The 72,089-nt window shown below is 33.6% G+C and overlaps 1 protein-coding gene across 1 annotated transcript; it reads left to right on the plus strand.

The window, feature by feature from the left end:
- The first annotated feature begins 41,759 nt into the window (after positions 1–41,759).
- Positions 41,760–57,367, plus strand: LOC107847640 (serine carboxypeptidase-like 12). Its single transcript, XM_016692025.2, has 14 exons — positions 41,760–42,056; positions 42,298–42,443; positions 43,551–43,627; positions 43,763–43,885; positions 44,262–44,364; positions 51,290–51,327; positions 52,109–52,210; positions 53,297–53,383; positions 53,468–53,620; positions 54,647–54,718; positions 54,889–55,007; positions 55,825–55,938; positions 56,173–56,218; positions 57,158–57,367. The coding sequence occupies exons 1-14, from the start codon at positions 41,902–41,904 to the stop codon at positions 57,239–57,241; spliced, it is 1,419 nt and encodes a 472-aa protein (XP_016547511.2). The 5' UTR covers positions 41,760–41,901; the 3' UTR covers positions 57,242–57,367.
- Positions 57,368–72,089: the final 14,722 nt, after the last annotated feature.

Here is a 72,089-nt window from a genome sequence, read left to right on the forward strand (position 1 = left end):
GACAACTCATATGTAGTGGCTTATTTAAGGGAACTCATCCATGTTTGCTAAGGACCCCTGAAAACTCCTAAATAAACTCATCTAAATCAATTTTAAACTCATTTCTAAGAGTAAAAATACTCCACTACTAATATTGGAGGCTTAAATTATTGGGAAGATTGTAAAATAAATCTGGGACTAGTTAGGGATTTTCCTAGTGGTCAATGTTTGATCATTTCTTCATAATTTTCTAATTTTTTGTATTGAATTCCATTATAATTGTTGTTTTATCATAGACTATGAAGGTTGTTTTGGGGGTATGAATAGAGGGCAACTAGTGCTAAAATTTTGTGCTCAAAGTCCTTGCCACATGAAGGATATTATTGCCGGTCCAATTTTTAGATTACATAAGCGAACCCTAAGGGTGAATTTTGACCAATTTTCAGCCCAAAGTATAAATTCATAGTATGGATATTATTGTTATCATCTTGACACCTAGATTACTATTTTGATAGTTTTTCATCAGCAGACGACTTATCAAAAAGAAAAAGTTTCAATTTAGCGAATAGCAAGCGCACTCTTCAGCATTCAGGTAGGCTATGACTTACCTATTATTAGACTTTGATTATTTAATATAGTAGTGTGTTATTTTTCTAATTATTGGTATGGTGAGACTTGAATAATTTATATAGGTGTTCATGATTCTTACTAGTTAAGGGGATTTTGAGTAGAATTCTGCCTTGGTATCCTTAAGCTAGGTAGTCACTTCTCCTTTAAGAATTGACTAACCGTACCTTGCACCCTTGGGATAGTACTCAAATGCCTTAGTCTAGGTTCTATTAGTTTTTTTGCCTTAGGTTGGATTTCCAGAGCTTGTAGCTAGCATTATTGCCATTGTTAAAATAAATTACTTAGCATGGTGTTCTTTCCTGTTGTACATGACCGACATGCTTTAATGCAAGAAACAAAATTAAATTGAACAACTTTGATTATCATAGGAAAATCAAAAGTCGATGAATTATGTCTAATTTGCATAGATTCAATGCAATAAGAGCATAGTTCATCATACTACTCTTAATTTGGGTGTAAAATTCTGTAAACATAAATAACCTAGGTTAAATGTTACTGTCCTGGTTATCAACATTGGGTTGTCTTACTCACTTTGTTGTATTTGTTTGATTTGGTATCCTTAAAATCTTAGTATTTTGGGCCTAAAAATCATTGTTTTAACTTAATTAATGGGATTTTGAAATACTTTTCTAATTTTCTACAAAAGAAAATGTACTATTTAGTTATGAGTCAAGTTTAGACACCTACTTTTACCACTTATTATATATTCAGCCTCGGTTTAAGTCCAAACATACAATGTTATTAATTTTTGATTTTGAGTCTGGCTATGATTTATAAATACGGTTGGAGGAGTATACAGTACTTTTATTGCATATAATGGATTTTCACTTTACTTACTATTGTAATTTGTTTATGCTAACACTATTTGTTGTTTATATCCATCGTGTTTATAGGGGCACGATTGAGTTTGTTTATTTTTGTGTGTATCTTTGGAATTTACGCGGTCTAATTGGATTATATTTAAACACTTCTTTACACTTTTGAATTATTTACGTATTTCTCGTGGTTGCCTAGGTTTAGACTATCACTATCTTCCTGATCCCTCTTTTCTAACCTTTTGAATATATTCACATTATATTATGTTTTTACCTAACTTGAGCGCAGTTAGTTTATCATTCCTATAGAGTAGCACATATGATGGTACTCAAATTGAACTTTTGCATCTTTTCCCCTGACATAGATCCAAGTATGAGTCATCATTGTGGATGACACCCTTGTATGGAGCTATTTATCAAAGATTGGGGTGAGCTTTCAGTATTCAGGAATGATCTCTCTTTTTTTATACAATTCACTTGCCTAATACTCCGAGCGTTTAGTGGTTCTTGTATTGATTATATCAGGTCATGTGGAATTATTTTTCTTATTTTATTTTTTCCCTTGCTATTTATATACATACCTCTTATATTTTCAAATTGGTATCTGGTGATCCAAATTGGTATCTAACTTCCTTCATTCTTTTTCCACAGATAGAGATTGTGGAGAGATATGGAGTAGAATTTGTGATCTTTTAGTTGGAAGGAGAGGTTAAGCAATGATGGAGATCCTTTGCTGAGTGTAGGGTTGCTTTACCTCTACTGACTTGGTCTCAATTTCAAGCTGTATTTCTTAAAAATTATATTTCTCATATCTTGTTGGATAGGAAGAAACATGAGTTTATGAGAATTGAGTAGGGTGATATGTTAGTGACGGCCTATGAGGCTAAACTTCATGCACTATCTTGGTATTTTTTATAGTTGATACCTACTAAAGAGAAAACAATCAAATTTTTCATGAAGGGTTTAAAAATAGGTCTTCAAGTGTCTATAATTAAAATAACCTCTTTCGAGAAACCTTTTAGAAGGTGGTAGAGTTTGTAGAGAAAGTAGAAGGGGTAAAAAAGCAAGGTAATTTTAGAGCCAAGGAGAAGATACTAAAAATTAGGCCATTTTAGTGTTTTTTACCTGTCGCAATTTGCAGAGCTACTCAACTTGGATGATTTACTCAGTAATGCCTGTGTCTACTGGGGGCCTGTCAAGAGTCAATCATCAACCCTCAGGGACATATAGTTATACACCTTTAGTATCTTCAGCCTATCAGCCTTCTTTAGACTATAGATACTTTCAGTGTGGAGGAGTAGGCCATGTTTTAAGGTATTTTCTAAGTCGTAGTAAGGGATAAAATGGTAGAAGACATCTATAAGGATGGGCATGGTGGTCACGATACTTGTAGAGGTGGATACCAAGCCAACCATGGTGGAGGATAGGTTGGTCAGAATGGCATAGGCTAGTAGAGGTGGTGGTCATGTTAGTGAGAAGCACATTTGTATGCAGTTCAAGGTCATCCTGGAACTGAGGCTTTTGATGCAGTTATCGTATGTACTATTTATGTTTGTGATTGTATGGTTTCTATATTATTTGATTTGGGTCCACTTTTTCATATATGTATGTTAAATTTGCTTTGGATTGGGATTTCAATTTTGAAATTCTTAATACACCCATGTATGTATCTATAATAGATAGGATTTCTTATGTGTGTTGATCAGGTTTATCAAGCTTGTCTTGTAGTATTTGTGGGGTACAAAACTTTGGCAAACTTAGTAATTTTAGAATTTTATATTAATTTGGGGATGAGTTGGTTATCTCATTACCATATTATCCTTGATTGTTATATTAAGACTGTACCATAACTCTATCTAAGATAGAGAGGTTTTAGTTGGAGGGTATTTAAAAGCATGTTCCCTCGAGAATTAATTCTTCTATTCAAGTCAAAAAGTTAATTCAATGATATCAGGCATTTCTAGCCCACTTTAGAGATGATAGTACAATAGCCCCTCCTATTACATTAGTTTTGGGAGTGTGTGACTTTCTAGATATATTCCCTAATAATCTTCATGGGTTGCTACTTAATCATAACGTTAACTTTTGTATAGATTTAGAGCTAATCACTCACCTTATTTGTCTCAGTATTTTGACTTGGGGTTCTCATATCTTTGCAGTTAAAAAGAGAAATGATAGAAAGTGGATGTGCATAAAATACCAGCAGTAGAACAAGGTGACAATTTATAATAAGTATCTTTTACCTAGGATAGATGACTTATAAGACCAATTGTAGAGTGTTGCAGTGTTTTCTAAAATTTATTTAAGGTTTAGTTACCATCATCTTAAGATTCAGGAAAAGAATATACTAAAGACCTCCTTTCAGACTCGTAATGGTAATTTTGAATTCTTGATGATTTCTTTGGCTTGACCAGTACCCTAGCTGCCTTTATGAGTTTGATGAATAGGGCGTTCAGATCTTACTTGGATTAATTTGAAATTGTTTGCATTTATTACATCTTGGTCTACTCTAAGAGTAATGAGGAGCATGAAGCTTACTTACATACTATTTTTGGGTTTTTCAGGAGAAACAACTATATATTAAGTATTTTAAGTGTAAATTTTGGTTGTCTATAGTATCTTTATTAGGGCACATAGTATCCAAAAAACAGCTTATAGTAGTCTAACCAAAGATTAAAGTTGTTAGGAATTGGGCTAGACCGACCACTGTGAAAGAGATTCATAGTTTTGTAAGGGTTGGCTAGCTATTAATGTTGGTTTATGAAAGGGTTTGCATCTATTGCTTTGCATATAACCTGCTTTACTCAGAAGGAGATACCTTTTATATGGATAGATAAATGTGAGGAGAGCTTTCAAAAAGTTCAATACTTTTTTAAGTTCAACTCCCACTCTTACCTTGCTTTTTTGAGGTAAGGATCTTATTGTGTATTACGATGCTCCATATTCTAGTTTGGGTGTTATTTTAATGCAAGATAAGAATGTGATTTCCTATGCTTTAAGGAAGCTAAAAGAGCATGAAAAGAACTACCCCACCATGATTTATAGTTGGTAGCAGTGGTTTTCGGTATCAAAATTTGGAGGCATTATCTTTATAGAGTTAAGAGTAAGGTGATCATAGACTATCAAAGCCTGCAGTATGTATTTGATCAAAGATATTTGAATTTAACGCAATAAAGGAGGATGGAGCTACTCAAAGACTATGATATTTAAATGCTTTATCACTGGGCAATGTGGTAGCAGGTTCTTTAAGTCAGAAGCCTATAAGTATGGGAAGTTTGGCATGTTTAGAGGTGTCGAGACATTTGTTGTCTAGGGAGGTACAAACATTAGCAAACAATTTTATGAGACTACAGGTAACTAACAAAATAGGGATTTTAGTAAATGTTGAGTCTAGAAGAGAGGCAATTTAAGGATGAGAAATTGAATTAAATACGTGTTAAGGTGTCGCAAGGTAAGGTCAACGAGGTCATTCTTTATGATAAAGGTGTAATGAGAATAAGGGGTCATGTTTGTGTACCTAATATGGATAACTTTATTTCTCCTACTTTGTAGAGGCTCACAGTTCTAAGTAGTCTATACATCTAGGCGAAACCAAGAAGTATAGATACTTAAGGCAACATTATTAGTGGCATCAGATAAAGTAAGATATTTTTTTATTTCATGACTAAGTATTATAACTATCAATCGGTTAAGTATGAAAATCAAAAATCTATGGCACACTTTAGAGGATTCCCATTCTAGAATAGAAGTAGGAAAAATATCAATGGATTTTATTGTTGGTCTTCCTTTGACCTTAAGAAAATGTGATTCAATTTGGGTAATTGTTGATCAGTTAACCGAGTCTACATATTTTATTCTTGTGTGAGAAGGTTATTATGCAATCAAGTTGGCTAATATTTATGTTAAAGAAATTATTGTACTACATGGGGTGCCTATATCTATTAGGTCAGATAGAGATGCATAATTTACCTCTAGTTTTGGGAGATGTTTCAAGAAAAGTTGGGTACTAGGTTGGACCTAAGTATATCCTTCCATCCACTGACTGATGGACAATCAGAGTGAAATATTTAAGTGCTAAAGGACATGCTTTAGGAATGTGCAATGGATTTTTGTGGACATTAGGAGCAGTTCTTCCCTTTATGTGAAATTCCATACAATAATAGATACCACTTAATTATTGACATAGATCTTTTTTAATCCTTATATGGGAGCAAGTGTAGATTGCTAATTTGATCCTTTTAACGTGACACCATAGATCACTGATGTGTTAAAAGAGTAAATGGAGAAGGTAAGACTCATCTAAGAAAAGTTGGTGGCAACTCAAAGTAGAAGAAGGAATATATGTATAATAAGGTGGGAGATGTTTATTTTGAGAAAGGTAATAAAGTATTGCTTAGAGTATCACTCATGAAGGATGTAATGAATTTCTTGAAAAAGGGCACGCTGAGTTTAAGGTATATCAGACTATTTGAGATCTTAAAAGAATTAGGATTTATGTCTTTTTGGTTTGATCTACATCCTAGTTTGTTCACTGATATTTCATGTCTCAATTCTCAAAAAGTGTCATGGGAATAAAGACTACATCATCCATTGGGATTTGGAGCTGTTCAATAAGGAACTCTCTTTTGAAGAGAAACCTATTCCAATACTAGATAGAGATATGAGGGAATTGACAACAAAGGTAATTTCATTTGTGAAAGTTCAATGAAGAAATTATTTTATTAAGGATTCTACCTAGGAGACAAAGGCGAACATACATAAGTGAAATCCTTATTTGTTCATCGGTTCAAGCAATCGCTGTTATTTTTCATTGCTTGTTACCAGTTGTCATTCTGGGATAAAAGATTGCTTAATTGGTATCTAATTTAATGAACCAAAATATCATTGTAGTGAGATGGTTAAAAATATCCAGAATTAACATTTTCTATACTAAAACTGTGAAATTCATAGATAGCCTAGTCTTGGAAAAAAAATTGGGTATGGTGTGGTATAGGAGTCTTGGTAATACTTGGTATGTTGGTTGTGGTATTTCAGTTGTTTTTATGTTAGATGACGAGTTTAGAAAATTGTAGAAACTTTTGTTGGATAAAATAGGTTAGTAGAACTCTAGTTATACAAATTTTCATGAAAAGGTTAGTATGTGATGTAAAAATCTAGGAAGTTTGTTGTGAAATAGGCATAGCTAGAAACTAATCCTGAGTTTCTCTTTAAGGAATGTTGTAGCGATAGAAGTTTTCATTGCATTATCATTGTCATAATGATGAAGGGGCAACCATAGTGAAGGTTCACTTGGCCCAAGTCTCGCTGCATTAGAAGGATTTTTGTTGTATTGACATCACAACAACGACAAAACTATTGTTGTAGTGACGATTAGGTAGTTTTATACCCAAAAATTTGAGACTATCATTTTTCATCATAAAAAATATGATTTTTGACCAAAGGCTAAGGAATGTCAATTTTCTCCATTGTATGGGCTTCTCCATCATTGAGATAAGGTTTCTTTACGATTCTAATTTGTTAGTACTCCATTAAACTATAGAATTGTATGAACACTAATAATGGTAGAAAGCATGGGTTTAGACCTAGATAAATAAACTGGTCAAAATTGATTGTGAATGGCTTGATATCATTTGTTATTTACTCAAATTGTTAGAATTTACTTCCTAGCATAGAATTCTTCCTAATAATCATGAAATACAGAGAATCTAAAGAGACTAAAAAGGTGAAAAAAAACCCTAGAATGACAAACTAGGCTAAGTTCATGTATTAAAATTTGTGGGTTTGGATTTGTAATGCCTAGAATAGGGGAATGATGCATTTGATCATTATTATTTATTTTTTATAGATCAAGAATGAGAAGCCTTGCAAACAGAGCAAAGCTTCTACTAAATAGTGTATTTGGAAAAGGATATGAGGTAGGCTGGTTTGAAAATAGTTGTAGACTTGATTTGATATACTTATATTCGAGTAAGATGATTGTGATTAGTCTCCGAGCGTGTTTATGATTGGTTGGCTGAGTTGATATTAAAGGTTAAGTTGAAATGATAAACTTAAAGGTTCAAGTATTTATGAATGAAAAATGAATTTTACCATTAATATTATTATGCTTGAGCATTATTATAGAGGGTTTTCTCTATTTTGATGATTTTGGGATTGGGTACAATACTGGTATAGACATTGGTAGCTTTGTTGTCAGGCATGAGTACCACTCTGGCACAATACATGGACTGAGATCATCCCCCACAAGTCATAACTAAGCGACTCCATTGTTTCAAGTATATATGCATACTATTTTTAGCCATGATTAATTGGTTGCATTGCACATGTCGTTGCTTAATTAATTATTGTTGACAAAATAGTTTAGGTGTATACAAGTTGATATGAATAACTTTAGGAGAATTGATATGAACAATATATTTAGTGGTTTTTTATAAGTTAATTTAATTATGAATATGTATTGAAAGTGGGAATATAATGAGTTATGTTTTGATCACTTCTTGCTTTTGTTTAACTTACTGTACAGTGTTAAGTTAAGTTGACTGATGATGCCAACAATACATAATTTTTGTATTGATACTAAATGTTCTCTTCTTTTTTTTTGAGTGCAAAGCATTTTCCAACGTTTGTCACTAGACCTCTACTTTAACGTGAGATCATTAGCTTTGATTCAAAGGTGAGCATTATGTCTCGAAACCATTGGATATTCATCTTATTCATGTCCTCCATTCAAAACTATGACATTTCCTTCTTTTATTATTAGTTTTGGATATGATTCAAGACATTATTTTTTATTAATTGTTCATGTATGATAACTTTCAGGTCCTAAGGACATGTAATAGCTAGATATTTCTACACTCTATTATTTTATTAAGTTACTGGAATATGCTTAAGACTTAAGTTGGACTTGGATAGTTTTAGGTTATCATATAATGGTTTTTATAGAAGTCTTAGTAAATATTAAGTGTTTGGGGTAAGGGTAAGATTAAATGGTTATCCCATGATAAAGTTAGGGTGGGTGCCACTAACAACCATATGAGTCATGAAATAAAGGTTTTTCTGGTAGTCAACAGTAACATTATTAGTAGCAACAACAATATCAATAGTATGGTCATTCTAGTAGGTCGGTTCAAGCATTGCTTCAGACTTCAAATAGGGGTTAGCCTAGTTATAGTGATTTTAGTAGTTAGGGCATCAATCAACCATTGTGGAGGCCATGGTAGTTATTTTGGGTCAGTAGAACCCTCTCATCTGGGTAAGATACTTAGGGCATGCTATCATTATGTGTTTGTTGGTAACTTGTCTAGATATTTCCCCAGTATGGGATGATTGTGATTTCAACATAAACAACTCATCCCCTTAGATTTATGGCACCACTAGATATATAGTTTTAAAAGCTGCCAAAGTGGTTCTCAAGGTCCTCATAGAGGTGATCTGCTGGGTAGGACAGGTGGTTGGACAGGTTTTTAATTTGATAGTGAGAGTAAATAGTTGTATGTATTTCTTGGTAAGCTAGAGGAAAATGCATCAGACTCAATGATCACAAGTATGATTTTAGTTTGTTATCAGCCAGCTTTTGTCTTATTTGATCTGGGTTCAACATATTCCTATGTGTCTGTATATTGTACTACTTATTTTGGGTTGCCTAGCAAGAGTTTATTTGTGCTAATACATGTAGCTAATCTCGTAAGAGATTCTTTATTAGTGGACCAGATTTATATATTATGTTTGCTAACTATCAAAGAGTGTGACACTTAGACTGGCCTTATTGTGAAAGAAATGGTAGATTTTGATGTTATTCGAGGCATTGATAGGTTATCCCCTACCCTGAGGTCTTGGATTGCTTTGCTAAAACCATTACCTTATTTAAGCTTAGCATATGCCTGGTTGTATGGTAGGGCTCTTTTAGTCACACTCCGACTTGGATTATTTCTTACATTTAAGCTGGGACGTTAGTCTCGAGAGGATGTTTGGCCTATCTTACTTATGTCTATGATACTAATGTTAACATCTCTTCACTTGATCCTATTAATATAGTTCATGAATTTGTTGATATCTTTTCTAATCACCTGCTTGGAATCAAACCTGAATGTGATACTGACTTTGCTATTGATATTCATTTGGGAACCAGGCTTATTTCTATTTCACCTTACCGTACGGGTCCTACTTAGTTGAGAGAGCTTAGTGATTATATATAGGATATTCTAAGTAAGGGTTTCATCCAACCAAGTAGCTCTTTATGAGGTGCATCTGTGTTGTTTGTGAAGAAAAAAGATGGCACTAAGCGTATGTATATTGATTATCAATAGTTAAATACGATAACTACAAATAATAAGTATCCGATGTCATATATCAATGATCTATTTGATCAGCTTTAGGATGTATCTATATTTTTCTAAGATTGACTTAAGATCATGCTACCATTAGTTGAATATTTTTGGCGGTGCATATTCTTAAGATAACCTTCAGGATTTACTTTGGCCATTATGAATTCGTTGTAAATTCCTTTGAGTTGCCCAATGCCCCAGCAATATTCATGGACTTAATGAATTGTGTGTTCATACCCTACTTAGACTCTTTAATTATTATACTTATTAACGATATCTTTATTTAGTCGAGAAGTAGGGAGAAGCAAGAGCAGTATTTAAGGATTGTCTTCACAATTTGAGAGATCAACAACTTTATGTCAAGTTCGCAAAGTGTAAATTTTGGCTTACATTTGTAGTATCCTGGGGGCATGTGGTGTTCGAGGATGGGATTATAGTGAAACCAATGAAGATTAAGGTAGTTCATGATTGGGCTAGGCTTACCTCTCCGATCAAAGTTTGTAGTTTCATTATGCTAATAGGTTATGCCAAATTGTTTTTCAATGAATTCTCATCTGTCGTATCGCCATAAACCAAGATGATTAGGAAGGATATTATGTTCCAGTGGTTTGATGAGTGTTAGGTGAGCTTTTTGAAGCTCAAGATCTTACTCACTTTAGGTTCAATCCTGACTCTACCAATTAATGAATAGAGATTTTAAATTTGTTGCAATATTTTTAGGCATTGGTTTGGGTTGTGTTCTAATGCAGTAGGGCTTAGTGATTGCATATACTTCTAGACATCTGAAGGTGCATAAATGCAACCACCTTATCAATGACTTGGATTTGGCGATGGTAGTTTTCACACTTAAGATTTAGAAGCATTACCTCAATGTTGTTCATTACGAGTTATTCCTCGATCATCATAGGTTGCAGTATATTCTTAGTCAAAAGGAACTTAATTCAATGCAGCGTAGGTGGATAAAGTTTTAAGAGAACGATGACATTTCTATTTGCACCATCTAGGAAAGAAAAATATGGTAGTGGATGCCTTGAGCTGAAAGGTGGTGAGTATAGGGAGTTTGTCTTTCTTCTTACATTCGTAGCGACTATTGGCCTTAGGCACCTAGTCCTTAGACAATAGATTAGTTGGATTGAATATTTCAGACCCTAGAAAAATTATTTCTAATGTTGAGGCTATGTCTACTTTGATTAAGCAAATTTGAGCATAACAGTTTGAGGATAGTTAATTGTATGGCATTCAAAATCAGGTGTTAAGGGGAGAGACTAGGAAGGTCACCCAAGATCCAGAGCATATCTTAAGATTTTGGGATCGTATTTTCTTTTTGAGGGTTGGTGATGTGATTTGTTTTAAATTACATGAGGCTTATACTACAAGATATTTCATTCATCCTTATATAGGTAAGATATAGAGAGACTTGAGGTAGTATTATTAGCGGTGGGGGATGAAGAGGGATATAGTAAACTTTATATCTCAGTGTTTATTTGTCAATAAGTTTTCTTAGTATTTACGACCTGATGTTTTTCTTTAGATTTGATACATTCCTGAGTAGAAGTGGGAGAAGATTATTATAGATTTCATTACTGGTTTGCCATGCACTTCTCAAGGTTTTGATAGTATTTGGGTCATTATTGATCAATTAACTAGATCTTCTCATTTTTTACTGATTTAGATGCCCTATAGTGTAGCGAATCTATCTTATATTTATGTTTGTGAGATTATCTATTTGCATGGGGTACTAGTGTATATTATCTCGGAGAGAGGTCGTCAGTTCACCTCCGACTTTTCAAGTGCTTTTTCAAAAGGATTTGGATACCCAAGTTGATCTTGGCATGTCATTTTACCCTTAGATTGATGGCCAGTCTAAGCAGACTATTCAGGTATTGGAGCATATATTGCATACCTGTTTTTTTATTTTGGAGGTTAGTGGATTAGTCTCTTTGTTTGGCAGAGTTTTCATTTAATTAAAGTTACCATTTGAGCACCCAGATGTCTCATTCAAAACATTATATAGTAGGCAATACAAATCTCTTATAGGGTGGTTTGATGCTTTCGAGACTAGGCCTTAGGGTATAGACTTGATTCAGGATTCATTGGAAAGGGTTTGGATAATTCAGGATAAGCTACAGACAACTGAGAGTATGTAGAAAAGTTACATCGACTACAAGCTTTGAGTGTTATATTATAGAGTTAGTGACCATTTATTTCTTTAAGTGTCTTCGATGAAGGGTGTTATGAGGTTCTGGAGTATATGCAAGCTCATCCCCAAGTAGACTTGATCATGTCAGATTTTTCATAAGGTAGGGGATCTAGTTTTTGAGCTAGCCTTGCCTCCAGCATTTTCTATCATTTACCCTATTTTCCATGTATAGATGTTGACGTTACATTCCAAATAAGTATCACATACTCTAGTGGTATTCATTTATTTGGGTGATCCAATTTCTATTCTAGCTAGGATGTCATAAAATTGCATTCTAGGGATATTCTTGTGGTAAAAGTTCAGTAGAGACATCCTCCAACTGAAGAGGTTACCTAGAAGACTAATTCTAACATGTATTCCTAGTATCCTCACTTGTTCAAGTCTTCAGATACTTCTTGACTCGTGACTTTCCCATATGAAATCCTTTTAGTAGTAGACATTGTAATCACCCTCCAGGTGATTTTTCTTTGTTTAGAGACATTTCTTGATATAGAGTTTTCTTATAGCTACCCAATTCATATACAACTTGCTAGGATAGATAGTTTGATTTTTGTGTAGTTCATGGTTTCTATGTTAGTTTTTCTATTTTAGAGTTGTTGAAATTGTAAAATAGGTCTTTAGCCTAAACCTTAAGTAAACAAACTTATATGAGAATTTCAATAGTTTAATTAGCTCTAGAATATGGATTTTATGCTAGGGAGATATTTAGTTTGGATCCAGAGGCTTTTGGGCTTATTTTGGAATATTGGTTGGGAATTAGTAAAAATAGCACAGATGATATGGGCATCGCATCTTTTCAAAATAAACTCAGTAATAATGATGATTTCGTTGAGTCGGGAATGCAATTTTTGGTTGGATAGCATGATTTTTTTGCACGCACAAGGCTCTGAACGAATCTCAAGAATTTAGTTGGAGCCTCTTCGACTAAGAATTCTTGCTGGTTTTTCACCAACTAGTGTAGGCCCCTTTTTGTACTTGTATTTACGATCCATAGGTCGTATTTGTAAGGGTCAAGGATTATTAACCTTCAGATTCGTGGGTAGGTTGTCATTTTCAGAAAGAAGAAGTCAGTTTGGCCAATCCAGGATTATTCCACATTCGTGGTGGACTGACTGCATTGGCAAAAGGCTGGCCTGGTTGGTCCCCGTGTTCGTCCCAAGGGTCCACATTTATGAATGACCCCTGCCAGCCCCTATATAGACTCCTACAACTCAATTTTAAGCCTCTTACAAAGTGTAAAATTGCTTCATTCATGACCTTGGAACTCTGAAATTGATAGGTAAATTGTAAAGTGAAGCTTGGCTAGTTAAAGGTTTGCATAGTGATCAATTTCTAATCATTTTATTATAAGTTTTCCGTCTTTTTTAGATTGATTTCCATTTTAAATTCTTGTTTTATCATAGACTTTGAAGATTTTTGGGGGAATAAATAAAAGGCTGGAGATGCTTAATTTCAGCATATGCTTCTTGTCCTACGAGGGATGTTATTGCGAATACATGTTTTGGATTTTGTAAGCGGGCGTCATGGGTAAATTTTAACCTAATTTTTAGCTTGGAGTATAAACTCACAATGTAGTTACCATTATTCTCTTCATGACACCTAGATTACTATTTTGATAGCATGGTAGTGGTTGAAGGCTTCTCAAATGAGAAAAGCTATGATTTAGTTGATTGCAAGTACGATCATCGGCATTCAGGTAGGCTATGACTTACCTGCTATTAGACTTTCATCATTTAATGCATTGGAATGTTAATTTGCTAATTATTGGTTGTGTATTGAGTCTTTAATGTTCTATGTAGGTGTTTACGATTCTTAGAGATGATGTTTGGGGGATTTCAGGTAGAATTTTGCATTGGAATCCTTAGGCTTGGTAGCTATTTCTCCTTTAGGACTTAACCTAGAGTACCTAAGACCCTTGAGTTTGGACTCAAATGCCTTAGCCTAGGTTTGAGTAGTTGTCTACCTTAGGTTGGGCTCTCGAAGCTTGTATATAGCATTGTCGCTCCTGTTAAGGTAAATTATCTTAGGATAGTGTTCCTTCCTATTGTAGATGACTATAAATTACCTAAGTTGTGTGTTAGTGGCCTGATTATTGGTATTGGGTTGGCTTTCTCACTCCGTTGTATTTGTTTGACTTTGTATTCTTGGTATATCAGTACTTTTGGCCTAAAAGCATTGTTTTTAACCTAATTAATGGGATTTTGAAATACTTTAAAGAAAATTGGTTTTATGAAAGTAGAAAATGTACTATTTAGACCCAGTTCTAGTCTGGGCACCTAATTTACCGCTTATTACATATTTAGCTTTGGTTTATTTCGAATATGCATTATTATTAATTGTTTATTAGGAGTCTAGTTATGGCTTATAGATATAATTGGAGGAGGAGTTTATGGTATGTTTATTGCATATCATAGCATTCTTTCACTTTACTTATTGTTGTACCTAGTTTATGATAGCACTACTTAATGTTTGTTTCCACCATACTTATGAAAGCTCGGTTGGGTTTGTTTATTTTTGTGTGTACCTTTTGAGCGTATGGATGTATCGTGAGGTTATACGTAGATACTATGTGTGCTTTTCGAGTTATTTACTTATATTTCCCGTGATTTCCTAGCTTTAGTATGCTACTCTCTTTCTGATCCCTATTTTCTTACCTTTGGCATGTATTTCCACTATATTATGCTTTTACCTTATTTGAGCGTAGTCCGCCTATGATGTCTATTGAGTATCACTTGTTTTGGTACTTATACTGTACTTCTGAATTATTTTTCCTGATGCGAATCTAATATGATTCATGGTCATTGACAACACCCTCGTGTGGAGCTGTTGATCAGAGATTAGAGTGAGCTTTCAGTATCCGAGGCTGATCTATCTGCTTCTATTTTATGAGTAGTCTTATTTTGTATCTTTCAAACTATTCTATATATATATTGCCCTTGTCTAGTAATTCTTAAGCTTAGTGTCACTTGTACTAATTATATCAGGTTTTCGAAATTCATTTTACTGGCTTTATTTTTCCTTCACAATCTTTTATGCTTGCTTTTTATATTTTCTCAGTTAGTCACCTTATTTATTGTTTTTCTCATGTTTCTCTCTTTTTCACCAGTTAGTCCATTGCCTATCATTTCGTGCTATGATTTTGACTTACCTACTGTCGAACTATAGTAAGTTCCATGACCTGAGTTTTTGAGTTGTCATGTGTCATCAAGGATAAATCTGATTGAAAAAGCTTGATCTTGATTCTTAAATGCCATTTCTACAATTGTTGATGAAGAAATGACCATTTTTGTTATTTCGCATAGTTTTAAACTCATAATTAGACCATACTTTTTTGCAAGATTGGCAAGTGATACATGAGGTTTTGCACCTAACAAATGAATACTTCCAATAATTGGGCATGGTGATGGCCCCGGTGGAAGTTTTTTTGTGTCTCGGTTGGATAAGTTTGCTAGAATATAAAGAAAACTCAAAGCAAAAATTGATCCAAACACAAGTGTATAGTAATTCATTTTGCCCCTCTCTTTCAGAGAGACTTCTATCAACTTAACTTTGAAAGGTGATTGTATAGTAATTCCTCTTTTGTCAGTATTGATAATATAGGAATCTTTTACAGTTATGTATACATTAAAAAAAACATTCCCTGATCTCAATGTGACATAAATTTAAATAAAATTCAGAAAAATAAAAATGGAAAAGGCAATCACCACCCACGTTGCTCACAATATTTTATACCATAAAGTTGGTCTTAGTTGTCAAATTCTGCCTCTTTAACAACTATAAAAAAAATGGAGGAGAAGACAAAGGGAGTAATATATAACTACTATTATTATACGTTCTTTTTTTTGGTAACGCGATGAAGTTACCAATAACAAACCGAAACAATAACATTCTAAGAAACTTTATTTTATGCCTCATTCAATTAATACAAATTTTGTGAGACTAATGACACACTTTTATAAGAAAGCATCTATGTTTTCATCCTGGCAAATTTTGCAAGGGACTTTAAAATGAATTTGATACATCAAATAAGTTAAACAGTGTTTTAAAAGAAATTAATCCTTGAATTAAATTTGTTAACAATTTAATTTATTGAGTATCTATAATCAAACAACAACAACATACCCAGTGTATTCCCACCAAGTGGGGTCTGGGGAGGGTAAACATATGCAGTCCATACCACTACCTCAGAGGTGAAATACAAAAGGTGTTTCTAATAAACCCCTAACTTAAGATAAAACAATCTAAACAGTCAATAGTAAAAAAAAATATACAACAAAAATCACCATACCCAATAATACCATATACAAAATTCACCAAGTAATATATAAACGATACAACATCCTGAAATAATACTATTCTTCTACCCTAATCTGCCTCCTCCTCAACTTCCCATCTAGGGTCATGTCCTCGGTAAGCTGGAGCTCTTCTATGTAATGTCTAATCATCTCCCTCCAATATTTCTTCGGTCTACCTCTACCTCGCTTGAAACCATCCCTAACCAACCTCTCACACCTCCACATTGGGGCATCCACACCCCTCCTCATCACATGCTTGAGCTATTTCAATCTTGCTTCTTCTTGGCTTTCACCGAATCCACTCCGACCTTATATTGAATAACCTAATTTCTAATCCTATCTTTTCTAGTACACCTACACATCCACCTAAGCATCCTCATCTCTACTACCTTCATCTTTTCGATGTGAGCTTTCTTGACAGGCCAACACTCTACCCAATACCGCAAAGATGATCTAATCACCACTCCATAGAACTTACATTTAAGTTTAAGAGGTATCTTTTTGTCATACAAAATTCTGAAGGCGAGCCTCCATTTCATCCAGTCTACCCCATTTCGATAAGTTACATCTTATTTAATATCTCTATTCCCCTGAATCAACAACCCTAAATACTTGAAACTATCTCTCTTATGTATGGAATGAATAACAAGTTTAACAACTACATTGAACTAATAAGACATCTCACTAAACTAACACTCCAAATATTCCAGTTGGACCTACTCAATCTAAACCCTTTAGACTCAAGTATTTGCCTCCAAACCTCTAAATAGCATTAAATCTGGCATTTTTCTAATCAATCAAGACTATATCATCCACAAAAAGCAAATGGTAAGGCACCTCAACTTGAATTTACTGCATCAAAGCATCCATCAACAAGTCAAAAAGAAATTAACTAAAGTCGAACCTTGGTGTAACCCCATCAAGATGAGAAAGTGCTCTAAGTCCCATCCCTCATTCCTAACCCAAGTCTTGGCTTCGTCTTATATATCCTTAATCACCCTAGAATACACCATAGGTACACTTCTAGCCTTCATTCACCTCCATAGAACCTCCTTAGGAACTATATCATAGGAATTCTCTAAGTCGATAAACACCAATACTTCTTTCTTTCCTTATACTGCTCCACCAGTCTCATAACGATATGGATAGCTTCAATAGTTGAGCCTCTTGTATAAATCCAAACTGACTTTCAAAAATAGTAACAATCCTTCACAACCTCAACTCCACCACCCTCTTCCAAACCTTAATAGTGTGACTCAATAACTTGATACCCCTATAATTATTACAATCCTTAATGTCACCCTTATTCCTATACAACGGAATCATTATACTCCATCTCCAAGCTTCAAGCATCTTTGTTATCTTAAAAATTATGTTAAACAACCGAGTCAATCACTTTATACCTACCCTTCCTATGCATTTCCAAAAATCCATCAGAATCTCATCTTGCCCTGTCACTCTACCCCTATATATCCTACAAATAGCCCCCTTAAACTCCTCAACATTAATGCATCTACAATAACCATTGTCGCTAAACCTCTCAGAATGCTCCAAATCCCCCAAAACAATGCTAGTATCTATAATCTTAACCTAAAAAATTACATAAGCATTCAATGGATGGGGAGTACAATTATGAATTTCACTCTGAATGATCATGAGTTATTACGATAAGAGTAATTCAAATTAGATTTTCAAATTATTTCCACAATAGACAGACTTGGTAATTAATTTAATTCTCCCTATTGTGCTCATATTTAATTTGGACTAGGATTCTTATTTCTTGATAGTGAAAGAAAGAAACTCATTTTTGTCTAGGTTTAAGACAAAGAATAACGTGTCTATACATAGGGCTCTTTCTAACCTAGCAAAGAGAAAAATTTTCCCATAATACTTGCCCATTCAAATATTAATAGAATTTGATGATTTAATTTGAGATCATGTTAAGACTGTAAATTTAGAGTGTGATGTGTCAAAAAATATATTTATTCACACTTTATAAGCTACGTGTATAATGTACATGTTCTACGTGTGATCTCATATGTTGTGTATTATCTCAACAAATGAATATTTTCAACAAATGGCCATGGTGATGGCCATGGTGGAAGTTTTTTTTCGCCTCTGTTGGATAATTTGTTCGAATATAAAGATCTCAAGGAAAAAATTGATTCTAACATTAAAACTTTCTACTTATAATATATAGTATGATAATATGTATTTGAATTGTATAATCGACAGTGATAAAATCTCTAAACTCTAATCTGTAATCTCTAATCTCTAATCTCTATCTCTAATATCTAATAACTATCTCTGATCTTAAATATATTAAAAGTGAGTAGGGTCTTACAAATGTTGTTTGAACTTTCCGACCTTCATTAAAAGAGTTCGCAATAGATAAAATTATCTTTCCACTTATTTTATTCAACTATTAATTATTAAAAAAATTAAAAAGACCTAAAATATATGACAAGAGCAAAATATATGATGAATTGATGTTGTTTGGTTTTTATTTTTTCTTGTGTACATGAAAAAGTTTCATCCAGGACATGACCCTGGATAGGAAGTTGTGGAGGGGGCGAATTAGAGTAGAAGGTTAGTCTGAGTTAGGATGTTGTATGTTTTAGTGTATACTTCAACTATCTTGCTTTGGGTATTATTGAGTATGTTAATTTCTAGTATATCTTCTTGTTTTATTACTATTCTTTATCTTATCTTAGATTTCTTTATTTTTAGCCCGCGGTCTTTCGAAAATAGCCTCTCTATCTCACGTTGAGGTAGTGGTATGAACTGCGTACACTTACCCTCCCAGACCCCACTTGGTGGGAATATACTGGGTATGTTGTTGCTGTTGTTGTGTAGGTTCATCAAACCCCATGACTTTTATATCCATTTTCCTGTTCCTACCGGTGTATGGCTAGAAATTTCTATGAATTTTGTTGTTAGCCTCTCTAGAAATATGAATGGTAAGGATAGTATCTTTGTTTAAGTGGATAGATATTTTAAAATAGCTTACTTTATTGTTTGTCATAAAAGTGATGATACATATCGTGTTGCTACTATATTTGTTAATAATGTGATGTAATTGCATGGTGTTTCCCAAACAATTGTCAATGATAGGGATTTAAAATTTCTTAGTCATTTTTAGAGGTATTTTTGGGAAAAACTAGGAATCAAAATGCTATTGTCTACATCTTGTCATTCTTAAATAGATGGTCAAACTGGGGTGGTTAATAAAACTTTATCTAACATACTTAGAGTTATGGTTAAAGGGAAGTTAACTTCTTCGGAGGATTAATTTCCATTAATTGAGTTTGCATATAATAAAACTATTAGTAATCTATTGGTATAGCCCCTTTTGAATGTGTATGTCTTTAATCTCTTGACCTTTATTTTATTTACCTCCTCTGCCCGAGATGTTATTGTGAGTATAGATGCAAAATCTAAGGCAAAAGATATGAAGAGCATCCATGAGAAAGTAGATTGAAAATTGAGAAGGTCAAAGATGCAACCAAAAGAGCCAACAAGGGATTAAAAAAGTCACCTTTTTACCCGGTAATAGGGTGTGGGTTCACTTTAAGAAAGAGAGATTTCCAAGCAAAAGGAAGAACAAACTTATGACAAGAAGATATGGACCTTTTCAACTGCTTAAGAATATTGGAGATAACTCTTACAAAGTAGACTTACCAAGTGAGTATTTAGTCTGTAATATTTTCAATGATGATATAGGTTTGGCGAGTTTGAGGATGAATTCTTTTGAAGAAGGAGAGAGTGATGTACATCAAAGTGACACTACTTCAAGAAGGCCTTTCAAAAGTAGTCAAGCTAAGTACCTTCAAACATTTCAAGCTTTATGGATGAAGATAGAATATTTGAAAGGTTCCAACATGGATGACTTGATAATATTTAATATATTGAGTGTCTATCATTTAAATTAGCTTGCAGTTTAAATAAAAAAAAATTCGGTCTTTCTTTATCTTTTTTAACACCAATATAAATAGTTAGCTATTAGTATTGAATGATTAGTTTGGTGATTGAAGACTTGTACCTCCTTTAAGAGCATGAAAATCTTCTTATGATTTTATTTTTTGATGATTGAAGACTTGTTCCTCCTTTGATATCTTAAAAATATTTTGTTGATTTTCAATACTTCTCCTAGGATTTTCAAGTAAGGTTACTACCTTCTTGAGAATTCTAATAGATTAGGTGTTTTTAGTTCCTAACTAAATGGTGTTTTGGTTAGTTTTACTGTTACATGTTTTATTTTTTGAATCTAATTGTGTTTATCTTTCTTTAGTTTGTATCTTTAATTTCCATATTGCTTCTATTTTCTTGTTTCACATCATGTATAGATCATATTGTTGCTACCTTCTTTTAGATATAGTTGTATTGCCGGAAGACCTGAAGTTTCTTATGTGGATGGTAGAACTAATCTGCAACTTTGCACTTCTCTTTCCAATGGAAGTTATGTCCTTATTGGTATTGTCTCTTTTAGGAACTATTTTACATGTATAGACCAAGTCTTAGTTATTAAGTTGTTGAAATCTATTGTTGTAAAGTAACAAGGTAGTTATGTATTATGTTATACTAATTAGCCATTAAATGAAAATATTTTTAATTGACTTCCACAAGAATTTTAGGTGGTAGTAAGGGTTCTCCTATCTAGTTAATAATATATTAGATGCCCACATAATCTCATTATTGGGTTCATGACATTAACTTTCATTTTTGGTGCTCATGAGGTTACTTGCTCCCTTTTACTTCAAGTTGGTAGGTAGACTTCTTGCCTTAGCTCTTTGTACCTATCTGATGACCTATTTTCTCTCTCCTTTGGCCTAATCAAAAAGAAAAGAATACCAAAGTAATAATATTACAAATAGATAAACAATGCAGCACATAGATAAGAACTAAACCATAGAGTCACATAAGTAGTAAGTTGGAGGTAGTTATAGAAGAGGTGTTAGACAACCTCCGATACAGAGTCAAAAGTAATTGTCTGATTTGGGGACATATGCCCATTGAATGATAGAGTATAAAAATAAGAATAAGAGACAGAATTTCAGTGATCCCCAAGGAAGTAATAAGGGTATTGTGAATATTTCTATATAAAGTACATAAGAACCTTCAACATTCTGAGCAAAGCTAGAGTATGAGGTTGGAACAAAGATTGCAAGATTATTATAGGAGAGTTAGCTTCAGATTGGATGGATTACTTGTTTGAAGAGCTTTTTCATGGTTTTCACACCTTCCAGTTTGAACCCATTAATAGAGAAATACATTTTGCCAATATCCGTACTAGTGTCCTTGTTGAGTTGAAGAATCTTGCTGAACTTTCCTACAAAAATAGAAAACCTTCTTCTAAAGTGATAAGATGACCCTTCATGTCTTTTATTTCTTTCAAAAAAAAAAAAAAGGCAGAATCAGCAGAGATTTTGTTTATCTTTGGAGGTTCAGACTTAGGCTTAATAGAGTCTTTATTGCACCACTGATTATCGACTAGAATGTAACCCATTCTAGTGAATGTTTTATAGTCATAATTTGAAGAAATTTTCATGTGTTGATACCCTGAAAGATCTGTAGAGCAATAGAGAAAAATATGAGTGATCATCAAACCATAAGGCGGGTTGCCAAAAATATAAGAGTCATGTAATAATTCTCAAGGTGATTTTTGAGATTTTTTTATATTTCGATCATTTTACCACTCACTATTTTTCTCTACAGTATTTATGAGTTACTTGAGTGGGTGTCATTTTGAGGTGTTTGATTTAGTTTTATGCGAAATTTTTGGTTTTGGAAGGTTTTTAAGTTGATAAAGTGAACTTTGGTGTATATTTTGAGATTTGAGCATCGAGTGAAAATTTTGTCAATTCCATCAACTCTGAAATATAAATTTTTTGTTAGTATGGTAGTTGGTTTGGGTCTTGAGGGTCCATCGAGATTCTGAATTATTGGGAAAAACTAGTTTTATTGGCCTAAAGTACTTTTTGAGTGAAACATATTGATAACGATCTCTATTGGAAATTTTGACTGTCCTATTTAGTTTCAGAATAATCAAATTAGCCTAGTAGCATTGTTGAAATGTGTTCACAGTGTTTCAAATACATTTTGAAGATTCCATCAAAAAAATTAATTTATGCTTTAGTTGTCATCAATTTCTATTTGGTGTCTTCTTTGCATTCGTGAAGAGGCACAATATTTTTAATGTAAGTTCAAGTTTGGCCTTTGCAGTATCAGCAAGGGGTTTGTGTTGTCAAAGACATGTGGAGGGTGTAGTCAACTTTTCCTCTTTGCATTTGTGACTAGTGGCAAGCATTTATGATGGTCTACGCCCGAGCCTCGTATTCGCAAAAAGGGGGGCGGATGTAGTGTTTTTATTAAAGTTGTGGTGGCATTTTCTATATAGATTCCATTATGAGATGTTTATCAATCATTGTAGCCATCAATACATTTTTAGTAAGAAGGATTTCAACTTAAGACAATGTCTGTGGTTAGAATTGCTAAAGGATTATGATATTATTATCTTATATCATCCGAGCAAGATAAATATGGTAGAGGATGCCTTGAAGAAAAAGAGTTGAGCATATGTAGTCTTGCTTTGTTAGTTATTGATGAGAGGCCTTAGGCTTTGGATATGGTACATGGCCAACAATTTCATAAGGCTTGATGTTTCTGAGTCAAAAAGGGATCTTGATTGTTTGGAGGCTCGATCATTGTTAGTGGAGTAAATAAGGGATGGATAATTTGAGGATGAGAAGTTGTGTATAATTTTGTACAAAGTGTTGATAGGTGAAGCCAAGGACTTGATTCTTGATTTGGATGGTATTTTACTGATTAAGTGTCAGATTTGTGTTTCAAAAGTGGGTGACTTGACTAGATTGATCATGAAGAAGTCTCATAGTTTGAGGTATTTCATTCATCCAGTCATAGATAAAATATATTATGACTTGAAGAGGCACTATTGATGATTTAGATAAAGAGGAATATCGTGAAGTATATGGTCAGTTGTTTGAATTCTCAGTAGGTGAAGTATGAATACTAGAGACTGGATAGTTTGATCTGTAGGATGTCAATACCAGAGTAGAAATAAAGCGTATTACTTTTCATGGTTGGGTTGTGCCAAACCTTGGAAATTTTGAGTCTACTTGAGTGATTGATGACATATTAACCTGACTAGTTCATTTCATTCCAGTAAAGATGATCTACAGCATGGAGGAGTTGGTCATGATCTACAAGGTATAAATATATTCAAGAGTTGTTGATTGTTCTACTATTTGATAGTCAAACGCTTAACCTCTAAATTTGTGACCTAGTTGAGACTGAGCATGAAGCATTGAGAAAAATTGTAACGCCCCGAGAGTACACCCTGGGCGCCACACAGTGCTTACAGTCCTCAGAAACCACAAGCTAACCCATGAGCTCGTACCTGCTATGAGCACAGAGTAAAACTGATAATAAAAGGTCATATCAGGAATTTAACTTAGGAATGCCATAAGGTTTTAAGTAATAAATCTGATAAAATTTATAAAAAAAATTGATAATACTGATAAAATATTTGACAGCAACAACTAAAATCTGAGAACAGACTAATTGTCTGAAATATCCGAAAGCCTCTAAACTGACTGAATGAGAGTTGATGGGACAGGCCCTAACTAACTCAAACTAGCTACTGAACTGAAATCACTGAAACTGATAAAGTAATCTGAGCTAAAGAAATCATGTCCTCAAAATATGAGGATTCACCACCGCTACGGCTGATGATCTGGGAAGTCTATGCGTGATGTAGGAACTGAGCATCCGAACCTATGATATGATACATCATAGCATAAGAAAAGAGTATGTGATCAGTACTTTGAATGTACTTGTAATACCCCATACTTTTTCCTAGCTAATTACATCTCAAAAATGTCTAGTATTAGCTTCTAAATTGAATGATGGTTATTCCATGAGAAATTTTCAAGATTTTCACTTTTTGTCATGTGGAAAATTCAATAAGCTTTCCATCGATGTAAGATTTGCCCAAATCCGATAACCGGGTCAAAATTTACGACTATTTCAAGCTCCCATCATAAAACAGCGCCATACTAGTCAGTGGCACGCCGCGCCACAAGAGGAAATGGCATTTGAAAAATTCCAGTACGGGTCCGCGCTTATGGCGTGTCGTGCCAAGGTCCAAATTCAGAATTGTCCATTTTCCAGTGAAGTTCCAGGTCACAAAGAAAGTGACAATGGGATGGCCCCGCGTCGCGCCATCCCTCAATTTTCCAATTGTCAAAATCCAGTGACACAGCGTGATAGCGCCACGTCGCGCTATAGGTCCAGTTCGGGAAATTTTTTAAAAGGGTTAAAAGACGCATCCAAGGGTTAAAAGGTTCAATTTCCTACCTCTATTTAAACCCAATAACACGTGATTCAGCCACTTTTCACCCAAAATACACTCTCTTCTCTCAAAAACCTCTCAAGAACAACCTAGGGCTTTTCATAGAAGATTTAGAATCAAGAATTTCCTCCGTCAATCTTTGTGTATTTACAAACTAAGGTATGCATAGTGTTCATTCATGGAGTCCTTCCGTCCATGAAGTCCAAGAATATCTTTTCAAAGTTCAAGTTTATGGATTTTCTTAGGAATTTCATGATTGGGCTACTCTTGTTCATGTGGATAGTGAGAAATTGAATTCTACTCCATGTTGGGTGATAAATTCTAAGTGGGTTAAATTATTGAAGATATAGATTCATGCAAACCTATGACTAAACCCTTGAATGATGAAATTAGAATTGAACCATGATGTTTAATTATTGTACAATGATGTTTACATGTACCATGCCTACAATATGTTTGATTAAATGCATAGATAAAGGAAAAGTGCCTAACTAGCATGATACCATGAAATCCCCATGTAGGTACAAGTTATGCCTATCACATGTTTTGACGGAATGCTTCTAAAAATGTATTATGGATTATGATGTTAGTTATATGTTCAAGTAAGTTATGCTTGGTCAGTTCTTTTCCATCGAGTCCTGGGGGTACTTGTACCTGCAATATTAGTTGTGTGCCTAGAGCCATGTCATGTTTTTATGATACTCTTAGTCAAGCTATGATCCTTAGACTTCAGACAGTCTTATGACTCAGGAAATCTCCATGATCTTATGAACTCAGTAAGTTATTAGATGTTAGTAGTATTCCGTCAGTCAACAGAAGTCAGTAAATCAGTCCATGTTCATTTCAGTAAGTCATGTTCAGTGTCTATTCAGATGGAAGTAGAAATTAGTACCGAGTGAACCAAGAATGGGAACTCACCTATTATATGAGGGTGTGATTCTTAGAAGCAATCCTTGCATTCAAAAACTATGTAGCCAGCATAGGTTGAGATATCATTGCATGCTATATGAGGGTAGATGAGGTGGCTTAGCCTGCTGTATGAGGGTTCCTACCATTCTCATTAGAGTTACTTGTTATATTAGGGTCACGTACATATTGTCCTTACTAGTGGCGTGGTATTGACACCCTTCTAATCAGGACACAGATTGGATCCCAATTCAGCTATAATGCACCATTTGGGGCATGTCGATTAGATGACTACCTCCCACAGTCTCAGTATCATTCTCAGTAAAAGAACTCAAATATTTTTCAGAATTCAGGACTATCAGATACAGTCAACTCAGATACAGTATAGAACTCAGCTAGTTCCATTAAATTCAGGACTGTCAGATACAGTCACTCATGTTATCAATTATCAAAATTCAGTCATTAGACATGTTAGTCATTAGCATTCTCATGCTATCATGATTTTAGATATAGTTACTATGTATGTATGTATGTATTTCTTACGTTCATATTAGCCAGTTAGCCAGTATTGTTCATGTATATGAAGCCCATGCATTCAGCCTACCTCACATGCATACCAGTACATTCAAAGTATTGATGCATTTGCGCTATGGTGTCTTATATCATATGTTCAGAGACACGAGCTCCAAAGTATCAGTAGATTCCAGATATCAGCAGTCAGAGTTAGCAGTGAGTCCTCATCCTTCGAGGACATGATTATTTCTCTATTATCTCATTAATTAGTTTATAAGTTAGAGTTTGTTGGGGACATGTCCCATCAACTCCTTACTCAGATAGTTCAGTCAGTTAGAGGTTTTCTAGACTATCATGTTTCAGACTTCAGTATGTTCAATTTTGTTTTGGGTATTCCATTACCTTACACAGATATTATATCATTCATATCATGTTCAGTATTTAACCTTATGGCCTTTCAGTGCGTGTTTTCTCATTATTATATCATATTATACAGTGTATAAGTACAGATATCACTCATGGGTTAGCTTGTGGTTCTTCGGGGTCATGAGCACCGTGTAGCTTTTTAGGTACCATATTTGGGCATTACAATACTGGTATGCTAAATGAGGTAGGTTGATATGCATGGTTTCATGTGCATGAATAATAACTGACTGAATAAATAAATAACATAAAATACTGAATAGAATGCATAAAATCTATAAATACTGAAGATTCATGAAATCTGTAAATACTGAGAATGCATAACCAAGAATAAACATGTCATGAATATAATCTGTAAATTGTAATACTAAAATCCGATAACTGAATAACTGATATCTATATGCAATGATTATGCAACTGAAACTGAATTACTTGACTGAGACTGTGGGAGCTATCATCTAACCGACATGCCCCAATGAGCCAGTTGGGGTCCAACTTATGACCCCAGTTTGAAGGATGTCAATACCGTGCCACGGGTATTAATACTGGCTATGTGGATCCACTGATGTACAATCTCGAAGGACTAAGAGTGTCAAGCCTAAACTGACGGGTGATCCTTGCGAGATAGTCAAGCCTAAACTGACGGGTGACTGCTCATATCCTACGCTGGCTACGTAGTTCTAGAGTATAGGAACTGATACTAACGACTCTACCTATTTAACGGGGAAGCCTCCATCCCTGCACTCGCTCGGTGCTAAATTCTACTCCTAACTGAACTGACTCGGAGTGTTGGATTATTCTAAGTTTAATTGATTCTGATGACTGACTATTCCGAAACTATTCTAAAGATACTGAGGTTAAGTAAAAAACTAAGTTTTTGGTATTCGTAACCCCCAGGACTCGATAGCAATAATAGTAATATAGTGTTAAACTTGGAGGACCTAATATGAAAGCATTTATCAAAAATTCATTCCTGTAAGCATTTCATCAAACACTTGTAATGTGTAGTTTAAGCTAAGCATGGGAATAGTATAAAACTTGGAGTAATATCATGATTTCAACATCAATAACACTTAATCAGGATTTAAATCAGTGAATAGCAACATTAAAACATGTGGGGGTTTACAAGCAACAACAATTTCATGTAGGCATGGTATAAAGTCAAGATTCAGGGAGATTCATGGTTAAAATTACAATTTAAAATCATGGTAACTTGTAAAGATCACAATTTTAAATTTAAGTTTGGATACTTGGACTCCATGGGTGAAAGGGGCCCATAAATGAACACTTAACATACTTGTGTTAATGAATTCTTGAGAATTGATGGTGAATTCTTGAGATTTGGTCTTGAATTTTGAAGGCTCGGGTTTTTGTTCTTGAAAGCAGATTAGTTTAATTTGAGAGAATTGTGAAATAATGAGAAATTAATGCTCTATTGGGACTTAAATCTCATGTTTGGGCGGATTTGGGGCTTTGAAAAATGACCAAACGGTCACTGAAAAAATTAAATCGCGAGCTGAAAAATCCAAATTTTGACACCTGACGTGGTGCGGTGCGGTACAATCGCATCGGGCCACTAGAAAACTAACGAACCCCATTTTGCCCAGTGGCACGACGTGGTTCTATCACATTGCGCCACTGGAAAAATACAATTCTGAACTGGCATTTCGGCATGACGCGGTGCCAATCACGAAGCCTCACTGGAAAGTGATGATTTCTAAATGGCCCTACGGCGTGAAGCGATGCTTATTTTGGTGACACACTAGAAAAGGTCGAACGTGAAACTGGCCGCCACCGCGACGCGACCATATTGTGTTGGGCTACTGCTTTGCACTAAAAGTGCCATAACTTCTCACCCAAGTATCGAATTTGGGCAAAATTGGTTTCGTTGGAAAGCTAATTTAATTTTTTACAACTTGGTGGTTCTTGATCTGGAAAATTCGGAGTAGAACAAAATATATACTCATTTGAATTTTACTAAAGCAATATTCTTATCAAAATTTCAATCGGTAAGGATTATTGTTATTCAACTAGTAGCTGGGAGTTATTTGGGGCCTAAATATACCTCAAATAACTCATAAAACTATAAAAGAAGGATAATATAATATGCATGAGCTTGAAACACGACGCTAACATTGGTTTGAATTTTTGGGGTATTATAATATCTCCTCCTTGGAAATATTAGTCCTCGAATGAGACTGATCAAGCTGAAAACACTAAGGAACTAAGATTTCATGTTGAATATACGTTATGAAAATATGATTGCATGACTCATAACTGAACTAGTTCCGTGAATGCATAACTAACATGAGAATGATATGTAGCTGAAACTGAGCATGGAGAAAAGAAATTCTAAAAAGATTGTTACCTTAAACTGAGTCTGAGTTTGCGGAGAAAAGATGAGGGTACTTGGTCCACGTACTGCTTCTGCTTCCCAAGTGGCTCTCTCAATAGAATGATTCCACCAAAGAACTTTGACTAGAGGAACTTCTTTGTTTCTTAGTCTACGAACTTGTCGATCAAGGATCTCGACTGGAATTTCTTCGTAAGACAGGCTATTCTGAACATCTACGCTTTCAAAGGGAACGACTACAGCTGGGTCACCAATATACCTCTTCAACAGAGAGATATAGAATACTGGGTGCACTGATGCTAAGTCTGCAGGCAACTTAAGCTCATAAGCCACCTTTCCGAAATGGCTCAAAATCCTATAAGGGCCAACATATCGGGGACTAAGCTTCCTCTTTTACCAAACATCTTCACTCCCTTCATGGGAGAGATCTTCAGATATACGAAATCATCAATCTCAAACTCAAGATCTTTCCTTCTCATATTTGCATATGATTTCTGTCAGCTTTGGCTACCTTAACCCTCTCCCTAATCAACTGTACTTTCTCTAAGGCATCAAACACCAAGTCAGGCCCTAATACTGCAATTTCTACTACTTTAAACCAACCAATCGGAGATCTACATCTCCTTATGTATAGAGCCTCAAATGGAGCCATCTGAATACTAAAATGATAGTTGTTATTATACGCAAATTCAATCAGAGGTAAGTGCTCACCCCAACTACCCTTAAAGTCGACTAAACACGCTCTCAACATATCCTCAAGGGTCTGAATGGTCCTCTCTGCCTGACCATCTATCTGAGGATGAAAGGCTATACTGAGGTAAACTTGGGTACCAAAACCCTTCTGAAAAGCTTTCCAAAAGTGAGAGGTAAATTGAGTACCTCTATTTGAGATAATAGATAGATGAACATTGTACAACCTAACAAACTCTCTAAGATAGAGATTATCATAGTCCTTGGGTGAATAAGAAGTATGAACTAGAAAGAAATAGGCTGATTTGGTCATTCTGTCTATAAAGATTCAAATCGAATCATGCTGCTGACGAGTACTAGGCAAACCTATCACAAAATCTATGTTCATCACCTCTCACTTCCAAATAAGAATACTGAACTCCTTCATAGACCTACTAGGCTTCTGATGCTCAGTCTTAACCTACTGACAAGTGGAGCACTTAGACACAAACTCTGCAATATCTCTCTTTATCCCACTTCACCAATAGATTTCCTGCAGGTCACGGTACATCTTCGTAGCCCCTAGATGAATAGAGTAACACGCACCATGCGCTTCTGCAAGAATTCTCTGTCTTAACTCATCAACACACGGCACACACAATCTACCCTGGACATGCAACACCCCATGTCCCCCTGGGGAGAAAACCTCTACTTTCTGATCTCTGACTGACTCCTTCAGCTTTACTAGACTAGGATCCCTATTTTGCTTTTCTTTCACTTCGGCAACCAAATAAGATTTCAAACTATTTTAAACCCAAACACTACCCTCACCTGAATCAACCAAATGAACACCTAACCTAGCAAGATGATGAAATTCTCTAATTAACTTCTTCTTATCACCTTTAACATGAGCAACACTACCCATAGACAATCTACTTAGGGCATCTGCCACTATATTTACCTTTCTCGGGTGATACAAAACACTCATATCATAATCTTTCAATAATTCTAACCATCTCTTATGACGTAGATTCAAATCCTTCTGTGAAAACACATACTGCAAGATTTTTTTATCTGTGAACACATCAACATGTACCCCATACAAGTAGTGCCTCTAAATCTTTAAGGCAAACACAATAGCTGCTAACTCAAGATCATGGGTAGGCTAATTCTTTTCTTGGAGATTAAGCTGTCTAGAGGCATAGGCTAAAACCTTACCCCTCTATATTAGAAACATCCCAACCCAACTCTGGAAGCATCACAGTACACAACAAACTCATCTAAACCATTTAGCAACGTCAAAATTGGGGCTATGGTGAGTCGAGTCTTCAACTCTTGAAAACTCTTCTCACAGGAATCTAACCACCGAAACTTAACTTTCTTCTGAATTAATTTGTACATGGGGGATGCAATAGACGAAAATCCTTCAACAAACCATTGGTAATAGCTAGCCAAACCCAAGAAACTTCTGATATCTAACGAAGAGATAGGTTTGGGATAATTTCTCACTGCCTCGGTCTTTTAAGGATCCACTCTAATGCCATCACTAGAAATAATATAGCCAAGAAAAGATAATGATCTTAGCCAAAATTCACACTTACTAAATTTTGTGAACAACTGATGGGCTCTAAGAGTCTGTAATACTATTCTGAGGTGATTTACATGATTATTTTCGTTACGAGAGTAGACATGGATGTTATCAATAAAGACTATAGTGGGCATGTCCAAGTGTTGCTTGAACACTCAGTTCATCAATGTCTATGAATGTTGCAGGGGCATTGGCGATACCAAAGGACATGACTAGAAACTCGAAGTGACCATACCAAGTTCTAGATGTTGTTTTTGGAATGTCACATTCTCTGACTCTAAGCTGATGATAGCCAAATTTAAGGTCTATCTTAGAAAAATAACTGGCACCCTGAAGTTGGTCGAACAAGTCATCAATTTTGGGAAGTAGATACTTATTTTTATTGTGACTTTGTTTAACTGATGGTAGTCGATACACATTCTAAGAGAACTATCTTTCTTACGCACAAATAGGACTGGTGCACCCCACGGGAAATATTGGGCCTGATGAATCCCTTAGCTAGGAGATCTTTCAATTGTTCTTTTAACTCTTTGAGTTCAGCTGAAGTGATTCTGTATGGCAAAATAGAGATAGGCTGAGTATCTGGAAAAAAACCTACTCTAAATTCAATTTTCCTTTAAGGAGGAACTCCAAGAAGATCTCCAGGGAACACATCTGGAAATTCCCTTACTACTGAAACTGACTCAAGGTTAGGAGTCTCAGAATTAGAGTATTTGACTTGGACAAAATGGTAAATACACCCCTTGGATTTCATCTTCCTCGCTCTAAGGTATGAAACAAGTTGACCCCTAAGAGCTGTAGTACTATCCATCCATTCAAGGACTAGTTTATTGGACACTAAAAATGAACTACTCTATTTCAACAATCAATGAAAGTATAACATGAGTGGATCCAATCCATGTCTAGAATGATGTCAAAATCCATCATCTCTAACTCCACAAGATCTACTAAAGTGACTTTCTATGATATTGTGATCGGATAGTTCCTGTATACCTATGTGGATACAATAGAGACACCTACTGGGGTAGACACTGAAAAAGGCTCTACTAGGATTTTGGGGCTGACTCTGAAGTTGACAACTATGTAAGGAGTTATAAAAGAAAGAGAAGTTTCAGGGTCTAATAAAGCATAAACATGTAAATGAAAGGCCTATAACGTACCAGTAACCACATCAGGAGAATTTTTCTGATCTTGTCAGGACTGAACGACATACAATTTGTTTGGACACTGACCACTAGTAACACTGGAAGTGGTACCCTACTTAGTCGGGCGGGCGGCTAGAACTGATAACTGATGGGACCGGCCCTGTTCGCAAATCCCTACCTTTCTGAGCAACTACCCTACACTCCCGAATCTGATGGCCTGGCTTGCCACACCCAAAGCATACATTAATGCCCGCTCTATACTCACCCTTGAGACTGTTAACACTGCCTTGGAACTTAGAGCCTAGTGCCCTATCCCTATTATTATTTTTGAATTTGGGTACTAGGGTACTAGATGAAAATAGAGCTGGGGTTGAAGATTTCTGATGGAACTGAGGATGGTTACCACCTTTTGACCTTGGCTGATTAAAATTAAAGCTACCCGTTCTAGCCCTCTTGTTCTCCTTATCTCTCTTTTTAGTCTTCTACTCCTTAATCTGTTGAGCATAGACCATTAACCTAGACAAGTCCGTCTCCTTAATTTTCATTGCAGTCCTACACTCCTTGACCACACTATTAGATACCCCAGACACAAACTTGCTCATCTTAGATCTACTATTATCTACCATATGAGGAGCATACCTATCTAACTGAGTAAACTTGAGGGAATACTATTTCACACTCATGTTTTCCTTCCTCAAATTAATAAACTCTAACACCTTAGCCTCTCTCAACTCTAACCAAAAGAACCTATTTAAGAAGGCAGTAGCAAACTCTTCCTATTCTATAGGCCCTGCATCTGTGCCTCTATCTACCATTCACTACTTAAACCATGTATGAGCCATATCTTACAACTGATAGGCAGCTAACTCAGCACTCCCACTAGAAGTTACCCCCATAATATTTGTTACCTTCTAGACTATGTCTAAGAATTCCTACAGATTCTCTTCAGATTTGGATCCCAAAAATAGATGAGGATTCATTCGGGTAAAGTCTCGAATCCTAGCTGAGGCAGTATTGGCCACTGGGTTGGCAGGAACAGCAGCTGGATGAGCATTCTGAGCTGCTACAGAGTGATATAGAGTAGTTAATGCAGATCTGAACTCTGCATGAGAAACATGCTTATTCAGGGGATTTTTTTGAACGGGCGGAGGTGCTGGCTGGTTTACGTTTCTTCTTCTGTTTGTCTTTCTAGGAGGCATATTTTGTAAACGGAAGGAAGAATGGATTAGACAGAGAGTTTAACATAAACTCATGCTCAGTCGCACGACATAAATACTAAAAAAATGAAAACTTTTCCTAAAATTCCTCATAGCCTCTTGCTCATAAGTATAGCACGTTTCACACCCATGCATAAGACTCAATGTGATGCGGATTTCAAACTTTTTAGGGAACTTTAAAATCTTAGGTTCTAATACTAAGTTAGTAACACCCCGTGAGTACACCCTGGGCTCCACACGGTGCTTACAGCCCCGAGGGACCACAAGCTAACCTATAAGTTGGTACCTGCTGTGAGCACAGAGTAAAACTGATAACGAAAAGTCATATGCAAAATTTAACTGAGGAATTCCATAAGGTTTTAAGTAATAAATCTGATAAAATCTATAAACAAAACTAATAATACTGATAAAACATCTGACAACGACAACTGAAATTTGAGAATTGACTAACTGTCTAAAATATTCGAAAGCCTCTAAACTGACTGAATAAGAGTTGATGGGACAGGCCCCAACTAACTTAAACTAGCTACTGAACTAAAATGACTGAAACTGATAAAGTAATCTGAGCTAAATAAATCATGTCCTCAAAATATGAGGAGTCACCACTGCTACGGTTGATGATCTGGGAAGTCTATGCGTGATTCGAGAACTAATCATCTGAACCTATGAAATGATACATCATAGCGCAAGAAAAGAGTATGTGATTAGAACTTTAAATATACTGGTATGCTAAATGAGGTAGGATGATATGCATGGTTTCATGTGCATGAATAATAACTGACTGAATAAATAGATAACAAGAAATACTGAATAGAATGCATGAAATCTATAAATACTGAAAATGCATAAAATCTGTAAATACTGAGAATGTGTGACCAAGCATAAGTATGTTTTGAATATAATCTGTAAATTGTAATACTAAAATCCAATAACTGAATAACTGATATTTGTATGAAGATATGCTCGGTTGAAGTTGACTAAAGCAATATTCTTATCAAAATTTCAATCGATAGGGATTATTTTGGGGCCTGAATATACTTCAAACTAACTCATACAACTATCAAAGAACGATATTGTACTATGCATGAGCTTGAAACACAACGCTAACATTGATTTGGATTTTTGGGGTATTACAAAAATAGTTAATGAGCTTACATGGACTTTAGTATGCTAGAATTAGTTATGGGTCATTTCATTTGAATACAAGTATGTTGAAATCAGTTATGGTAGATTAGTTATATTAAGACTAATTATGTTGCGAATATTTTTTATTAACTGTTTGGTTTATTGTATTTAAAATAACATGAATTTTATATATATTTATTTAGAAGTTGCTGCTTGTTTATAAAAATACCTTTATTTAGTAAAAATGGAGATTGAGAGATCTCAGGGGTATTTTTATCACTGTCATTATTTTATCCTGATATAACTACTCTCGATACTTTTTCGCCCTTTGGTAGAATTAACTTATTCCAATACTAATTATTAATCCTGATATAAATTATTCAAACATTGGTTACCAAACAAGGAATAAAGAAATATTAAAATTTTATTCTCGGACTCTTTATGTTTGTCTTGCATACTAGACGACCCTTTGATGTCCTTTGTTATTTTACTAGATAATGAACAGCCCGTTTATGGGCCCAATATTATAGTTTTGATTATATTTATAGTTGTTTAATTAGTTTTTCAAAAAAATGATCATTAATATTTTTGAATAAACATAATAGAAAATATAAATAGAAATCACACAATTTAATAAAATATAACTTCTTAATTTTATAAAATCAAATAATATCTTACAACTTATTTAAGTTTTCATAATTAATATTAAAATATCATATAGCTAATGCTTATTTTAACATCAGGACAAACACATTCTCTTATATTAAATACTTCATTTTAATATTTTTTCTTTTTTTACTTTATTAAAAATTATATAAGAAAATAAATTAAAATTATAAATATCTATTTATTTACAGTTTTTATAGAATCATACGAAGCAATAAAAGATACTATTCATACATAAATTGATTCTAAATATATTTAAATTTATTTTATAGGTGTTTAACAAATGAAAATAATGACCTACTGAATGAACATTTAATGAATCATAACATTAAAGGGTTGCTTCTATGTCTTGCCTTATATACGTCAAAAATAGGAGATCAATTTAATATAGTAAGCATGAAAATTCTTTTAAAGTGATTAGTCTACCTTATGAGGAAATTTACTACCTCAAATAAAGAGAATCAAAAGAATTAGCAAAAGTGAGCATGATATATATTGTAGTAATTTAACATGAGGTAGTCAATATTGTATTAAATAAGTTATTTAAAATAATTTTAATAGGTGATTAGTAATAATTATGTTTTCATAAATTAAAAGTATTGTAAATCTATTAGTGATATGTATCATCTGAAGCTTTGGAATTACGGAGAGTCTAAAGCTCCACCAAAAAAAATACCTTCCTTCGGCAAATAATTACTCTCCTTTATATAGTAAATACAGTTGTAGACTTGAAATATTTTTTTTGGTCTCAACTTTTTCTTTTACTAATATAATTGCTTTCTTTTGTATAATGAATATAGTTTCTTTCACTGCTACAATACTTTTCACACTTATCATCTTTTTTCTCATGTCTCACAATATACTACAACTCATCTTTTTCCTTCTTACAACATAAAGGAAAGAAACACCATTATTTATAGGTGATGGATCTTCCTTGTAATGAATAAGAAGAAGTAGTGAGAAGATAAATGGAACAGAGGTTACAAGTGTTACAAGAGGAATGAGGTAGAATAATCGTAGAAGTTATAAGAAGCTTATGGTCACATTCTTACCACTAACTCATAAGATTAAAGACACAAAAATAATGAGAGTAAAGGGATAAAACTCACTAGTTATATTACTTTTTAAGGTTGAACAAATTATATTTTAAAATTGTTTTAGATATCGTGAAAAATTTAAACTTGAAATTATTTTTGAATGATGTAAAATGTAGATAGATGAATGCTTTGTAGATATTTATTACTTCCTCCATTTAAAAAATAAAGACCTACTTTCTGTTTTAATTTGTTTTAAATAGAATGAATTTTTTTTTAGCAATACTTTAATTTCAGATTTTCATGCGTCATATTGAGGACTACAAGATAAAGAACATTTTGGTATATTTGATATAACTTTAATTTATGATTACAAGATACAAAAGTTTTCTTTATTTTCTTATCCTCTAAAGTATGTCATTCTTTTTTGAAATAAAGGGAGTAATATATTTTCTTATTTCTTTATTACTCTACTAAATAATTTTACTATAACCAAATATGCAAAGAAAAAATTTAATTCTACTTGCTTGTGGACATTTTATTTGAATAATACAAAATTGGAATTTCATCACTTATAAAAGAGAATAGAAATGAGTATTTCGTATTAGAACCAACAAAAATCATTTATAAAAAATTGTGAAGAAAATATATGGTCCACGTGAGATATTATACAACTATGGGATATGATTGACTTTTTTAATATTAGATTATCTATTTTTATCAAACATGGTAAATAGAAAATATGTTATGGATTAATGTGATATTTGATACTTGAACATTTAAAAAAAAAAAAAAAAGGGAACTTCTCTATAACGTCAAGTCAATAAATAGAGCCTACCATTAGATGTACATTTGTATGTTTTTGTACTTTTAAACCAAACCCGTGACCATAGAATTTTATAGGATTTGAATGGTTTTCTTGAAAATCTTATACTTTCTCAGTATGACTTGCAATTACTTATAAGCTAGATATTTTTTTTAATCGATAGAATTGTCCTTGGTCGTCCTAACTTTCACCTTTTTATATAATATTAGATTATATATTTTGTGCTATGCACGAACCCAATATCTTTTTTGTTTAATAATATTTCATGATTTATTGTTAATTAAATATCTTATAAATCTTTTAAAATAAAAAAATATAAACATGTTTTTTGTGTTATGACAAAAAAAAGACAGATTTTCATATGTTATTCATCTTTTTTGTTATGTTTATTTTTTTTATTTTAAAATCTTAGTAGTATCCTAGAATTCTCAATCACTTTGTAATAATGCTAACCAAATTTGATACTTTACATGATAATTATAATATATTAATTTTTTTAACCAGATTTATAGTATTATTATATAGGTTTTAAACTTTTTATTTTATTTTTAAAAAGGTTGTACACCACTAAATTTAAAATTGATCAAATTATCCTTAAAATATTATTTGTAACATAATTTCTTATTAAATTTAAAATATATAGCTATATTCCATCAGTATTTTTGGGTTGTTTTAAAACATTTAGTTCTTTTGTAATAGAAATTATTTATCTTTTATACTTTCTCTGATTTCGTTTCTTTGTTTATTGAAGTAATTCTTAATTACATATTCATATATTTTGAATTTATGTAACATTGAACTTTAATGAATCAGAAAAAGTATGACATTGCATTTTGACCAACATTCTACTGGTACCAACTAAAATTTTAGCATAAATAAAATATTGCATGCAAAGTTGCCTAACTCACAAATATTTTCAAGTATTGTTGATATCTATTATGAAAATATTCATTTCTTACTGTTCTAATGCACTACGGATCTAAAATTTAATTTGTTTTTCAATATTGCATAGTGACATAAATTTATTATGATTTAAAATTTAATTTTATTTGTTAGATTGAATTGAATTATACGTGAAATATACTTTATTTAAGGAAGTCAAAAATCACATTATACATTTAGTGAATTTCCTACAATGTTCCTAAATTCTTTATTTCCTCTAAAAGATCTATTAAGAACTTGATCTTTGTACTTCTTTCTTCATTATTCTTTGCACAAGAATTATTAATTGTACAATATTATCAATTAATAAAATAATATCAATTATTAAAATAATATTAAGTTTTATTTGATACAGTAACATATCCAATATATAATTTCACAAATAGGTTTGAGAATGGTAGAATGTACATAAACCTTATCTCCATCTCAGAGGTAGAAAGACTATTTCTGACAGAATTTTAAGTATTAATTAGTATCTTAAAATGAAATAATAAAGAAAATAAGAAAAATAATTTATTGTGATGAATTAAATTTTGATTTGATCAATTAAAAAATATATATTTTTTTATTTATCACTCAGTATCTAGTACTCACATTGAAATCCCGACTAATTCAGATCACGAACTGCAAAGGGTGGCACTCCCAACAAAATTTTCTTCATTCCCAAGACTCAAATCTGAGACATCTGATTAAGGGTGGAGCAATCCCAACACTGCACCACTATCCGCGTTGATAATCTAAAGATATTCTATTATCAATATACATTAAGTGGACTCAAGAATACTTTATTCTTTTGATCAAATTTAATTTGACAATTCAAAAATAAATCAAACCTACATTAATTCAATTGTTTAAATTATTTTTTAATGTTTAAAATGATAAAATACAAACTTGGTTCGCTATTTAGATGAAGAGTTAAAGATTTTTAAATTTACGGAATACTCTTAGGACCCGTTTGACCATAGTATTTTGGAAATGAGTATTTTTTTAATTTAAAAAATATAAAAACTAAAATAAATTTGAAATTTTTTAGAGTTTTATGAAAATTGAGATATTTTATAAAAATAATAAAATTATTTTTTTATAAAAATAAATCAAAAAGTATAAAAAGTGAATTCAAAAATAGTGGGACACCTCTTGAGGTATTTAGAGGTGTTTGTCAAAAATAAAAAAAATAGCGAAAAAGTATTTTGAAATATTTATGGTCAAACAAATAATTTACTTTAAATTTCAAGCATTCCTAATTCATTTATTTTTCTTGATATCTTTATGCTCTATTAAATGTTAAATAATAATTAAATAAGGGTGAGATGGTCATTTGAAGATAAAAATTGAATCCATACTTTTACACGTACGCAGAATATTTTTGTAGTTCTAATATGTGATTTTCATGTATCCATTAGAATTTAGTATAATTTGAATGATTTTTTAGAAATTTAATATAATCTTTGCATGTACAATAGCTTGAAGTTGAATTATATTATTAAATTACAAAACTACTGCAATGACATTTTTACCCTCGATCATCATCCAACCAAAAAAAGGAAGAAGAGCGTCTTGAAATAATGAAGAAAAAAGTTAATAAAAACTAATGAATATTGATGGAGATATGAAAGTTTTTTTGGAATGAGAGTGAAAAAGTTAGATGCTTTTCGAGAAAAAATTTTAATTTGAGTCTCATATGTCATGTAGTAGTTGTGGGAGGCTTTCAATATTTTGACAAATGGATCTTTTGGATCCCATCTGTCACAGAATTCTTTCTTATTTTTCCATTCATTTTCTTTTCTGTCTCATTGTCATTTAACTTTTTTATTTTCAACAATGTTTTGTTCTTTTGCTCTTTCTTTTTGGGTTATTTTTTACTTATCGTTTTGTTTATTTTTCTTCGTTTACCCTATTTCTTTCAAAAAAAAAAAAAAAAAATTAGTTCTCTTGATTCAAGTAAATTGAAGGTTTTTCTTTTTCCTCTTAGTTTTTATTTGTCAATATTTATATGCAAATTAAATGATACTTACCTTTTTATTTGTTTATTTTATTTTTATTTTTAGTTTATTTTAAAAATAATATTTCTTTTGTTTTTAGATAATTTTAATTTCAAATTTCTACCTGACATATTTAAAATATTTTGAATTCTACATATTTTTAATTTAAAATCAAAAGATTTAAAGTCCTTTTTACTTTTTTCACTATGCAAAAGAATTATCAAACAAATAAATTTAAACGAAAATATTATTTTCATCAGTTAAATGCATGAGTGATAACTCAACTTACAATAATTGATCATAAAAATCGCTCAACTTTATTTTGTGTTTCAAAAGTCATTTTGTTTTGTTTGGTTTGTTGCTGTAATTATTGTAACTGAAACACAATTTTCGATATATGTTTAATGATGTAATAGTTTTAAATTTTCAAGAAAAGTTATTGTAAAAAATAAAATCAATATTCAGATTTATTTAGGACCAATCCAATTCTTGACCAATCTCCTTAAAATAATTTTACTATACAGGAGATTATCTTAATAATTAAAAAAAATATGATTGTTCTTCAATTTCTAACATTCTAAATATTATAAACGTCCTTAATAATATTGAACCATAATAAACAATATTATATAAACTCAATTAAAAAAGAAAAAGCAGATTCATCACCTCTGAAATTCAATTTTAATTTTTGATATTCAAATTTTTTAACACCAATAAAAAGGAAAATATAATAAAAAAATAAAAATTATTATCATAGTTGAATAGTCAATTTTTTTTCTTTTAACAAATATGCACAAATAAGAGCTTGGATGGAAAAAAAGGAATCATTCTACTTAGCACCTAAACAGGAGGAAGAAAACAATTTGAGAAAAAAGACAAAGAAAGAAAAAAAAATAGTAAACAAAAAAGTAACTAAGAAAAGGAGTTAATAATGATTTGACAAAAAAAAGTTAATGGCGGAAAAAGTAAAAGAAATGAATGAATATAGGAATTGCTCTGGGACTCAAAAAGTCAATTTGTCAAAATATTTAAAGTCTCATACAATTATTACGTGACATATGAGACTTGAATTAAATTTTTTTCTTTTTAGAGTTGTCCTTAAAAATATTTTGTATATAAATTCACCACTTTATCTTTATAGATTGAGCTTAATTTTAAATTTGTCATTGGTTGTTTCAAAGCTCTCTCTTCTAGGTAGTAGAATAATATAATATAATATATATATATATATATATAACAAATCTTGTCCAGCACACCAGAACACTAATTTAACAATATTGGAAGGAATTCCTAAATTCACGTGGAGAAAAGTAATTTTTTATTTAGATATTTGAAATTAAATGTGCACTTAGGGTGTGTTTGGTGTGGTAAAAAAATATTTTTTGAAAATATTTTTTTATTTATTTTATTTAATTGGATAAAATTTTTAAAAAATATGACTTTCTTAATGGATGCAGGAAAAACAAGTTTTATAGTTGACATTATATATTTATTGTATCCTTCTATCCACCCAACGTCTCCAACCCCTATTACTTGACCATCTCAACCCGGAGGCCACACCGTGTCCTCCCACATCTATTGGTTTTTGTTAATTGTCACATTAAATGTTCTTGAGATAACATTTTTTTTTCTTACTTATTAAATACTAAAAAGAAAGTAAAAACTCAACTTATTTAACGGACACCCTTATCGATGTGAGGTCACTTAGGCGACAATAATTATCTCTTTCTTTCACCTAATTTACACTAACTAATTAGGGTAATTAACCAAGTGTCCAAGCTTAGTGACCTGTTCTTCTTTATATATACTGCATTTCTTCTTATAGCACATACGACACTCACATCTTTAGCTTTCCTTCTTCCATTTCAAGAGAAGAGTGATCTATTACAGCATCAATAATGGAGGACAAAAATTGTTCACGTGGCCGATATCTTCGAATTATAATAACACTATTCTTCTTCTTGCTCAGTACTTCACAGTTCACCATGGCTGGTACTCATGTCAAGTATCTTCCTGGATTTGATGGACCACTTCCTTTTCACCTTGAAACTGGGTACGTGCTTCACTCTTTTTCCTTGTATCAATCAAGTCGTCTTACTTTATGTTTTAGTCTATTTCAACCTGACAATGGAGTTACCATCGGAGAAATCAACTCCTCAGTTGCATGGCGGATGATTTGAAAGCTTATTTGTTGTTGCAAGTAAACTTATTAATTTGATAATATTGTAAAAAGATGCACTTAAGTTATTAGGATAAAATAATCTAATGTGTTGTCTCTGATTCATGTATGTCAGGTATATAGGAATTGGCCAGTCAGAAGAAGTGCAACTATTCTACTATTTTATAAAATCAGAGTCAGATCCGCAAGTTGACCCTCTTGTTCTTTGGCTCGTCGGAGGCCCTGGCTGCTCTGGATTGTATGCAATTGCCAATGAAATTGGTAATGAACAGCTTTCACTTCTTCAACATACTCTATACTCTCTATATTTTTGTTATTGCCCACGTACGATTGGTTTTCTGAAGGCATAATAATCTCGATATAAAATGAAGGATCATTTTATTCTGCGTTTGGTTGAAAGTATAAGTTAACCCTGGAATTATTTATCCCATGATTTATACCTTAGTGATACGATAAGTTATTCATATGCATGGTGATCTGAAGATAGTTACTCTAAAGATAATTAATTTCGAGATAACTTATTCCCAACCAAATGACCCCTAACTGTTATAGTTTGAGTTTAGAGGGAGGTTTATGGTGAGATATTGATTCAAAGGTGGATGGAGCTTTCGCTTAGCGGCTCCATGTGCATCTTACCTCAGTAGTTCTATGTAGATTATGAATTTATATATAAAAATCTATTAAAGTTGTAATAAATAGTAAATGTGGATCCATACTTTAAAAAAGCAATTCAAATCCAAAAACCTTAAAAGGTTGAAACCTACAAAATTAATAGATATTTTTATTCAACAACTCTACAAAATAGCAGTACCACAACATTTTAAGGTAACCTAGCTATAACAAACAAGATAAGTGGCCCCAGAAAAAAAAAGACTCGTGAAAATAACAAAAATACATCGATAAATTGAAATCACACACACACATATTTGGAATTTTCTCACAAAACATAGGTCATAGCCTCTTAGGTTGTTAAAAAGACAATGAAGTTTTAGTTCCATTAGACAGCACATGTTATTACTCTGGAAGGTTTAATTTGTGCCTTCCATATTTTCCTAACACATCTCATTTCCCCCTTACTCTCACGGTCACCAATAGGCTCTTTTCCGGACACCGGCATAGTAATAGCATTAGTGCATCGGATTGCCCTTTCTCATGGTCCCCATTCTAACCGCTCCACACCCTAACTCTACCCTGACATTTCATAGTATATATATTTAATACTATTTATCTAGATCATATACAAATATTTTTAAAATAATATGTTTTACTTACTTATCAAACACAAAAAAAGTAAACTTATTTTAAAAAACATTTTCCTTTATGCGGAACATTATATTCTCTTATACTTTTATTATTTTTCTCTTGGAGGACCTGTACGTCTTGACAGCAGAGAGTACAATGGAAGCTTGCCAACTCTCTCCTACAATCAATATGCATACACGAAGGTGAGTATAAACGAGCATATGTATATTTAGAAACTTCCAATGTATGAATAATTAGATATACATAATTATTTATAAATTTTAATACAAACTTTAATATATTGAAAATAAAAATTTTTGTTCATGATGATGAATCAGGTGGCAAATATTATATTTATTGATTCACCTGTGGGAACTGGATTCTCCTATTCACAAACTAAAAATGGAAGACATACAGACACTCACTTAGCAGCTGAACAAGCTTACCAATTTCTTCGAAAGGTACAACATTTTTATTTTGTTGAAATCTTGAGATTCTTTTTGGGTTCTTGAATTGAAAATAAAATTGTAAATCTATCCCTATTGATATTTTAGAAAAAGAAATTATAACTAGACATCTATTTTAGTTGTATGGATGGATGGAATACTATTATGCAAATTCTAAAAAGAATATATATAAGCTAATAATTTATGATAAGTACATTAATTTTCATATTTTAAAAAAAAAGAAACGGATTGATCATGTTGGGTGAATTGACTAGACTCAAGTCACTCATTTATTTAATTTATGTTTTCTAAAAATAAGAGCATATATATAGTTGATGTGCAATGTTAGTATTATAATTCATTTAATTATATTTCATTTGATAACTCTCAGTGGTTGGTTGAAAATCCCCAATACCAATCAAATCCATTTTACGTAGGAGGAGACTCATATGGTGGAATTTTTGTGCCAATTACCACTCGAGTGATATCAGATGGTAAGACTCCCAATTTTTTTTTAAAGTTACCATAAAGTATATTTTTGTAGACACTTTCTTTTAAAATGTGTTTTGTAACTAGCTGAAAAAGGATTAGGTGAATTCGTGATTATTCAACTAAATTTGATATATTATTTTCATAATTTTTGAAATATGTCTATTATTATCTGAAATAACTATGATCAAAATAAATTGATGGTGCACTCATTGAGAACTGGTCTTAAATCTTAACTTCTTCAGATTAAGAGCTCAAATTTCACTTATTGCTCTCAGTTCCCTTATATAAGTTTTTACTACGCTAATATATTTTAGAAGTTGGAACACTTTTAAGTTTTTCCATCTTTATATCTATTGTCTAATTCTAATTATTTCTAAACAGAAAATCCCAAATTAATTTTATTGCTCTAAAACCAAAATTAATAAATTACCATTATAAAAACCAACTGACATCTTGTGCTTATCTTAAAATAAAAAATAATGATACACCCATCATTTTCAAATTTTAAATTTGCTTCTGTCTGTAATAACTCCCTCTCAACTTGAAATAAAAAAGTATATCGATCTCACCCACCCAAAAAATATATATATTAATCTCACATCCATCATACTTAGCATACATAAAGCGAAGATTCTCATTGACTGCTTTCAACTTTTGTCGAGTTGGTTGAAGACGCACCGATATCTTAATTTATAATTATGATTTTCATTTTTTGATACTTAAAAATTGACTTTACAATTATGTTTACATACTTAAATATTAACGGAGGAAAGCTGGTGAAAAATTTAAAACATTATTGTTGGGTTTTTAAAAGATTGAACTCGTGAATAAATTTGTGATTTGTTGATATTTTTAAAAAAATTGATAATTGAGGTTCATTGGAATTTCATTTTGAAATTGTCGTTGAAACTTGAAGCTATTTAATGAAGATCTAACTCTTATTGGATGGAACTTCGTGAGTTGAAGTTAGGAGGAGAAGAAAAATTTTATATAAATTTGTAAGTATAATAAAATATAATTTTATATAATAATATAAAAGTGTGTTTAAATATCGTTTATACACTAACACTTATATACAAAATGCTGATACATTATTTACATTAAGTGTATAATATTGTACGTGAACAAACATTGTTATTGTCCGTTAAGAATGGCTAAATGAGTGCAGCAAATGTATCCCATGATGGACAGGGCACTATGAAAGAGTCCGATAGGGTAGCATCGAAAAATTACCCAAGTTAAAATTTTTCCTTTCAATTTGAACTAAGAGGAGACAAGCAAACCAAGCAAAATAAAGTAATATGACAACAAATAAATTACCACACAAATGCGATAGTACAAAAATAAAGGCAATCATACAAGACACCAAATTTACGTGGAAAATCCTTCGGTGTGAAGAGTAAAAACCACGGGACCAAACCTCCACTATAATCACCAAATAGTTACAATATTGTTCTCTAAAATGGCCACAAAACAAGTGTCAAACAACAAGAAACAATACATAAACCAGAACACCAAACACTAGAGAAATAAAGGAGTGAAAGCACAAAAAATGCAGCTACTGTTCAGGAATGAAGAACAAGAGATACAGGCCACCAAATTAAGCTTCGTCAGTTCCTAATCAAAGTTTGAGATGAGAGGAACAAGCATTCCAAAAATCAGCTCAATCGGGCAAGAAACGAAACGGGAATCACAATTTAAAGTTGACAGCTATGACTGAAATTTAGGTGCTAAAATCAACTTTTGTTTTTCTCTCTTTTGGTGCTGAAAACTCTCTTTTGTGATGGTGAATAAGACCTAAAAATATCAATATATATGCCCCATAGTAATCGGCCTATGGGCAAAAGTAGGTTGGTCCAAATTGGGCTTCATTTATCCACATAGGAAAGGAAAAAGACATAATAATCCAACAATTCTACCCCTCCTAACTATGTGGAGGAGACTGCCATCCCGGCGATCATGCAACAATCTTCAAAATTACCTCTTGGCAAAGCTTTAGTCATCATATCAGAACCATTATCATCTATATGAATCTTCTCAAGTTCAAGCAACTTAGAATCCAACACATCCTGAATCCAATGGTATCTCACATCAATGTGTTTAGATCGACCATGAAATGTAGAATTCTTGCCAAGATGTATGGGACTTTGACTGCCGCAATGAAGCACATACCTCTCTTGAGCACAATCAAGTTCCCCCAAGAATCTCTTCATCCAAAATAATTTTTTACAAGCTTCAACGACAACAATAAGCTCAGTTTTTGTAGTAGATAGAGCAACACATTTTTGCAACCTAGATTGCCAAGACACAGCTCCCCCTACAAAAGTAACCAAATACCCTAAAGTGGACTTGCGAGTATCAACATCACTGGTCATATCTGAATCAGTATAACCACAAAGAATAGGATTCCCTGTACCAAAACACAAACTCAGACTAGAAGTAACACAAAGATATCTCATAATCCACTTCACAATATTTCAATGTTCTCTTCCCGAATTAGAAAGAAAACGACTAACAAAACCAACAACATGATCAATATCCGGTCTTGTGAAAACCATTGCATACATCAAACTACCAACAGCTGAAGCATAAGAAACTTTCTTCATATCTTCCTTCTCATCATCACTGGAAGGACACTGCTTCGTGCTCAACTTGAAGTGCATAGCTAAAGGTGTACTGATAACCTTAGCCTTGTTTATTTAAACCTTCGAAGTACTTTCTGAATGTACTTCTCTTGTGATAACCACAACTTCTTGGCCTTTCTGTCATGGACAATCTACATGCCAAGAATCTGCTTTGCTGGTCCTAAGTCTTTCATTAAAAAGACTTACTCAACTCTTGCTTCAACTTTTGAATCCTGCAAGCATTATGACCAACAAGAAGCATGTCATCAACATAAAGCAACATAATAATAAAGTCATCATCAGAGAATTTTCGCACAAAAACACAATGGTCTGAAGTAGTTTTCTTGAAGCCCTGCTGATTCATAAAGAAACCAAACTTCTTGTACCACTGCCTAGGAGCTTGTTTCAAACCATACAAGCTCTTCTTCAATTTGCAAACATAATTCTCTTTTCCCTTGACTTCAAAACCTTCGGGTTGCTCCATATAAATTTCTTCATTTAAGTCACCATGGAGAAAAGCAGTTTTAATATCCATTGCTCAACCTCTAAATCCAGACTTGCAGCTAAGCCTAAAACCACACGAATGGATGACATCTTCACAACTGGAGAGAATATCTTATCAAAATCAACTCCCTTTTTCTGGTTAAATCCCTTCACAACCAATTTAGTCTTGTACCGTGGAAATGGGTTACCATCTTCATGCTTCATCCGACAAACCCACTTGTTTTTCAAAGATTTTCTGTCTTTAGGCAGCTTAACCAAATCAAAGGTATGATTATCATGAAAATATTTAATTTCATCTTTCATAACATCAAACCACTTTTCTTTTTCTTCACTTTTCATGGCCTCATCAAGACTCTCAAGTTCTCCCCCGTCAGTCAAGAGTACATACTCATTGGGAGAATAACGAGATGAAGATATTCTCTCTAGTAGATCATTTGAGAGAACTCTTTGGAACATCAACAACTGGTTGCTGATCAACCATATCAACTTGCACTGGAGCATTAACAACATCATGCTGGTCATTCTGAACATGATCATCATCTTCATTATCAACTTGATTTTCATCATCATGAAAATTTTCTTCGGGAGTAGTAGTCAAAGGAACTGGATCAACATCAACTAGACTCTCACTACTCTGAGAATCAACCTTCTCAACTTTGTCAAAATCTTCAATTGTTTGGTCTTCAAAAAATACAACATCACGGCTTCTAACAAGTTTCTTCTCAACTGGATCATAGAAATGATAGCCAAATTCATCTTGACCATAACCAATGAAGATACACTGCCTAGTTTTAATATCTAACTTTGATCTTTCATTCTTAGGAACATGCACAAAAGCTTTACACCCAAAGACTCTAAGATGATCATAAGAAACATTCTTACCAGACCAAACTCTGTCAGGGACATCACCATCCAAAGTAACAGTAGGGAATAGATTGATAATATAAGCAACAGTATTAAGTGCTTCTACCCAAAAGAAATATGGTAGCTTAGCATCTGAAAGCATACATCTAACCCTCTCAACTAGAGTTCTGTTCATCCTCTTTTCTAAACCATTCAACTGAGGAGTTTTTGGAGGAGTTTTCTGATGCCGAATACCCTCCTCTCTGCAATATCTATCAAAAAGACCAATATACTCACCACCATTATCTGAACGGATGTATTTCAATTTCTTCCCTGTCTGTCTCTCAACCAAGACCTGAAAATCTTTAAACACATCAAGTACTTGATCCTTGGACTTTAAAAGAAATACCCAGAGTTTGCGAGAATGATCATCAATAAAAGTCACAAAGTAAAGTGCACCACCATAAGACCTTACTTTAAAAGGACCACACAAATCAGAATACACCAACTCCAGTAAATCAAGCTTTCTTGAAGGCGGATGACTCTGAAAAGAAACTATTTTCAGTTTACCGGTTAAGCAATGTACACACTTCTTCAACTTTGCTTATTTCACTTCAGAAAGCAAATTTTTCTTAGCAAACTATCAATCCCCTTCTCACTCATATGACTCAACCTTCTATGCCACAACTCTGATGAAGTATCATTCTCTGCCAAGTTTATCAAGCCTCTAGAAGTAGAGCCCTGAAATACGTACAAGTTAGACAACTTGTCACCTCGATCCACAATCATCGAACCTCTAGTAAGCTTTCACTGGCCAGCACCAAGGGTGTTAGCATAACCCTCATCACTAAGGCTCCCTACAGAAATCAAATTCAAGCGAACATCTAAAGTATGCTTGACATTATTGAGAACTAGTTTGGAACCATTGTTACTTTCCAAACAAACAGTGCCAATGTCAAGTACTTTAACTTCTTCATTATTGTCCATTTTCAACATTCCAAAATTACCTGGAGTATAAGAAGAAAATAATTCCTTCTTTGGCGTAACATGAGAAGTAGCACCAGAATCCAAAAATCAACTAGGCTCATCACGAACAAGATTGATGGCATTCTTACCACAAGCAACAAGAAGATCATCATTAGCAACAACTGCAACACGATTTTCACTATCACTTTCGTTCTTTTATCATCTCATATTTCTCTTATGCTTGTAACAATATTTTGATAATATGTCATTTTTTGTTGCAATAGTCACATGTAACATTCTTCAATTTGAACCTTGACTTGCTTCTAGTTTTATCTATATCATTCGGATCTCTGGACTTATTTCTCCCCCTCTCTTCAGTAACCAAAATATCAGAGCGTGAAGATGAAAAAGATGAAAAAGATGAGGCATGAGATCTTCTTATCTCTTCATTCAAGACACCACTCTTAACATATTCCATAGTTATAATACCACCGGGAGCAAAATTAGTCAAAGAAACTCGAAGAGTCTCCCAAGAGTCTGGCAGAGTATTAAGAAGTCAAAGTCCCTGAATTTCTGTATCGAACTTTACACCCATTTCGGACAGCTGGTCAAGGACACCCTAAAAATCATTTATATGATCAGAAATAGGAATGCCCTCTTTATACCTGATATTCATCAATAGCTTAAGCAGGACCAACTTGTTATTGTGAGTCTTCGAAGTATAAAGTTTCTCGAGCTTGTCCCACAAACTTCTGGCATGTGTCTCATTCACAGTATGATTTCTAACATTATCTTCAACCTATTGTCTGATATAACCACAAAACTGTAAGTGCTCAAACTCCCAATCCTCATCTGTCATGGATTGAGGTTTAGTAGACGCAAACACAGGTAGATATATTTTCTTGACAAATAGAAGATCTTTCATCTTGCCTTTCTAAGTATGATAGTTACTACCATTCAAACATATCATCTTGCTTATATTTACCTCCGTCATTCAAATCAACAACCAACGCTTTGATACCACTTTGTAGAGAAAGACAGGGGCACTATGAAAGAGCCCGATAAGGTAGCAGCGGAAGAATACCCAAGTCTAAACTTTCCCTTCCAATTTGAACTAAGAGGAGACAAGCAAACCAAGCAAAATAAAGTAATATGACAGAAAATGAATTACCACACAAATGCGATAGGGCAAGAATAAAGGTAATCACACAAGACATGAAATTTACATGAAAAATTCTTCGGCGTGAAGAGTAAAAATCACGGGACCAAACATCTCCTATAATCACCAAATAATTACAATATTGTTCTCCAAAATGGCCACAAAACAAGTTTCAAACAACAAGAAACAATACATAAACCATAGCGCCAAACACTAGAGAAAAAGGAGTAAAAACATCAAAAACGCAGCTACTGTTCGGGAATGAATAACAGGAGCTACAGGCCACCAAATCAAGCTCCGTCAGTTCCTAATCAAATATTGAGATGAGAGGAACAAGAAGTCCAAAAATCAGCTCAGTCGGACAAGAAACGAAGCAGGAATCGCAATTTGAAGTTGATAGTTGTGGCTGGAATTTAGGTGCAAAAATCAGCTTTTGTTTTTCTCTCTTTGGCTACTGAAAACTCTCTTTTGTGATGGTGAATAAGACTTAAAAAAATCAATATATATACCCCATAATAATGGATCTATGAGCAAAAGTGGATTGATTCAAATTGAACTTCATTTATCCACATAGGAAGGGAAAAAGACTCAATAATCCAAGAGAGGCCTGATTTCCCTACCAACACCTTGTCAGTCAAGCTTGTCACATTAAATTTGCCTAATATAATTTACATCTCTGTAATTTCCGAGCATTTATAGATGAGCAAATTTTATCCCATGTACATCCAAAAAATAATGACGGCGAATTGTCCTAAAAATTACAAATGAGAAAAACATGCAAATGCCGTATTAAGTTTGAATATTTAAGAAAATTTCCTTTTCAAAATGCAGGTATTGAGGCAGGACTAGAGCCACGGGTGAATCTCAAGGTTCGTGTATTAGTTGCCATTTTATTTAGAAATTAAATATTTATAGTCCTTTAATAATTATGAAAACCTTTAATTTTTTATTTTTTTTGGTTAAAATAAAAAGAAAAAATAGATAAAGTAGCATATTTAAGTATTAAATTACAAAAAAATAACAATACTTTTATCAAATTATATTTTGTAGCATATGTATTTGTATGTATTTATATTTTTATAGTAACAGTTTGCAAAAATACAAAAAACATATCGATCATAATAATAGTAAAAATCATATGTATTTATATTTTTATAGCAACAGTTTATAAAAATATAAAATACTGCTTGCTATATTATGTAATTATGAAACTGTTGTTATGAAACTCATAATTAAAGAGATAAATATGCTATTTTTGAATTTTGCACACCTTTAATTACTTGTACATAGGACGTCTAAAACATTTCTTCTGGTGATAACTTCTACTTACACCATATCTTTAAAAGCTACTATCTTTCTCCTCAAATTATTAATTATCTATTATGATTTTTAAAAATAATTATCTTAAATTATTTATTATAATTTTAAAACTTTAAGATATAATTAATTATTTTATTTTCAGTCCAACCTTTAATTGTAATTATTTTGAAAAACTACAAACACTTCAATTATGTAATGATAACAACGCATAAATAGAATTTTTTTTTCTGACATATGCATATACTATATATATATATTACATTGTTTTGCACTGTCTGTTAATCAATAAATAATACAATATTATTTACATTGTCCTCCAAATGATGGTAGGGTTACTTCCTTGGAAATCCGCTGACATTTATCTACGGCGAAGACAACTACAAGATTTCTTTTGCACATGGAATGTCTCTCATATCTGACGAACTCTATGAGGTCAATTATTTGTCACTAAATAGCTCGTATTTAATAATTTTTTAAATTATATTTTTCGTCTTATTTTATTCGTCCCAAATTAAAATGATACAATTATTAAAAAAAATAATAAATAACATAGCTAGTTTATCATAATACCCCTATTAAATGATGTTTACATTTTAATTTAAAGAAAAAGTAATTAATGCAAAGGATAAAATATGAAAAAAAAATTATCTTGTCTTGATAAGTAAAAAAAGATAAATAAAATGGGACATTAAATTAGAAAATTTAGGACGGATAAAATGGAACGGAGGAAGTAATTTATAGCTAACCTATTGTTAAATAGATTTAGTAACAAATTTTATTATTTAGCCATAAAATTTATTTGCCGTTAATTCTTGTTATTTTAGCAGTTCGAATAAATTTGAATTCACTAAGAGTAAATTCAGTAAAAGGTATAAGAGTATAAAGTGCTCGATTATGATTGAATGATCTCTATTTCAGAGACTTGGTAGAATCTAAAATTCTAATTAAGCGTAGAGATTGAGATCCCAATCATTCCCATCTCATATGTGGTTGGGTGGTCTATTCTAACATTTTAGTACTAGTACAGACTAATTCAAATTCACCTTGAGTAAATTAAATCCATTAAGGGGATAAAGAACTCGATCCCAAATTAATGATCTCTATTTTCGAAATTCTATAAAACCTAAAACTCCATCCGTTCCAAACTATTCATTTCAAATTTTTTAATTTGATTTCTTATTTTACTTGTCTTTTTTTATTAATCAAGAAGAGACAATTTTTTTTCATGGTTTATCCTTTACATTAATTATTTTTTTCTTTAAATTAAAATATGAACACCATTTAATAGAGGTACTATAATAAATTAGTCATGTTATTAATTATTTTTTTAATCAATGTGTCATCTTAATTTGGGACGGATAATTTAGGATGGAGGGAGTAATTAAGAATAGAGAGATTTTAATCATCTCACCTCATATGTGGTTGGGTGGTTTATCCTAACATTTCATCATCTTAATACATTTTTACCCTTTAAAGAATAATTAAATGGCTAGCTCACCAGTGTTCTTTTCTCAATAGTCACTGGAAAGATATTGCGGAGGAGAATATCAAGAAATAGATCCCAAAAACACACTTTGCTTGCAGCATGTTCATGCTTTTAATAAGGTAAATCTTTGTGTGTATATCTTTTTCCTCCTATTTTTTCACATGATTTATTTATAACTAAATAAGGTACACCGCTTTCTGCAGTTGTTGACGGGTATATATGAATTCCATGTTTTAGAGCCTGTTTGTGATTCCATCTCGACAGAAGTGCGTAAACATTCTAGTCAAAGAAGATCCCTCGATGAGAAGTTTGAAAAGTTCAAGAGTCCAATCACACTCCCAGGAATGAAATGTCGAGTAAGGCTTTCCAATTAAATTATAAATTTAACTTTTATATACCAAGATGAATTTTTACCCAACTAGCTTAATAAGATCATTAATTTCTAGCATATTCCATATTTTTCTAGTTGCTATTTTATTCGTTTAAGGTTGAAAAATATTTGAACATGATAATTGTGAGGGAAACTTACCTAAGTGTATCCTTCGATCATTTAGTTTATTAATATTCTCAAAGTATACGCTAGAAATATGCTTTAGATGTATACGTTGTGTAGCGATATGTATATGCATCTATAGCATACGTGTATTATATGTATGTATATATATGATATTATTTGGCTTAATTTATATATTACCTATTGCATGGGTACTATTCTGTAAGCTAGATGTACAAATAGTATTTGACCGTAATTTTTCCATAATTGTATTTGACATGCTATAATTTCCTCTGTTAGTTACACACCAAGTGGTCAGTTTGTGTTCTTGAATTAGGAGTTTTCCCACTTTTTTAAAAATTAGACTCATTGTGGGAATACTAGGTTTGATATTTGAAGTAATTGGAGTCATTTTGTAGGATGTGTTGCAGTAATGTTGGTATTATATATTTACTATCTTCTTTGGCCGTGTTTTAAATTTTGTATAACTGATATATGTATGAGTTATACATTTTATCATTATAAGGTGTATAATTAAAATATAATAACTCATGATATTAGTGCAACCAGAGTTATTTATACATGAATAAGTATGATTAAAAATAAATGCCCTTGAATACACCAAAATAAGAAATGGCTAAGAAATAATTTTAGCATACCTGGTTCTTGCATTACTGACCAAAACATTACTAATTTAGCTTATTCAACATTATTCTTATACACCCTACTAAAATATCCAAATGGGCACTTTTGAACTGCAGAGCACTAATCTAATTTTGAAAAATTTGCCTAACTTCTAAATATAAAATATCATAAACTTGACTATTTGTGTAAACTGACGGTATTTCTTTCTCAATCTATGCTATACTAAGACATACTACTATTGTAGGCTCATTGGTGGCACCTTTCTGAAAAATGGGTTAACGACGATGCTGTTCAAGAGGCCCTTCGTGTTCGAAAGGTATATTTTGGGCTTTTAACATATTTGGTAGCTCTGCTGAAACTAATTATAGCTACTATTCTAGTATATAAAAGTTAAAGTTTATGAAAATTTCCCATTATTTTTCTTAATAGCAACTGGAATATGTAAGATGATATTATTTTAGAACTAAACTGTAATTGTGAAAACAGGGAACTATTGGAATATGGGAGTACTGCAACAATAATTTACCTTTCACAAGAAGTATCAACAACACTATACCATATCATGCATATCTAAGTACGAAAGGTTACAGATCTCTTATTTACAGGTCAGAAGAAAAATACTACTCCCCCGCGGGAAATTATGCTTAATTGTTCGCTTATGAGGCATGATTTTTTGTCCCCCAAAATTTTCTGTCTTAAAGTTTTATTCTTGAAAGTTTGTAGTCTTGAATTTTTATCCCATCTAAATAAGTTCTAACGTTTGCTTATAAGGCAGAACTTTTATTTAGTTGTGCAGGTTCATTATCTAGAAATTTTATAAATATCTGTCTAATGGGCAAGCGTTAGAACGTCTCTCTTAGGAGCAACATATCTAAGGTTTAACTATTACCTATAATAAGGCAAAAATTCTGGTCAACTGTGAAAGTTCAGTGTCTTGAAAAGACATGAACGTCTACCTTATAGGCAAAAGTTATTCAGTTGGGTCAAAAGAGCAAGACCAACTCTTATGGAGGTCATTTTTATAAAAAAATTTATGGGGGACGAAATATCAATACCAGCCAATTTTAGGGACAAGTCGGAATTTAGCTCCTCCCTCTCTATACCAATTTTTGTGGTATAACTGAAATTTTGAGAATTAATTAAGTTTTTTCTTTGACGGAAATTTTTTATATTTTTTTTGAATATATTAAATTTTTAATTATGGTGATTTATAATACTTTTGCAAACTTTTCAAATATATAAAATTTAAAGTTTCTACATCTATATTCGCAATCAAAATTTAGAAATTTGAATTTCCAAATTTTTAGTTGTGTTAGCTAAATTGAGCCATAAAAAGTAAAAAATCTGCATGCTTTGAAACTTGACATAATTATCTATCATATATAATCAAGAATATAATTAAATGAAAATTATTCTCAACAGTGGTGACCATGACTTAGCTGTGCCATTTCAATCAACTCAAGCATGGATAAAGTCTTTGAACTACTCCATCATTGAGGACTGGAGGCCATGGACATTTGGTGGTCAAATTGCAGGGTAAGTTTACTAACTTTGAAAAAAGTTTGTACCATTTATTATCTAGATTAAACTATGTTAATATACTATGATTAAGTAATAAATTGATGTGGACGTATGTACAAGTTAATAATATATATATATATATATATATATATATATATATATATTAATTTGAATTAAGCACTTGTATCTGTAAGTAATTATTTTTTCAGAATATTTTCAGCATTTAATTTTATTGTGCTTGTTGTATAGGTATACAAAAACTTATTCAAATAGAATGACATATGCTACGGTGAAGGTAAGAATTCTTTAAATTTTTCTCTACCATAATTTCTTCTATGGTGCGTTTGCTGTAAGGGAAAATGTTTTTTAATTTTTTGATGTTTGATTGGTTAATTATTCTTTTTAAGTAAGATAAGTTTCCTTAAAATGAAAAAAAAAACTTTTTAGTATAAATAAGAAAATAAGTTTCTGTAGGGCAAAAGCTGAAAATGACGGCAACAACAACAATAACCCAGTAGCTGAAAATGAGAGGAGTACTAATTTGAAAACCTACTTAAATTTATATATATATTAGAGAAGTATTACTTTAGGGTTGGGCCGGGTGAAGTTTTTAGGAGTTGGCATTTGATTTATTTTGTGTTTTTTTCCTTTTTAAATTACACAAATACACGACTTATGTTTTTAATATTACAAAAAATCTCAACTCCCTAAACATATTACAAAAATTTCAATATATAAACAAAATGCTATATATGTGTCGGCTATGTTATTGTATATTAATAGAGAAAAAGAGTAAAATAATTATAAAAGTCAGAGAGAATGTAATTACTTACAAAAGGGTTGGTATTTATAATATTTAGACTTTTTTTTTGGATGGGTTGGCCCATTCATGTCCAGACTATTTTTCTTTTGATGAGTTGATTAATAAAAGTTCCCAAAATTTAACCGGAAAAAAAAAAGAAAAATAAGTTTCTTAACAGATATTCCACATTAACTATCTCCTACTTACCCTTCAACACGCCCCACCTCCACTCTGGCACCCCCTCTTAGCCGCTGTACCCCGATCCCCTGATCTCCACCCCCATTATTGTTTTTCCATTACATATAAATGTATTTGGAACAAAATTGTCTACTTATCAAATATCAGATGACAAGTAAAAATACCATTTCACCAAACTCACCCTAGCTTTGAAAAATAATTTGGAATACATTAATTTGTTCCCACTGCTTGCAGGGATCAGGTCATACTGCTCCAGAATGGAATCCTGCTGAATGCTTGACTATGTTGAGACGTTGGTTTTATTATAAACCTTTGTAATCAAATTTGATTTTTATTTTCTCATCTCATGTCATTCAGAGATATATTTGTAGACAATAAAATTCATGTCGAGAATAATAATTAAGACAAAAGTATCACATTAATAGTAGTACTTGAATTTACAAATATTGAATGTTATAATTTCTATGAGTTACTTGATTTTTTTCTCAAAAGCAATTTCAAGGGTCTTTAAGTTTGATCTTAAATTTAGCGGACTGAAGTTTAACTTGTACTTGAATTTGAAGGCTTGATTTTGACTTATATTTGAATACAAGAGTGTTTAAGCTTTATCTCGAATCTTCATCTTAATATCTAGAACTTATAAAGAAATGCTCGAGTGTTTGAATGTTTGTAACTTAACTTGCAAAGAAATCTTCGGTATTTGATCCACAAGCACTTTTTAACTTTTCGTTAGAATTTTGATGTCTTTTATAAATTATGAAGACACCCACTTATAGTTCTAGGATGAAAAAATTGAGATAAGGTTAAACTCTTCTCGGTCAATCAGATTTAAGTGACATAGTTATATTTAATTGATCAGAACATGTCTTTTATATACATGACGCATTTTCATTGACCTTTAATTTGGTTAGGCATGTTGTGTCATTTTGATATATGACATGATCATATTGGCTCCTTCGTTTGACTTGCCAGTAGGCATACCATGTTATTTGACATGTGGGAACAAACTGTGCATCTAGAATAAGATGGCATCCTGAGTTTAACTTAGGTTCATCATTTGCAACTCAAATCAATAGACTGTTCCGCTAAAATTAATTTTTAATTAAATTAATATTTTTTAACTTAAATAATTAATTTAATTATTTATTGAACTAATATATCTTGAATTTAATATATTTTAAATTTCTAAACTTATCGAGATATTTAATATTTTAAAAATTAGGCTTGAATTATTAACTTGATGTCTTAATTGAAATGATATTTGTGTATAAAAATATCATAGATCAGTATATTTCATGTCTAAGTAAAAATATGTTGGAATTGAATTAAATATCCACCTATTATCTTTTGTAAAATAATATTTTGTCCACGTCACATTAATTAAAGTCACTAGGGGAATGACTTAATTTCTTTGCATGCCGAATATACTAGTACCCTTCTTGATAATTTCCCCACATGGATCCTTTCCAATTTGCGTGAGATCATGAAAACTTTATCACCTATAGCTACATTTTAATCATTCAATTGAATTAATATACCTAGTTTCATTTTGGATGATGACTGTTCGCAACAAATTTTCTTTATGCGGAAAATTAACTGCAAGTAAAAATAAAAATAAATAAAAAGAATAATTTTATTTAAAGTAATTTTACAGGTACAATTTTGTTATTCTCTCGATTCTTTTCTCCTAAGCCTTTTCGTAATTCGAGGACCTTTATAGCGTAATTCTCAAACTTCCAGATAATTTGAGCCTCCCAGAAATTTGTTTGGATCTCCAGGAATTGTTTGACAGCATTTCGTCTTGTCGAGTTGACCTTCGGGCAGAACTCCGTTAGTCGATTCGTTTAAGAGCTATGTAGTTAATGCAGAAGCTTCCTCCAATGCTTGCAGAATCCCCTCAGAAAATTATGTAACCCTCCTATTTATAGTTGTAGGGGGTAGGCATTCCAAGTGTAAATAACCTCTTTTGCCTCATCCTGATTGGTCCACTCAATTTTCAAGCTTATCACAAATGTTAGGTGACAAAGTTGCTTGTGATTGGCCAAAAACATGTCATGTGTGTGGTCTTGCTTCATTGGTCTTTAATTTGACTGGGATGCCACATCACTTTACACGTGGCATAAGTTTGGGCCTCAAGGTTAGATGGACCTTGAAGTCCTTGATGAGGAATAAAATGGGCTTATTATTTTTATAGCCCAAAATGATTTTAGACCCAATAAAATATGGGTCAAATCCAATTTTTATATGAATTTAACCCTATAAATTTTATGTGTCTACAGATGCCCCCTACTTCAAAACTCATCAAGGTGTTTGATTTGTCGGACCTGTTAGAGACGAGATTTGAAGTATTTGTGGAGTCCTCATTTTTTTTTTGCAAGACTTGAGCACTTTGTCAAAATTTGACTCCTTGAAGTCATCATAATCTAGGTAGAATAACGTGAATTCCTTCCTTAAGAATGTAAAATTTCATTTAAAACAATCCAAACCTTGTAGGATTCGGGTATTAGTCTTATATCGAATTTTAATAGGATTAAATATGATGTTATCCGACTTCGAAAATGATTAGGAATTTGACTTGTTTTGGACACTTGGATGTCCCATTTCTTCTTGAAGACAACTTGTTCAATAAATTTCTTTTCGAACTCAAATTAAGGCTTTTCAGAGTCTATAAAAGGACATCAATGCCTCATTAAATCATTGTAATTCAGCCTGAGAAGAAATTCAACTCCCGTTCTTCCCTCTTTTTTGCCCTTTTTTCACAATTGAGCTTTCGGCACTTTGGCGCGTCTATGGAAGAAGCTTCATAACGCATCGTGGAGGTGTCTGAATCATGAACGACTTGTAGTGTTGGAAAGTAGACTCGCAAGGCCACGTTCTATGCAAAAATCACGCTCAATTTATCTCCAGATCTGCCCAGGTATTGTTTCAAAATCAGACCTTCAGTTCTGTTTCGTCACTTTTTTCTTGTTTCATGTAGTCTTACGAAAATTCTCATATCTTGACTTAGGAACATCGAAATCAGAAGTCGTTTTTTGCGTTGAAAACTAGACTCGTATATATACATCTCACACGAAAATCACAATCATATTACATCTGAATCTTCCCAGATATCGCTCCAAATACGGCCTACTAATCTTAGTTTGCTAGTTTTTTCAGCTTTACGCGGCGTCACGAGAAATTCCATATCTCGATGTGGAAATATTGGAATCAGGTGCTATTTTTTGCATTGGAAAGTAGATTTTTAGAGCTACATCTTTCGTGGAAACCACAATCATATTACATCCGAATCATCCCAGATATTGCTCCCAAAACAGCCTTTTAATCTTGGTTTGCTAGTTATTTTAGCTTTGCGCAGCATCACGAGAAATTTCATATCTCGATATGAAAATATCAGAATCAGGTGCTGTTTTTTGCATTGGAAAGTAGATTATCAGAGCTACATCTCACATGGAAACCAAGATTAGATTGACGCGAAATAACAGCATCATAAAACTTAGTTCGTTCCAACGCCTCCTTGCTACAGCTAAGGATATCCTCCACTCACTCCCAATAGCAAGTAACATAACGAAACTAACCAAAGCCTGATTGGGGATAATTCCATGTAGCAAGGCCCTTATTCGAGCCTTTAGGATATGTAGCGGCAGATTCTTTGTCATGTGTAAATGAATGCAGCACAAAAACAGTAGTATTGATGACCTTATTGAAGTCAAGGACGTCAATTTTTTCTTTTGTAGACCATTTGTCTAGATGAAGGGATATGTCAGGCGATCCTCTATCAAGTGAGAAGGCACCTATTACCGGAGGATGAACTTTCAAGGTAAAGACGCTAGCAGGAGAATATCGTTCATTGTTTGCTATTTCAAGTAGAGGATATAGTGTCGTTTGGTCACAGATGTTCACCATATTTTCAAGGCAGTGAAGATATCCTCTCTGTGTTTAAAGAACTGTCAAAGAAATTAAATTAAACGGTAAGTATGCTAAAGGAAAAAGGAGTATCACAAAATTTAGGCTGTAACTTCAAAAATTTACCTGAGAAAATATAGAGGTTTTCTGCTGATGGATTTCACGTGTAATGTATATCTAAGAATGTTTTGCGGGACTTTTCTGAACTTTGGCATTCTTCAACTAATACAATATATGTCGACATTGGTGAGCTTTCTGTTTCATTATGGGACATGCGTATGATTGGGGGCCTTCCAGTACACAGAACTTTCTTTGATGAAGTCGTCCCTCCGACTAAAGAATTGTCACAAACATATCAGCAAGGGAAGCCATTTTTGCCTAAGACTTGTGCTTACTTATTTTCAGAATTCTATCGGCTTTCAAATGGTGCGTGTAAGGAGGTTTCTGTTCATGATTGGATAAATTTTTGGTTCAAAGGACCGGAGCAGTACACGGAGCCTCCACCACGAGTCCCTAAACAGCATGCTAAATCAAATTCAAATCACAGTCCAATGGCTACATAGATATGTCATTTTTACCGCGAACAGAAAAAGAGAACATCCCTTTCGTCGAGTTAGGTGTGGAAGGGTCTCTTAGAGAAGAGACGAACTTGGCTTCTTTTCTTACTTGTTGGATTTGAAAGTTCATTCTTCCAATTAAGAAACTTGACTACATCCATCCTAGCATCTTTAAGATTGCAAGTTTAATGGCTCATGGGGAGAGGTTTGCACTAGCGATTCCCGTTTTGGCTAGCATCTACAGAGGCTTGACAGAGATCATAACTTCAACAAACTTAGGTGCAGGTGACATAATTTTTCCTATACAATATGTCTATGGATGGGTTGGTGTGTATTTTAACTCCTATTATCAAGCACGTAATTATAATGATGCTCGTATGTGTAGGATTGCTGGGGAAATGATGGCTAGAAACTTTGATCTTTCTAACGCAAGGCGGTTATTTCAGAATGACGATATCTGCAGTCTCCCCACTTTGGCTATGCTACAACCTAAGGAATTGTTTATAGCAGACAATGGAGAATTGTCTAGTTCTTGGAATGATTATTTCATTAGTCTTCGTTCGAGATACGTTACCCTCCGGTGTGATGATCACTTTGTCATGGAGCCTTACAGTCCCCATAGATTCAGCTGACAGTTTGGATTTGTTCAAGATCAGCCTGGAAACTTCATCAAATGACCATATGACACCACACTTAAAGAATTGGTATGACTTTGGAACTCTTGCACCCGTCTTAGTAGTTCTTCAAGCATTAGTATACCACCACATCCTGAAAGGCCCTAACAACCAATAGGTATGCAAATTAGTGGTATTTTGGTCAAACAAACCTTGTTGGGCAGAATAAAATTATCTTGAAAGTTTTCCTTCGTCCATCGGAACAAGGTAAGTCTTTTATTTCCTCCCCTGTTAAGTAAAAAACGAGCCCGTTGTCTTCTAAGTCTTCACCTTTAAGGGGTAAGTTAGTGAAAACTAGAAAAGGATCAAGTCGTCCTTCACTGAAATTTAATGACACTCCTTCTATGGCTTCGAACAAGAATCGCAAGTGAAACAATGATTCTTATTTATTTAAGACTAATAGTGGAAAGATGCCAACCAAAACGCAACTCGAAGATAAGATTTCGTCTATCCACATAGTTAATGAAGTTGTAGATGCTAATGATGACACTAACTCAACGGAAGAAGATCAAGACCAACATTAGAAGCGTAAAAGAAAGAAGGTAAAAGACCAATCTAGCGAGTTTGTTGATTTAGACAATGCTATTATAGGTAACGAGGCATTTTTTGTTAATGACCCTAGCTCCACTATGCCATTGACTAAACTCACAGAACAAGTAAGATTACTTTCTTTCTCTCTCTCTTTTTTTTTGTTAAGAAAAATAATAATACCCTGCTAATATTATTATTATTATTATTATTATTATTATTATTATTATTTTTGAAGTTGAATCTCGAAGGAATTTCTACTGATATGCTTAATGGCATTTTTTATGCCGTTACGAGTTCAAGTTGCCTTGATATATCTTCTCCTCCTTTCACAAAATCTTTGATAAACAACATAGAGTTTGTGGCTGCCCAAGCTAAGTCGCCTAAAGTTCATGCACCTTCATTGTGTTTATCGTCATTTGTGGCCCCAAATTTTGAACTACAAGAGACGATCTCTACTTTCAAGAAGTCTTACATTCTTCAGATGTATGGTGCATTACATGAATGGCTGACCATGTTCTCTTTTGAATCTTCAGACGACTTTTCAAAGTTGAAAAATGGTGTGAACATGCTTATGGAGGACCTCAAAGGGATTAACGCCATCAATACCTCTATTCTAGAGGGCTCTGTTAATACTTTTATAAAAGCATATGAGGAGTTTGATGCTGTGAAATCATCTTCATCCCAAAAAATAACTAAAGAAAACCATCAAAAATTGCTATCTGATGTGCAACAAAGCCTTGTTAATACAAAAGAGGAAAAACACCAAGGAGAGAGTGCGTATGGAGGATCTCCAATCAAATCTTGCTAAGTTTGATGAAGAACTGAAGCTCTTATCTACGAAGAGGAAGAAGATCATTTCACGTATAAAAGAGCAGAAAGAACGGTTGTCTAAGAGCCAAGAGAAGATTATCACTTTCGAGGGCGAACTTCAAGCAATTAGAGAGAAACATTCTGAAGAGGAAGTGGAGACACTATCCAAACTGAAGGAGGCGGTTGAGGCGAGTCGCCAACAAATTCTGGAATTTCAACCTTTTCCATAGTTTAGGAATTCGCTTAGAATTTTTTTTTTATTGCTTATTATGATGTAGTGACATTTCTGCCTTCGGTGCAATAAAAGTGACCTTTAGCTTTAATTCAAATATTGTTGCGTCTGTTTTCTTTTTCAAATGATCAAGCTAGATGAATTCGCCTCTAATCATGAATAAACTTTAAGATCTGTTGACAACACATATCAAAATCAAACTTCTTTCCAATTAACCGGAATTAATTTTTTCTTGACGTTAACCATGAATCTGTCCAATTTCATAGTTTTTGCACGGCTAGGGTAGAAAATTCATAACTCAACGTATAAGTCTTTGAATTATGAACCGTCTTTTTTATTGCAAAGATAACACAAAGAAATATAACATATGTAAAATCAATACCATATACTTTACGGATTTGTATAGATTCGTCATTGAAATCAGCCCAGTTAGCAACCTCAGGGTCTCTTTCGCAGTTTTGAGCGGCTATGGTAGAAAATTCATAACTTGACGCAGAAGTCTTTGAATCACAAGCCGTATTTTTTGTTGCAAAGATAACACCAAGATATACAACATATATAAAAATTAAGACCATATCCTTTACATATTTGTACAGATTTGTCATTGAATTCAGCTCAGTTTGAAGCCTGATGGTCTCTTTTGTAGCTTTGAGCGGCCATGGTAGAAAATTCATAACTTGACGTAGAAGCCTTTGAATTACGAGCTGTATTTTTTGTTGCAAATATAACACCAAGAGCTACAACATATGAAAAACTAAAGACCGTATCCTTTACAGATTTGTACAGATTTAATGTTGAAGTCCGCTCATTTCGAAACTTGAGGGTCTCTTTCGCAGCTTTGAGCGGCTATGGTAGAAAATTCATAACTTGACGTAGAAGCCTTTGAATTATGAGCCATCTTTTTTGTTGCAAATATAACACCAAGATCTACAACATATGTAAAAATCAAGACTATATCCTTTACGGATTTATCTAGATATACTATCGAAGTAGCTTTACTTTATTTGTTTCTTCACATTTGCACATCTGTGGTAAACTAAGTGAAGAAACATCTAATTCATGTGATATCTATGTCATTTCAAAGTATTATTGCCGTGCTCAAGTAATGACACATCCTTTTCCCTTTTTTTTTAACTCATATGACTGAATTTAGAATAAAAATACTCTAAGCTGCCTATGTACCTCGGAAGGATCAAGTCATAACGTAGTTCAAGAAGATGAGTTAATTTGTTTTTTCTTTTTCTTTTTTTTTTCTTTCTTTATTTTTTTTGTGCCATTCACAGTTTAGACTCATGTGGGCCAGCAGTGGACATGCAGTTTATACTCGTACCTTAAGGAGTGTAGACGACCTTCATGGAAAGTACTGCTTCAGGAACTTGCCGTTGATGGGACCAAATCTTACACCATCTTGATCGACGATCTTATAAGCGCCACTTGAATATGATTCTTTCACAACATATGGCCCATCTCACTTAGATGTAAACTTTTCACCAATGCGTTTGTTGAGGATTATGGGTCTTCGAGCTGCTAAGACCAAGTCTCCTACTTGAAATGATCGCGATCGCACTCGCTTGTTGAAAGCTCTAGCAAGTCGAGCTTGATAACACTCTAACTTTTGTTGTGATTCTAATCTCTTCTCGTCCAATGCCTCTAACTCTGCCAGACAAAGTTGAGTATTACTTTCAGTTGTAAGACCTTCTTGGATCGCGATTCGTCTTCAACGCCATACACCAACGAATACGAAGTTGCTTAGGTAGCAGTTCTACAGGTCGTACGATATGCCCACAAAGCTTCACCGATCCTCTCATGCCAGTCTCTTTTATTTTTCGCAACCACTTTCTTCAAGAGGTTACCAAGTATTTTATTAAAAGCTTCGGCAAGAGCATTGGCAGGTGCATTGTACATTGAAGACTTATGCTGATTAAAATTTAACTTCTCACACAAAGTCCTCATGAGCTTATTATTAAAGGACGTTTCATTATCAGTAACTATGTATCTTGGTATGCCATACCTAAAGATGATGTTCGACTTGATAAAATCAACAACATTTTCCTTTTTCACCTCTTTTATCAGCACGGCTTCAGCCCATCTCGAGAAATAATCGGTAGCAGCTAAGATGTACATTTGCCCTTTTGACGACTTTGGGAGAGGTCGAACAACATCAAGTCCCCATGCATTGAAAGGCCATGATGATATAGTTAGATGAAGATGCTCTGGAGCCTGATGTATATAATTAACATGAAATTGACATGCTTGACACCTTTTGGCATGCTCTAGACAGTCTATCACTATTGTTGGCCAGTAGTAGCCTACCTTTTGATGCAAAAATGAAGTTTAGGCCCTGATTGGTGTGCTCCACATGTGCCAAAATGTGCTTCCTCCATTTTTTGTTGAGCTTCTTCTTTGTTAAGACACCGCAAGAGTAAGCCCTTGTAACAACGACGAAATAAAATCACCTCATGGAAGATGAATCGTGGTGCCCTTCTCCTAATGTCTGCTCTTTTTTACGGCTCCTCAGGCAGCCTTCCATGTTTGAGATACTCAATTAGTGGTTTTCTTCAATCTTCTTCTTCAACAACTCGAACAGATGTATGGAGGCTTTCGTCTAATTGAAGATCAACGCAGCCGAGAATAACCCATTGATGACTTACTTGAACCTTTGTTGGCTCATTTTCTCCGAGTGCCATCGTCGTAGCTAAGTTTGCCAGAGCATCCGCCATGCGATTTTTTTCTCTTGGGATGTGGTTTAAGAACACTTGATCAAACCTTTCAAGCAGACGAGTAGTGTATTGATGATATGGTATAAGATCTTCCTTTTTCACCTCGTAACTGTCTAAGAGTTGATTTATGATCAACTTAGAGTCACCATAGATATCCAATTGTGGAATCTTCATATCTGATGCCATTTCAAGTCCAATAATTAAAGCTTGGTACTCTGTAGAGTTATTGGAACATGTTTCATCCAAAACAAATAAAAATGGAAAGATTAGTCTTTCTGGTGATATCAACACGACGCCTGCCCCTGGACCATCTTGACGTGCTGATCTATCGAAGAACATTGTCTATGTTAGGATTTCTTCAGTAAATAATACATCTTCATCAGGAAACTCATCCAAAATCTCTCATTCTGTCAGCATGGAGTGATCAGCGAGGAAATTAGCAAGTGCTTGCCCTTTTACATCCTTTTGAGGCATGTATATGATCTCATATTGGTTAAACAATATAGACCATCTGGCTAGACGTCCTGAGAGAACTGGCCGAGTCAACACAAATTTTACAGGATCAGCTCGAGAAATTAGCTTGATGGTGTATGCTTCAAAATAATGCCTTAATTTCTTTATCGCATATAGCAAAGCCAAACACATCTTTTCAATGGGTGTATAATTTAACTTAGCTCCTATCACAGTTCGACTTAGATAGTACAGTACTTGTTCTCTCTTAGCTTCATTATATTGAGCTAGAAGTGCTCCAAGTGATCGCTCTTGTAATGCAATGTAGAGTATCAATGGCTTACCAGGAGTTGGTGCCCCCAATACAGGTGGATTCAATAAGTATCTTTTGATGCTTTCAAAAGCATTTCAATATGATTGATCCCAATGGAAAGGGGCATCTTTCTTCATTAGATGGCTGAAGGGTTGACATCGTCCAGTCAAGTTAGAGATGAACCTCCAAATAAATGCCAAATTTCCTTGCAGACTGCGGAGGTCTCTTATGTTTCTTGGCTCTGGCATTTTCTGAATGGCATCAATCTTTGTGGGATCAACTTCAATTCTGTGGTGACGCACAATAAAGCCTAGAAACTTTCTCGAAGTAACTCCAAATGCGCATTTTAGTGGATTCATTTTCAAGTCAAATTTTCTTAACCTCTCAAAAACAATACGAAGATAATCAAGATGGTTGTCCCTACACTTTGTCTTCACCACCAAGTCGTCGATGTAGCATTCCACCTTCTTATGCAACATGTCATCAAAAATGTTTTGCATGGTACGTTGGTAGGTGGCACCCATATTCTTTAGACCAAAAGGCATCACCTTGTAGTAGTATATCCCTTTTGGAGTTCGAAAAGCAGTGCATTTTTTATCTCTTAGGGACATTCTGATTTGGTTATATCCGGAAGACCAATCCATAAATGACATAGCTTCATGACCAGTCGTCGCATCAACCATGAGCTCTATGATTGGTATCAGAAAATCATCCTTCGGACATGCTTTGTTCAAGTCTCAAAAATCAATGCACACATGTATTTGGCCATTTTTCTTTTTGACATGTACAATATTTGAGATCCATGATGGGTATTTCACCTCTTGAATAAATTCAGCTTCGATGAGCTTATTGACCTTTACTTTAATTTGTGTTACTAACTCAGGGCGAAATACTCATTGTGACTGCTTTACAGGATGTGCCCCCTTTTTGATCCCCAAATGATGAATATCTACCTTAGTACTAAGCCTAGGCATTTCTTTGTATGACCAGGCAAAGACATCTTTGTACTCGACTAATAACTTGAAGTAGTCCCTCTTTTCTTGCGGTGTAAGAAGTGTACTAAGAAAGGCTGGGCGCGGATTCTCCAATGTACCGAGGTTTATCTCCTTGAGTTCATCTACAGTTGATTGTACTCCATCCTCTAGTTGAAGGGGTACTTTTTGAACATCATCATCCATTTCATCATGGCACAGATTGTCCTCCACCGTTATATGATATGATGTACTGGCTTCCTCTAGATCCTCTTTTGTTTCTCCAAGATGTTGGTTGGTAAAAACAATAGTTCCTTTTCTTACCTTCAACGGGTCATCTGTGGTAATTGACAAAATAGACTATTTTTCATGCGCGGTGGGAAAGTATTATGAATTTTCTTGTCATCAATGTCCTCAGAAAAATATTGTTGTTCGTGCCCCAACAATGTTTTTCTAGATAATGGCTTTTCTGTGGTTCCCAAGCGAAGAAAAACAGAGGTATTCGCGGTGATGACATGTCTTTCTACACTGTTAGAAGCTCCACTTCCATCTTTGCCTCCTAATCTATCAAATATAGAGACACGAGGTGTTGATTTTCCTATGCAATTAAACACTGAGGTCCGTTGTGGTATTTTCTCATCCTCAACCTTATTTTTCCCTTCTATTGAGATGTGGTAAGATGAAGTCATTTCCTTCACCTCCCTAGCTGAAATTCGAAGAGGCTCTGGCAATTTGAATCCTAGCCCAAACTTAGGAGTGGGGACGTAATGTCCTTGCTTTCTCAACTTTATTTGGGATGCTGAAAGGCCGTGTATTTTTTCGCCAGTGACTTCATCCTTGAGCTCTCCTATTGTCGGATTGGAGAAGTTATAACCTGATTTTTCAAGTAATATGAAAGCCTTTTGATCAAAGTGACCTTTTATTTTTTCAACTATAATGTCATTTCTTGAGGACTTAAGAGTAATAGGTTGGATTTGTACGACTGGTATAGTCATACTCTTCTTCAAATCTTGCAACATTTCATGGCTTATTTCTTTTCTTGAATGGAAAACTTGTTGAGTACATACTTCTAGCAGGAGTTTTCCTTTTCTTCGACGCTCACGTGGAATATAGCAAAAGACTAAATGCTCATTATCTGTCTTTGCTTTTATGTCTCCTTCAAATGATGAGAACTTAATGGAGATTCCTTCAATTCTTTCTTTAGACATATTAGCAGCACTCGTTTGCACTCCTACCTCTTTTTTTGAATTAACCCCGATTGGGTTAGAGGGTGTTGGTTTCTTCACATCTAACTCACAAGGGTCCAAGTAAAATTTTGCATCTGCAAAGTACGACTCTGTTTCTGTAAAAGGATGAATATCGCATCAACTTTGACTACCTCACCATCCTTCATATACTTCATGCACTGATGCAAAGTAGATGCCACCACTCCATTTTCATGCAACCAAGGGCTTCCAAGCAACAAGTTATATGATGTCTTGGCGTCTATGACGTGAATTAAAATGTTTGATTTCATATTGCCAATGGATAATTCTATGGAGATTTTTTCCATGGCTCGCTGCCCTCCTTGATTGAAGCCTTGGGTTGTTATATTGCTTTTGGACAGTTCATCAATAGAGATTCCAAGCCTTTTGAGCATTGTCCTTGGCGTGATATTAACCGCTGAACCATCATCGATCAGTATGCGATTGAGATGTTGTTCTCGAATAGCTCCTACAACAAATAAAGGCCTGTTATGCAGTTTGGACCCTAACAATAAGTCATCATCGGTGAAGGAAATTACAGTAAAACACTGTGCAACTGCTGGCTTAACATGACATTTTTGTGATATTGTTAGATGATTCCCTTGTTTGCTTCCCTTGGGTTCTTCTATGCTGGAAATTACATGCGTCGCCCTGACTTGGCTATCTTGAAGGAATTTTTTTGGAAAAAAATCATGTAACATAACAGGCTTTCGGGCCTTCTGTGATAAGAAACCACTAATCCTCTTGCTAGCATTAAACTTGACACTTTTTAATGGTCGTAGCTGATCCAAATTATCCCTATCGCTTTCAGCTTAGGAAGTTGTATTCTTGGAACCGCTCGATGTCTTCTTTTCTTATGAGAATCAAGATTCCAACCGCCATCCTCATCATTCTCAGAATTGTCGTCTACCTCTATTGTAGCTTCAGAAATTCTTCTTAGGGCATCAACTTCAACCGGCCTGAAGCTCCCAAATTGCAATAAGATGGTGCTTCGCATAGTCTGCGACATGGAGCATTTTGTCGATCGAAAACACTAGCATAATTTTCATCCATGTCGATGATGATTTTCCCTTCACTTACTAGTGTCATGATTTTCTCCTTTAAAATAAAGTATTTTTCCCATTGGGTGGCCAATGACGCGATGAAACTTGCAGTACTTGGGATCATTAGCCCTATTAATTTTCTTAAGCCTCTTTGATTCCAAAAGATCAATGGTTTTTATGGCAAATAATTCATCAAGGATCGTAGGTACGTCTGAATCTGGAAATGGGTAAATTTTTGCTTCCAACTCTTTCAAAGTTGGGCGACGTTTTTCCTTCCTTGGCTATTGCTTCAAGGTTTTGTCTTTCTTCACTTTTTTCTTCGTCGTAACCTTTACAAAAGTTGCTTTCACCACCATGGATTCTTTAGTATAGATCTTTAGGGTTGTACCCTTCTTGAACTCCTTCTATTCTTTAGTAAGATCAACAAAAAGAGACGTCTTCCCATGACTTGCGATGCTTAAATCCATGTCATGTGCTCGTGTAGCAAGTTTTTCAAATGTTCACGGTTTGATTCCTTGCAGTATGTATAGAAGGTGCCAATGCATTCCTTGAGTGCACATTTCTACAGCGGATATTTCAGAAAGGCGATATTTACAGTCCAAACTCAATGATCTCCACCGATTGATGTAATCCATCACAGGCTCATCTTTTCTTTGCTTAGTTCCAGTCAACTCTATCATACTCACTGTTCGTCGAGTGCTGTAAAACCGATTGAGAAATTTCTTCTCGAGCTGCTCCCAACTATCAATTGACTCATGATCCAAGTCGATATACCAGTCGAATGCATTCCCTTTTAATGAGCGGACAAACTGTTTCACCAGTAGATCACCGTCTGTTCCAGCATTGCTGCAAGTTTCGACAAAGTGAGCGATGTGTTGCCTCTGGTTTCCCTTGCCATCAAATTATTGCAACTTTGGTGGTTGATAGTTCGTTGGCATGAATAAACAGTCAATTCATCTTGTGTAAGGCTTGGAGTAATACAACGAACTTTGTGGTGCTCCGCCATATTGAGCCCTGATAGAGTTAGTTATCATGTCTTGCATCTGTTGAACAGACAGAGCTCTAACCGAAGTAGACTGTTTCTCTTTTTGAGATTTAGTCTTGCTAGGTGACTCGTTGACACTCTTATTTTGCTGAGTAAAGCTGGGTGGATAAGCAGGGTCATGGTTCGATTCTCCAGGGGCGAAGAGCTCCAACTTGTTCATCAGTTGAGCGATTTGAAGATCTTTATCCTCAACAGATTTCTTTAAAACTTCAATGGTTTATTCCATTATTGCGAACTTCTCATCCATATCAGTTACGTCAGCCATCAAGGTGTTGACCTTTGTTAAAACTGGAGAATCAGTCGAATCTTCAGATCCACTAAAATTGATGCCAGTTTGAGAGAGTTCATCACATAGCAAGGATGTCAAGTTTCCCCTAGGAGTTGCGATTCCAGCCGCCATATGAGATTTGCTCTTTTTTGTCTTCTTCAATGAAGTGAAGTATTCAGATCCGTCCCAACCACTAGTCTTCAACTTGCGCTGAGTGAGTAGACCAACATGGCTGAACTCATCAAATATGGCAGTAGCAGAGTTCTTGCATGAGACAACTTTAGTATTTTCAAAGTCCATAGCAGTGGTTGAATTTGATTTTACAGGAAAAAGAGATGGAGAATAGAATTGGTCCCACTAGGCGTGCCAAAATTTGTGCGCAATAAATTTTCTTTGTGCGAAAAA

The sequence above is a fragment of the Capsicum annuum genome, chromosome 1 (assembly GCF_002878395.1).
Source record: "Capsicum annuum cultivar UCD-10X-F1 chromosome 1, UCD10Xv1.1, whole genome shotgun sequence".
Taxonomy (NCBI): domain Eukaryota; kingdom Viridiplantae; phylum Streptophyta; class Magnoliopsida; order Solanales; family Solanaceae; genus Capsicum; species Capsicum annuum.

What these genes read in the sequence shown, in the direction of transcription:
- LOC107847640 (XM_016692025.2), top strand. Translation starts at nt 41,902, where the DNA reads ATGGAGGACAAAAATTGTTCACGTGGCCGATATCTTCGAATTATAATA. An exon ending in AGCCACGGGTGAATCTCAAG is followed by an intron (nt 51,328 to 52,108) that starts GTTCGTGTATTA and finishes AAATGATGGTAG; the next exon opens with GGTTACTTCCTTGGAAATCC. An exon ending in AGGCCCTTCGTGTTCGAAAG is followed by an intron (nt 54,719 to 54,888) that starts GTATATTTTGGG and finishes TTGTGAAAACAG; the next exon opens with GGAACTATTGGAATATGGGA.